We start from the raw sequence: 67,969 nt of genomic DNA, 5'->3' as shown, positions 1-67,969 counted from the left end.
CGTGATCACCTATAAAGAGTAATAAGTGGACAAAAATAAGGTGAAAAAATTCAAGAGGTAGGTAAATACATTAAAGAAACCTTACGTTTAGGCTAGAATGAACCAGACTTGATGATCCAATATTAATCTTCATCTCTTGATGCTCACTTGGTGATTTACCATTCCTATCAGAAGAAAAGAAATCAACTTCTTTCATCGTGGGCTTGGTATGATCACCCGAACTATAATCATTTAAGTGATCGGATACACCTGGGTTTTGCCGTAGAAAGTCGCCGGAGTGCATGAACACCAATTCACGGCCTTGTTGATCCATGACTAAAACGAGGGGAGGGAGGGGAAGAGAGAGAGAGGGGGAGAGAGAAGAGATAATGTGAGCGTAGTGGTTGGGTAGGCCTTTCAACGAGAGGTATTCGTATTGTTTAGTTAACAAAAGACTAAAGAGAAGGGAGGGATCCAAAAAATAATTACAAGTCCCTAGAGAAGACCCAGCCGTTATTTTCTCGAAATTGTTGACATCATTGTTGTGTTAGGTTACACGTGGCACTATTAGAGAGGGGACCATGCGGCAGCCGTGCAGCTTGTAACATATCATATTTAACTACTTTATGGCATGTAGGAGAATTGGGGATAAATTGTGCCATTATCATACAATTTTATTTATATAAAAAAAAACCCAATTAAAATAGCAGAAAAAGTTTTGGAAAAATAGTATATTTTTAGATGCTATATTTTTGAACCGCAAACCCGATAAAATTTCAATTAATATCACGATTCACAATCACGATATTAATTAAATTTAGAATTAACCAGTCGATTGATTTGAAAATAATAAGAAAAATAACAAAATTATCAAAACCAGGGCTCCAAGATGATATATTTGAAATCTAAATATTTGACGGTCGAAGTAGCGATTTCATAACTATTCTAAGAAAAACGAACCCTGAAAACTCCTAAAAAACTTTGAGTGCAATTCAACAATCAGATCAAAAGTTATGGCTTTTTTAAACCATCATTATGTTCTAGCGAAACCAAACCTTTTTTTTATTTGCTAAGCCATCCATGTAATTTGTTCGAGGCATATCCTCATTTAGTTGTGGTAACCTCATACATGATTGCTCAGAATACCTGTTATCGTAAGTCTGATTACATCATTGACATTAATAAAACATATTTGAAAGAAAAAAGTTCATAAAATTATGATTTTTGTATGAAATGATCAACCAGTTCGTGCAATCAGAACAACGGGTTGAGCCAAGAAATTGGTTGTGAGGCTACATGTTAGTTGTTGCGCTTCAAAAGCGCAACAAAGGTGAAAGTGTGTTATTTTATCAAATCTTTTATAAATGGTGTTATTTTACCAAAATTTTTAACTAACTGTGCTAATTTTAAAAAATATATATATGAGAATTAGGGTAGCTAGATTTTCAACAAAACCATAAAGGCATTGTGATATCGATTATTTTTCAAAGTACTTGAGCTTGAAAATGCATCAAAATAATTTTTTTTAAAATTTATTTTTTACATCAACAAACTAAAATGATCTAAAATACATAAAAAATCAATTTAAAGCAAGAAAATATCCAAATTTTCTAAAAGCATAATGTGGCCGCAATAACAAATAAGCTCAAAATCTATACTTATATTTTATTTTTTCTCAATGCTTGTTAAAAACATTTTTCAAATGGAGTTTCTAAATCCAAAAACAATGTATTTCTATTAAGATAGTTTATAGCTAAATTTTCAGAGAATTATTTAAAGTAAATATTTATGGGATAATATTAGTCATTGAATCTCAAATATAACCATAAAAAATAGTTATTTTGATTGATTAAGTTTGGAAAACTGAGACAATTTGATAAAAAAATAATTCAAGTATAAAAATCTAAAATATAAAAAATTACCAACTTCAAATAATAATTTTGTAGTTAACTCCTAGAGTCGCTGTTAATGATAACAGAGTAGGATTTTATTTAACAGTGATTGAGGTTGAGAATGAGTATGGGAAGGCCTTCCACGTAGGGGTGGTGATGGTATCTCTAGAGGTCAACGTAGTTGACGACACGACTTTATCTTATGGTTGTTAGAATAAAATGATGACGAGTCATACATATATAGAGAGTAACAAAAAAGAAAACCTAATCCCACCGACTTAAAGTATATATATAAACCTACTTTAATTTTAAAAATATCCTTGTGATAAAGGACATTTAAGGTAAATTATACCTTGCTTGTCTATAAACAGATAACTAATCCATAAAATCAAACACAAGGATAATAGGAAGAGACTAAAGATGAAGCATGATACATAAAAGTTCTATCAAAGAAGTTCAAGTTCATCATGGAAGCAAAGGATCAAAATCATTTTCTTCATCAATCAAACTAAAATAATAAAGGATTAAAGTCTTTTTCTTAATAAAGAATTTCAAATGGAGTTTCTCAATTAAAAAAATAGAGTATTTCTATTAAGATAGTTGAGTACCAAATTTTTAGAGAATTATATAAAGTAAATATTTATGGGATAATATTAGTCATTGAATCTCAAATATAACAAAAAAAATAGTTATTTTGATTAAATAAGTTTTGAAAACTAGGATAATTTAATTAAAAAAAATGAGTATAAAAATCTAAATATAAAAAATGACCAACTTCAAACATTTGGTTTTATAACTAACTCCTAGAGTTGTTATTAATAATAATGTAGTGGGATTTCATTTAACAGAAATCAAGATTGAGTATAGAAAGGTCTTCCACGCGAGGGTGGGGATAATATTTCTAGAGGTCAATGCAGTTGACAACATGACTTTATCTGACGGTGGTTAGAATAAAAGGATGACGAGTCCTACATATATAAGAAGAGAGTAAGAAGAAACTAATCCCACTGACTTAAAAAAAAAAAAAAAAAAAAAACCTTCTATGCATTAAGATTAAAGAAGAAGTGCCTTGTTTTTTTCCTTTTGGAAAACTTCAATTTTAAAGAGAACCTAAACATTTCACGTACAACACCCATTTAAAATTAAGGTACATTAAGTAATTGATATGATTTTTATATGAAAGTATAAAAACATTTCTTTCTATATTATCTTGTTCTTGTTCTTAACCTTCCATAAAGAAAATTAATTTTCAATTTTAGTTTTACTTTGTTCCTAGTCTCTAATATACATACCTTTTACATCAATTAATTCCATTAAATTTAACTACTATTTTCATTGCACATGATAGTTTTTATATAAACCATGAATGGCATAAAAACAAATAAAAAAAATCCATATTGACTTATGTAATGATTTGATCGTTTATTTATGGAGGTATATAGCTAGTTTATGATTCATCATGAATTCAATCATAAAAAAATTCAAATCAAATTTAGAATAAATCATATTCCATTATTCCACTCTTGACCCGTAAGAGTATAAACTATGAATAGCACAAAAACAAAAGCAAGAAAAAAATCCACTTTGAACAACTTTATGACTTAATCCTTTATTTATTAAGGTTCGTAAATAGCTTAAGATTCATTCGAAGTTAATTAACAAAAAAAAAAATTCAATTCAAATCAAATCAAGAACTAGTCATGTTATATTATAACACTCCTTGTCCATAAGAGTATAAAGTATAAACTACGAAAAAGAAAGAAAGAATGAGTCCAAGATAATATTTACCAACAATCTATCTATCAAAGTATTCTACAAAAGGATTCAATAGTGTTCCAAGTTATCAATGATCATATAAAAGGATTTGCCAAAGATCTAAGTTTTCAAGGATCTTCCAGAAGGATTCACTAAAGTTTCATGTTTCCAAGGATCCCACAAAAAGGTTCATCGAAGTTTCAAGTTTTTAAAGGTCCTCCAAAAAAATTCACAAAAGTTTCAAGTTCTTAAGAATCATTCTAAAGGATTCACCAAAGTTTCAAGTTTTCATGGATCCTCCAAAAAGATTCACTAAAGTTTCAAGTTTCAAAGTAATTCCCTTTTAAAAGGTTCACCAAACTTTCATGTCACTAGGGATTATCTAAAAGGATAAGCACATGATCTTTAAGCTTACAAGGATCCTCCTTAAGAATGTTTGTCGAAGCTTCAAGCCTCTGTGAGTCCTCTTGAAAAGGTTTGCCTAAATCTTTAAGTTCGCTGGCTACTATATAAGTGTCCCAAGATACTGTTAAATTCTTGAATCATATAAAATACATAAATCTAAAGGTCATGATTCAAGAAAATTGAGAGAGTTTAGAAAGAAAGATAAGAAAAATATATATATAAAAAAAGTAAGACAAGAACAAAAGGTGAAATAAAAAAATCTGCTCTCCAAAAATAAACCTCCAAAAACTTTTAAGAAAAAAAAAACTCCTTTTCCTAAAAGATTCATCAAGTAAAGTAAAGAAAAAACAATCAGCCTAAAAATTCATTTATATATAAAAAAAAAAACATTAATGTAACATTTATACCTTATTATTTTAAAGCTTTGATATAATTTCTCTGAATTTTTGACACTATATATTTGAGGACATTGGTGTGGTATATATATAAAGAAAGTGTCATTGTTATACAGAAGATAAATTTCTCTTTGGAATTAAGTAAATGTTTGAACTAGATATACTCTTGATCCCACAACAACTCTAAGTCAAAAGAGATAAATTCAAGATAAATTTACTTATTATACTAAAATTGGAAAAGTAAATTAATCTTAAGGGGGCATTTGTAAACACTAAAATTTCAATAAGTGCCCATGACTGAAGCTCTCTATGAAAAAAAAAAATATTAGGGTTTGGATCCAAATTAAATTAAAAAATATAGTCCAAATACATTGCATGATTCTTACTTTAATTTTATAAAATATCCTTGTGATAAAGGAAATTAATTTAAAGTAAATTGTATCTAGCTTGTATATAAATAGATAACTAAGCCACAAAATCAAACACAAGGACAATAGAAAGAGACTGAAAATGAAGCACGATACTTAAAAGTTCTATCACAGAAATTCATGTTCATCAAGGAAGCAAAGGATCAAAATCCTTTCCTTCATCAAATCAAACCAATAAAACAAAGAATCAAATTCCTTTTCTTCATCAAAACAAATCAAGAAAATAAATGATCAAAATCTTTTTCTTTGTCAATTCAAATCAAGTTGAGATCTCACATATTTAAAGCTTTTGGGTTTCTCTTAATATTATTTGTTTTAATCAAATCAAAGCAAGTTAAGATCTTACATGGTTAAAACTTTTGAGTTTGTGTGAATATTCTTCTTCTTCATCAAATCAAATCAAATAAAGTTAAAAGCTCACACAGTTAAAACTTTCGGGCTTATATGAATATCTTTTCATCCGAAGTAAAATCTAGATCTAATAGTTAATCAAAGATTTTGTGCACATGAAGAGCAATTCAAGAGAGTTTCAACTTCTTCTTGTAATCAAATCTATTATTGTAATTTTGACATTATTTTTAGTGTATTTTTAATACGCAAAACTTTGTATGTACAATGGACTGCTATCTTTTAATCTGGTAGCGATTTATGACTACTTGTTGCGTGGTCTTCCTTCTACAAATTCTTAAAGTCTAGGCGTTTACACGGCTGTTAATTAACTTCTCTCGTCAACTTCCCACTAATCAAAAGACGCAAAGAAATGTAAACTACTCCTTCATATATATTCCCACTGTGCCAACTGATCTACACCTTTGCTGATTCTTTTGAAACAAATTAGTGGATCATATATAGTAGCTATTTCAAATTGTAACTCCAGGATCAAATTATTCGAAGATTAATTAGCTTTCTTCTTCTTCTTCTTCTTTTCACACGCTAACTGATCGCCTGATTAATATTTTGGTACAAAAATTGTGTGTTGACTTCGATCTTTTCATTTTACAATGCAAAGATCTCAGTATTACTATATTATATCTATGCCTATTTATATATTTTTGCAATTTACTGTGTGTGTGTAGTAATTGAGATCTCTGTCTCCCTCTCTCTCTATATTCACTAGTTTACTCTGTGTGTCTCGAGAGAGAGAGAGAGAGAGACACACAGAGTACACTAGTGAGTTGTACATTTGAAAAGTGTTATACTTTACTATCCCCAAAAGCTTACAATATGGTCCCTAGTATTGAAAATTTATACAATATCTATATACCTATATCTTTCTATATTTCATATTACAATGTAAGGATCTTAGTATTACATTACATGTATACATGTATCACTGAAAGAGATTTTTTTAGTTAGTTTGTTATTTTTTTTAATAGTATTGGCTAAATCTTAATAATATTCTCCCTCGATTACTATAAAATATAGCGTTGTTTGAAAAATATTTTTTTAGTCAGTACTTTACTATTTCTTTTAATGACACTGATTAAATTTTAATAATATTCTCTTTTAATTACTATTAAAAATAACAGTGACAGAAAGAGATCTCAACAATTACAATAGCTGTGTTCACAATGACAGGTTGAGATGTTTAATTTATCAATAAATCGATATCTTATGAACTTGGTTTGTCAATGGCATTTTTCACAAGTTGCTTGAAATGTTAAAACATCTCGGGGGCACGTGAAAATCACATTTAACTAAAACAGCAGGGAAATGTCATTTCAATATTCCTTGACAGATGTTTTTGATTGGCCCAAGGAAGGTGAAAATATGAATAAAATTGTGAAAAATAACAAATAATTGAGTAGGTGTTTTAATTTCTAACATATTTGCTTAAGAAAGACCCGAATAAGATTTATTTTTTATTTTATTTTTAAAATAGTCCACTTATATTATTATATATTTTCCCATTCTCAAAAGTTTCTGGGACTCACTACTGCAAAAAAGATATTTCACTTTGTGAAAGTCCTTTTTAAATGATTAAGAACTACATAAACAAAACAAAAGGAAATTATAACCTCCACTGGCAAATAATTATATATCCAAATTATCTAGTCAATTGTAAAAGTTTAGAATAAAGTATTTTTAAAACAAAAGGAAATTATAACCTCCACTGGCAAATAATTATATATCCAAATTATCTAGTAAATTGTAAAAGTTTAGGATAAAGTATTTTTATTATCTCTATCTCATGTTCGAGTCATGTAGTTACTAATATAATAATTACTAAAAATTTATATGATTGTTAACTTCAGGCCCATAAAATTAATTAAGATGCATGCAAGTTGACCTAAACAACAATATTAATAATAATACAAAGGTATTCATATATCCAACTTTCATATTTTATTTTAGATAAATTCAACATCTAAACTTGAAACCACCTTAATTATAGCAAGGATCCTCTCTTTTCTGAAGATAATATAATTTAGGTATGCTATAAAAATCTCTCTCTCTCTCTCTCTCTCTCTCTCTCTCTATATATATATATATATATATATATATATATATATATATATATATATATATATATATATATATTGTATGCATGCATGGCCAGCATGTAATAGTAAGATTTTAAAAGTTTTCATGCTTTGTCATCACATATTATTATAATCAAATGTAATTTATTGTCAACAATTTCAGTTTAATTGGTCAGGATGTGGAAAATTTTGGTCAATCGTGGAAGATGCTGTATTTGACACTGAAACTAAGAGGTGGAAGGTCCTTCTCGTGAGTTGATATAATACAAAGCATTGAGAATGATCAGTTGTCTCTAGCTCTGCACAGCACAACAAGGCCGAATCTTTATTTTCCATGTGAAAACATCCACAAGTCAATGAATTTTTAGTTAAATAAAGATTATCATATCTCCGTCCAAATCTTCCTTCTCTATCCATTGTTTAGAAAAAGAGGCCTGCTAATCCAAATTGCCATCACATTAAGCCATTGAATTATTCCTTTTGTGATTGTCCACTTGGATTCAAGTGTTTTGTTTTTCCTGTTTTAGAATTTTTTTTTGGCAATAGTAAAAAAGAAGCCTGTTTCTGTCAGCATAGCCTAATTAGGACTGGGAAGTTACATTACTACGAAAATCTAATAATATAAACAACTTGAAATACTTGTAGGTCTCCTCGATAATCTATATCTTTGCCTTGCAACAAAAAAAAAAAAAAAAGCAAGAGGGATTAGAAGTTCTTAACCATTTTCTTGGATACACACACACTATTCCCAACTTACAGGAGATATTAGAATCGTCTGTTCCGTGAGAAACATGGGTGTAAATTAATCACCATTCATTCTCTGTCAAAAGGAAAAAACTTGAAAAATGTAAGCATGCTCATCATAACTAGCAGCCTCAGAGACTGGACGAGCCTTGACGATCAATCTCCAGGCCTAGTGATGAAAATCTTACCTTGAACAGAGAAAGAGATGCGAGGTTTTTGAGTTGTATGGGGTAGTGTCCAGATAAGGAAAAGAAAAATATGGATTTTGTATAGTTGGAGAATAGAGAGGGTTCGTGGTCATGTCACATGCAACGTGATTGCTTTTGAGTCAACTCATAACGACATACCAGGAGATGGGAGCCAAGTAAAAGAAAGCGGCGCCCCATTGAGCTGGAGCTCAAGAACAACAGCTATATACCCCAGTAAAAGAGACTATCTTTACATGTCTAATTAGCATTAAACAATGACCCAGCCATCAGGGTATCCATCTTTGCCTGCACGTTCAGTCTCCAATATTCAAAGAAGTCGAGACTCAAGCTTCCAGTGCATCATCATCTGCTTAATTAATTGAGTGGTAATAGAAAGAAGATATTAAAATCATTAGGTAATGTTAAGGTCAAGATTGAATGCTCAAAGTGATAAAAATATTAACGTTGTGAATACGCGACTAAGCCTCGTGATCTCAAGACATTTCGCTACGCAGTGGTTAACCTTTAATTAACATACATGATACAAGCACTCAGCTACAAACTCCAGTGCTGCTTACATAACGTAATCGTAGCAAAACCAAACCCAGACTTGTGTTTGGTATTTGATAGCTGTTGTAACTGTGGTTTGAAAAAATTTATTTATAAAAATTACTTTTAGTTGAGGTTAGTTTAAAAAAAATATATGTTTGGTTAAAATTGTGGTTGGAGTTGAGGTTGAGCAAAAAGTAATTTAATATGTTTCGTTAAGAATACTTTTCAAATTAAGGTTATAAAATAACTAAAAATGACATATATTAATATTGATGGTTTTTAATTGAAATATTGTAGATTTAACCACTATTATTACATCATGAAATAAACAATATTTTATATAAAGTATTTTTTATTGTTCCATTAAATTATTTGCAATTCCATCACATATGAAATTCATCCGACAAGGACTACAGTTTTCATGACTTCCTGAGCATGCAACAACATTAGGTAAAATATCATCAGGAACAAAACTGGGATTGCGATCAAATTCTGTAAATGTTACGTCATCATGCGATCTCCTTCTAATATAATTATGTAGTGTCATTGAATAATGTTAAACACTAGTTTTTCAAATAAAACACAATATCTGAGAAATATTTTTGGACTTTTTTATTTTACTGGGCCGGACCTAGACACCGGGCATTTAGGTTTGTCTGGACCTGGTCAAGCCATGAATAATGAAGAATGCAAAAGATGAAGGAGAAAGAGAAGGAGAAGGGGAAGAGAAAGAGCAGTGGCTAATGATGGAAACAGTGGAGGCCGGTGGTGAGCTACTCTCTACTCTTCACATTGCAAGTGAACAGTGGAGAATGTAGAAGACGAAGGAGAAGGAGAAGGAGAAAGGGAAGAGTAGTGGCTGGCAGTGGAAATGGTGGAGGGCGGTGGTGAGCTGCTCTCTATTGTTCACATACAATGTGAACATTGGAGAATGCAGAAGGCGAATGAGAAGAAAAAGGAGAAGGAGAAGGGGGAGAGCAAGAACAGTGGCAATTAAGTGGTGGAAACAGCGGAGGCCGGGTGTGAGCTGCTTTTCACTATTCACATGCAATATGAATAATGGAGAGTGAATTAATTCACTCCCCACTATTCATGTGAACAATGGAGAATGTAGAAGATGAAGGGGAAGAGGAAGAGGTAGAGTAGTGGCTGGCGGTGTTGTTCACTACTTTGTTTTTGTTCTTCTTCTTCCGCCTCTCTGTTTACTTGCTCTGTTTCTGATGTGCATCATAGGAATTACAATCCATCTCGTAAAGCTAAATCTAACATGCAAAAGGATTTATATGGTCCAATGACAAGAGCAAGAGCGAAACAACTACAACAGGCCTTGATGAATCAAATTGGAATGATTGAAGTTGCGTCGAAGTTAGAAATTAGCAATTAGTTTGAAATTGGTTTAAAAGTGCTTATTTGCCTACAATTGAAACTTGGAGATGGGAAAAACCCTTGATGGTTCTTTTGATGCTGGGCTACTTGAATTTGGATTGATAATGCAAATAAGTGAAGGAATTGATGTTGTTTACAGTCAAAATAGTAAATGAATTTGAACCCGAATTTGAAGTCATCTATTGCATATGATAACAAGACTTATTTAGGTGAAATTCAAGTTCAAAACGTGATCTTTCTAGATTGTCCAACCATGATTGTATTGGACTTTTGTATAAAAAGTTATACCTGTTTTAAATTTGGTCTGTTTATGTTTCAAAAAGGTAAAAAAAAAAACATGTGTTAGTTAAATTTGTATCAAAATATGTAATAAACACTTTTGGCCAAGATTTGAAACTTAATTCAGAGAATTAAGAGTTGTTCTTCCAAATTGATTTTGTGAAGAACCCTACCTAACTTATCACTCTTCAATCATAAAGAGTGTGGCGTCGAAATCCTAGATTGATCTTTGTGGCGTCCAGATCGACTTATCAAAGTATCATTCTAGTCGATCCTCCATCTTATTTATTTTAAAATCACTATAATCCAACCTAAATACCAAAAGAAAGACAACACAACCAGACCCATCCTTCTTCTATTTTCGTTAAAATCATTGTTGCCGATTTTTGAATCATTCATGGCACATCAGTTTCTGTTCTTCATCTTCCCCGCCTCTGTTTATTGTATTTATAAACATAGTTTTCAACTCAACACAAAAGGCAGCTTGAAGTTGCTTTTGGTTGTCTTGCGATTTAACCGTAGATGTTCATGGGTCCCACAAATAGTAATGTGTGTTCAGATCATAACCAAACACATGACAACGGTGTTTTTCTATAAATGCAACTGTAGTCGCAGTGCCAAACACGCACTTAACAAAACAACAAATACTCTATGACTTTGAATAAACCTAAGACATATAAGAAACCCTAAATCCAATGCTTTCTTTATCTTTCTCATAACAAAAAAAATACCTTTTATTCCTTTTGTTTCATAACATTTTCAGAAAATTCTTAGTTTGTCAACATACTAATAATTAAAAATGGCAATTGTAAGATTACAAAGATCTTTTACAACTAAAATCCTTTCCCACCAAAATAAATTTGTTTAGTAATTGATATTTGACTATAAATTTGTTCATGGTTTAGGTTTCATTCGACCACCAACGATTATGGGCTCTGCGTTGGGGTTTGTAAGGACTAGTGTCATGGAGTTCAAAGGTGGTGAAGGGTTCGAATAGCGGTGATTTACTAAATTTTATGATTTGATTTGGTTATTTATTTTAAAATCTGCAATAGAAGGAAGTTGTGGGTGTTGTTTTCACTCTTTATTGATTGCTAATGTTTGAGTTTAATTTTTTTTATTGATTGTTTAAATTAGGGAAGATGAAGATATGAAGTTCTTGTTGGCTATGAGACCCAATACATATTTGGGTTAAATTGGGTTCTTTTAAATCAAAGGTATTAATTGATTTAAGTAGCAACCTAAAGGTTAAATTCCAAATTTCAAACTTTTCAAATTAAGTCAGTTAAGTTAAGAAGGTGTTTGAGAGTGTGGTAACAATTACTTTTCAAAATGACTTTTGCTCGAAAATGCATCAAAATCATTATTTTTTATTTTTTTAAAATTATTTTTTATACTAGCATATCAAAATGACTCGAAAACATAAAAAGATAATTTTAAAAAAAATGAGTTTTAGAGTTTTTAGATTTGCAACGAGATCTATATTCAAGTGATATCAGCTAGCAAATGGGTCATTCCTTCCCGTGGGTGTATGGCGCTATGATTAGATAACGTTTTTTTAAAACATTTTATTCTTTTATTTTAAATTATTTTTTTTATGTATTGTAATCATTTTGATATATTGATAGCAATAATAAATTTTAATAATAATAATAATAATAATAATAATAATATTTTAATTTATTTTTAGATAAAAAAATCACTATCAGAAATTTGCTTAATAGCAACAGATTTACCGACAAAATACTTCTGTCAATAATTTGAGGTTGAAATTACCGACAGAACTTTTTCCATTCGTAATTCAATTGGTAACTACCGACGGACACTTTCTGTCGGTAGTTACCGACTGAATTACAGACGGAAAGTTCATAATTAAAAAAAAAAAAAAAGGCAGGTCGCTAACATGGAGGTTTTGGCGGGGTGATTGTTACTGACGGAATCACCGACCGATTCAAAACAGCAGCCCCGTACAGTGACGTGACCGGTTCACCGTTAAAAATACCGATGGAATCACCGAGGGATTTGAAATGGCAAATCCGTACGATGACGTGACCGGTTCACCGTTTAAAATGCCGACGGAATCACCGAGGGATTAGAAATGACAGATCTGTACGGTGACGTATCAATTTTTTCATTTGAATAGCCAACGGAATCACTTACAGAATAATCCATTGGTGGAACCGTTGGAAAATGTTAATATATGCCCTCTTTGCCGATCCTCTCCTCCTTTATTTCTCCTTCTTCTTCCTAATCCCAACTCTTCCCATTTGCAAACAACCAGCCCCCCTCCCCCCCAAACAAAAATCTCTCTCATTTCAGCATAACAAGTTATATTTCTTTAAGTTTCGTGGGCACAACATCTGTGTTCTGATTTACCGACAGATTTTATCAATTTTTGTAAGTAATTCTATCGTTTTAAATTTTAACATTTAAATATCAATTTTATTGTTTTTTTAGTATATGTATTTTGTTAGTAGATATACATGTTTTATTGTTATTTCTCAAACAAACTTGTAGTATATGAATGAATAATTTTATACCTATTATGGTTTGTTTTAGATTTTGTAAGATTGTATTTGTTTGTAAATTGTTAAGACTTTATGGAATTACCGAATTACATGTGTTGTTTTGAAATAATTAATAGCTTGCTTAATGGGTCCATTTTAAGTTTTATCAATGGTATTGTGGAGTGGTCATTTTCGTAAATTTATATATATTAATTTGTATGGACATTGATGAATGATAATGAATATTTAATATTTTATGAGAAGTTGTGATTGATTTGTTGGATAATCTCGAGGTAAAGTAATATTTTTGTAAGTTTATTTACCTAACTTAGTTAATTAATACATGATGTCATCATAATTTTATAAAGGTTCGATATAAGTCATGGATGATCGTTCATGGATGTATCGAGATTTACCTTAAGGATTGCGGAGGATGGATTATTGTAACGGGGTTCAAGGTTTTATTAATTTCGCAACATCTATTCTTAGAAATTTTATTGGAGGCGATATTAGATGTCCATGCAGGAAGTATCAAAATAAAAAGTATCTGCATCCAGATGTTGGCTGACATTTGACAGTAGCTGCCACAATTAATGATGAATTTACAGACGGATATATTCGGTTGGTATTTCAAACACTCACCGACAAAGTTACCGATGGTATGTGGCCGTCGGTAAATCACGATATTACCGACGAAATAAAATCCGTTGGTATATTTCAAGCTGGAAACTTTTTTTTTCACGTAAATTTCGTATGTAAAACCATCAGCAAATGGTTTTTTTGTGTTTCCGACCGATATAGCGACGGAATGTGGAATTACCAACGAAAGAAAAGCCGACGAACGTATTCTATCGGTGAATATGTCGGTAAATAATTTACCAACGAACTCGTAATACACACCGATGGAATATTTTCTATCGATAAAACTGTATGAATTCTTGTAGTGAATTTTTAAAAAATAATATTTATTACCATCCCAACACCTCTATAATTTGAAAAGGAAAACGATAGAATGGGAGAGCCAGGGAGGATGTCAAGTGGTATTCTCATTTTCAAGGTTGTAGACTTTATATTAAAGCCTCTCTTAAATTTCTTGGTTGTTTAATTGAATTTCAACGGGGCTATTTTGTCCTTTTCCTGGTTAATTTATGCGTGTGGAATGGGACACTTGGATGAGGTTGACTCAACCTACCGCCCTGCCCATAACTTTAAATTTCATGTGCTATGAAATTTCAAAAGAATCATTTCGACTTATTGAAAAAATAGCCATCACCAATTTATAATTAATTAGTACCAATTTAAAAGAAAAAACATTTAACTTATTGAAAAAGCAAAAAATACTTTCTTAATACTTTTAATTTACAAGACACCCGTAATTTAATTACTTTAATTATTGACACCGGCACTACAACAACAATCATTATCACCTATCATCACCCTACCATTACTATACTGACAATATTATTACAACCACAACCACAATTCTTAATATTAATATAATCATCATTTTATTATAAAATTTTTCAATAATCAAAACAATATTCATTTTATTGTCATTATCATCACCACAACAACTATAACTATTGTTATTTTACGTAGAATTTTATAACTACTAATATTATATATTATTATCATAATTACTACAATCATCCTAATTTTATATAAAAAAAATTTGTATAAATATTATAACTCTCATCGTACTACCATCACTAAAAAACAACTTATTTTGTATAATTTTTTTTTTTTGGTTACATTTGAATAATAAAGAGTAATCACTCTCTGAAAAGATTTCCATGAAAAGATATATCCCTGGAAAGAATATTTTGAAGTCAGCGTTACTTTTGTTCTATACTTGTGGGATTAGCAACTTCTTTTCAAAGTGATTAATTTGAGCATTTAAACAAAAGAAAGGTGGGTTGTTTTAGCTTAGAAAAGACGTTGAAGAATAATGGTTTTGGACAGGGACGGAAGGACCTCATGCATACAAGGGATTGTAAGCGAATTTGTCAACAGAGAGGCCGCCGCCCCCTCGCTGTCATTTAGCAGGCAGCTTATGCCACTTCTTTCCAGGGTGGACCACCCGGAGAAGACCTCTCTCTCCTCCTTCCATCTCTCCGTCTGAAGGTTCTATGAACGATCGATGACTTGATCTACGCATAAACCTGCTCTTTACGGTCTTTTCTTTTCACAGCCACCCTTCCAGCCTGTGAATTGATGGGATCCTCTATACCTCACTTGGCGGTCTTGACACGGAAACTTTGTGAAAATTCTATGGAATGGTTGGCCCTAGCTAAACAAATGTATAGGTACGAAGGAGACCTTCAAACGACTTAATTTCTCATAGATAAATCATATTTATCAAGATATAATACACTTTCATGTAGTAAGAAATAATTTTTATTTATTTATTTATTTGATAAGTGAATTTATCTTATAGATATAAAAGAGTTTTTGGATAGTTCACAAGAAGAAATTAATTAGCGATATTGTTTTCTATTATCCTCTCTTCTTTTCTTTGTCTTTTCATGTTTCAGATCGCCTCCTTATATTCTTTTGCGCTCAATATGCAATGAATCAAAGCAATTTATTCTACACTAAACAATCAAATACCTTTCGTTAAAATGAAATTTATGCATAAATCCCTTTCACCTATGTTTGACCGAGATATTTCTTTTGTACACATCCAACTCTATTATGCATGGTCACAAATGTCAAAGAATGTGTCTAATGGTTAGTTATAATTTGAATTAATTCTTAATTGTAATTGAATTTAATTAATAAATAAGTTGAATTTACATATATATACCCTTTGATTCTTTAAAATAACTCAAAATTTTATTCTTCAACTCAAAATAACTCGATGCCTTGCCTCCGCCTCGCGTCGCGGATGGTGAACTATGTTATGAATTTTTCTTTATTCTTCAATTTAAATAAAAATAATCTTTTTTCAAAAAAACAAATATATAGATGAAAAGATAAATCATGGATATCTCCCTCTAGCCCATGGATTTTCGAGGTAAGTCGGAGCCCATTATGATATCTCGGCTAGCTGCCCATAATTGTCGAGCATTGATCACACTGGGTCAAAGCCTTTTATCGAGCCCTATTCCTTATTCGCACGGTGACTTCTTTTTACAATTTTTTATTTTTTTTATTTTTTTGAGAACTGGAATATTAATGACATATGTTGATTCACTTCTTAAGAGCCGGGAGTATTTTTAGGATGGGCTTATTGTATGAATTATTAACAGCTAACAGCCCAATACCCATTAGAGAGATGAGAGTTGCCTTAGGAACAAAAAACAATTATTATTCCAAGACAGCATCCACGCTAACTCCCAAAGTCTTGAGAGTTTTTAATTTAATCCTTGCTTTTTTTTTAGTTTTTCGAAATAATTAAGTATTTGGCATCCTCCCATTTCATGAATTTAAACTGATGCACCCTAAAAGAGGGTCCGTTAACGTAGGCATATGCAATAAGATCGCACATCACATGCTCTTTGTTTAAAGCGGTGCTCTGTGGCCTGCGGGAAGAAACTGCTCAGGCAGAAATCAACGTGTATAATTAATGCAAACCGCGTTTTATTAAATTTAAAATTTATTTTTTTTACTAAAATTTAATGAGATTTTATATTTTTAGATCATTTTTGATGGGCTGATATTAAAAATAATTTTTAAAAAATAAAAAAAATATTATTAATATATATTTTAACATGAAAAATTATTTAAAAAGTAACCAGTACAACACTACCAAACATGCAGCATTAAACGACTCGCTGCAATTGAACGGCATTAAGAAATGACAAGCTGGGTTTCAGTAGCGACTAAACATAAACTATTGTGCGTAGAGGAGATCATCAATGGGAGAACGTGAAATCTAGTTAGTCAACTGCGAACTCCATTTAAACCATTCGACAAAGGGATCTCTTGAATCTTTTTTATATGTATAATATATACATGCATAGCACCGTTGGAGAAATCAAGAATCGATCGCACGTATCTGACTTTCTTTATGGAGTTTTTGGAACTAAAATACATAAACAGAACTATGTATAAGAAGCCTTGCTCGCCTCTTTACATCCCATTTTAGGAAAGACAAGATGGCATCTTCTGCTTATACTTTGTTGTTATTCACTTTTTACACCTTCTTCCTCTCGTCTGGATCATATAAAGCTGAAGCTAGGAGATTCAAGGACGTCTCTTCTCTTGTTAGTAAAGGCCTCTTTGATTCCATATTCCTACACAAGGACAGCAACGCATGCCCTGCTAAAGATTTTTACACGTACAACTCCTTCGTTCAAGCATCTAGATCTTTTCCTCGGTTCGGCAGGACAGGTAGTTCTGTGAAGATGAAGCGAGAAATTGCAGCTTTTCTTGCTCAGATATCCCATGAGACCACAGGTGGGTGGCCTACCGCACCCGATGGACCATTTGCATGGGGTCTGTGCTTCAAGGAAGAAGTGAGTCCACAAGGTAATTACTGTAACTCGAGCAACACTCGATGGCCATGCTCCCCTGGGAAATCCTACAAAGGAAGAGGGCCTATTCAACTATCATGGTAATATCCATTCGTTAAACAAGCATTGCATTCAAGATCCATGTTGATTTCAATTTGGTGTCAATGTTAACAAGGCTAATTAACTAAACTTATTTTGATGATGTTGGGGCAGGAACTACAATTATGGACCAGCAGGGAAGGCATTAGGATTCGATGGGCTTAACAACCCAGATATAGTGTCTAACAACTCCTTAATCGCCTTCAAGACAGCTCTTTGGTTTTGGATGACTACGCAGAGCCCAAAACCATCTTGCCACAACGTCATGATTGGAAAATATAAGCCAACAGCAGCTGGTGTGGCCGCTAATCGGACGGCCGGCTACGGGTTGGTGACGAACATCATCAACGGTGGTCTTGAATGTGGAATACCTAACGATGCGCGAGTTAATGATCGGATTGGGTTTTTTCAGAGATACGCAGCATTGTTTAATGTAAGTACTGGGCCTAACTTGGATTGTGAAAATCAGAAGCCCTTTACTTAGATTTTTTTTTTTTTTTTTTTTCCCGTTCAGGGCAGTGGAATGCTGTTGTGGTTGCTATGATTAGTTCATGAAATAAATGATGATTATGCATATGATTCCATATTAAGAGATCATTTTTTGACGACTATGTAAAAAATATCGTTAATTAACTGAACTGTGCTTTGAAGATGCATCTAAAAATTATCGAGATGCAGAGGGGGGCATAAGGAAGCCACAAAAAGCACTTTCTCAGCACCCATTATCTCTGGGAATTCATCTCCGACAATAATTTCTTCATGGCCTCGTAGGATCATAACATAATCTTTTTAGTTAAGAAAAATTAATTTCATTAACACTAAAATATTACCCATTATTATAATTTTCATAAAACTCAAATAAAGACTATGAATATAAAACCAAAAGAAAAAAAAAATAATAGACCTTCTAGACAGGGAATCTCAACTTCTCCATAAAATTTGTAAAGTATAGTCAATGCATCGATGATGGTATGACATAACATTCAAATCTAGGAGTTGTGAAGGCATCTCCGATGATAAATAAAACTCATTTAGAAAAATAAAATTATTGATATAGTTTTTTAAATACTCATCCAAGTTCCTTTTTGATATATGAAATTCTTTATTTACAATTTGATCATTGAATTTTAAATTCCTTATAATTTCATCCTCGCAAATTACATTAACAAGATTTTATATATTGAATTATTTTTCTCTTTTCATGTTCTTGCATATACAAAGTGTCAAAAAATATTATAATATTAAACTAAAAGTCGATATTATTAAATATAATTTTAGGTTATAATTAAAAAATTAAAAAAACATGGATCAAAATTAATATAAAAAAGATTCATTTTCATTTTCACTATTCAAAAAGCACATAAACTTTAATTTGGCCCTTGAAGTTTCAATTTATACATATTTGGTCTTTACTATTTTAGGTGTTTATGTATCGATCCTGAATTTTTTTTTTTTGTCACATTTCAATCTTTGCTTATTGAGAGAGGAAAGAGGAAGTTATCAAAGAGAGAGAGGGGGGGTTTGGTCAACGACATTCTAACCACTAAAAATATCAAACTTTGTGTTAATGGATTTGGCTTTCAAATGAAAGTTTAATGGAGGTGATTTTGTCTTTCAAACATGATAGAAAAAAGTAAAACATGACTTATGAAGTTTTGTATTCAAATTGTTTTTTTTAAAAAAAAAAAAAAACTTATTAGAGGGTTTTAATGTTGGAATTTTGTTTATTGATATTTTTAAGATGTTTTCAGATGAAAATTTTTTGAAATTTTGAGTTTTGGGATTAAAGAGTTTAGAGATTAAAATGAGGGGGGAAATGCTTATAGATTGGAATTAATTATGATAACTAAAAATCAACTTTATCAAATTAGATTATCTGAATCTATAGTTTGGTGTATTAGGTTATATTTTAAATTACATTAATTTAAAATTCAATAAGGTTGGGTTTGGAATGATATACAAAACAAGAGGGATAAACACAAGATAAAGATATCATATTTGATTCATAAAGATAGGATCAAATTTTATTTTTATCTCTATCATAGGGACAAAAATGAGTGAATTTTTGTATATGGCACATGTTGAATGAAGACAAAGACATGGAGCATAATAAAATATTATTCCAAAACTATCTTTATAAACTTTACAAAACTTCAAGTCATGCCCCTCACTTATCAATCTTAACCATTCATTTCACATAAATTATTTTTCACTTTTATATTTGTCTAAGCAAAAATATCAAAAACATTCAAGAACAAATCATGAAAAATAAGAGATATGAAGAAAAAAGAGAAAATAGAAGAGAGAGAAATTATTAACAATATAATCTAATCCTTGTTATGGCCAATGCCACAATCAAATGAAAGTTGTCATATTTATGAATTCAGAGACACCAAAATTTTACTATTTCACATTTGAAATTGAAAAATATTTGGATTTGAAGTTTTAAAATTTAAAACTTTCAAATCAAATTTTATGTTGTTTTGTTGTTTAAAAATGGTTTTCAAATTTAGATTTGGATTTCAAAGAACAAGGGGAATCCTTAGAAGTGTTTTTTTAGTAAAAAAAATATATTTTCAAACAAATAATATGTAATGAACTAGGTTATCACCCACAAGTCAACATGGATGAAGATCTTGCAATCTCTCTTTCTCTCTCTCTTTTCTTTATTTTATTTTCAAATACATAAAGAGTTTAGGTGAAGATAGAGTTAGAAGACTCAGGATAACATTAATCCAAGATGGGAAATGCAAGCAAGAGATTAAATGTTGACATCTAAGCCTTGGAACTTAAAATGATAGGCTTGAAAAGCCACCTCCCTTCTTGATTATATGTTATTCTTTGGATTAGTCAGGCTTGTTACAATTGGTATAAGAGTTTGGCGAACATGGATGATGGAACCCAAATGTCACAATGACACAACCAAAAGATTGATGTCTTCTCCCAAGTGTAGGAGCGTCGAAATAATAAATAACCTAGCAAGACTGAAGTCTAACCACAAGGAGGTTAACTATAGAAATTATAAATAATAATAATAATAATAATAATAATAATAATAATAAGAAGTTAAAGAGGACTTTAAAATATAAGATTAATGTGAGGATTCAACAATGATAAAAATAATTGTCAAGTTTAGAGGATCCACTAATAGTATTAGAAATAAATATAATATAAACTCTTTTTATTAATCAACTGGAAAACTACACACAAAAGAGGTTTCAATCGGATGATTTATCCTTAATAATTCATTATAATTTTTTAACATGATCATATTAATTATCTTATTTTAATAACACCATACTTTTAAATATTTTCATAAATTCATGATGTTAACTTATGTTAACAACAAATCAAGTTCCTTACATAACATAGGTGTAGGTTATACCATACGGTTGGCTATGAAAGTGCCAAGCATTTGTTGTACCAAGTGTTATATAACACAAATCTAGATTAACCATTTAACAAGCAAGGTACTAAGAATTAATAAGATAAAAAGATAAGATATGTTAACAACAAACTTTCTTTGATATAAACATTGAAGTCCATGTTGAGTTTATATTATACTTATTCTAACATTATTAGTGAAACCTTTTCACCTTGATATAATAAACTTAGCTAAACATAATGAAGAAGAGAAACATAAATAAACAACATAAGAACATAAGTATAGTAAAGGAAATGAAAAGTATAAACAAGAGATTAAGAAAAATATAATATGAAATAAAACTTAAACATTACAAAAATATAAAGAAAAAAATAAATAGCATGATCTTAATCTAAACAACCAAGATGCTTAAATGCATGGCAAATTCCTCCTTTTATAGGTCAAAATTTAAAATTATTGATTTGATGACTAATTGTTGACTAGGTGGCCAACTCTTGACTTGGTAAAAATTCTTATTTTCTTATCTAAACAAAATGTCATTGCTAACATCAAAATTGGAACCAATTATACCATGAAAGTTCTAGGAAATTATTTTATCTTTCCAAAAAAAAAATTAAGGTCATTTGAATTTATAGAACTCAAGATATGGGCTGAACACTGAACAGTGTCTGGGCTATAGGACAGATTCAGACTTCTCCGTTGTTCCTATAATTTGGACATGAAAATGGCCTTTTTAAATTTTGAACTCCTCATGAAAGTTGTAGGCTTATGTCTTACCTTTGCATCCATATAACGCAAACCTAAATTCGAGATCTACAGCTCCAGATATGACTTAATTACCGAACAGTGTTCCAGTTTGGACTACACCAACATCTCTTTTCTAAGTTTGGCCCTCTCTTTGTCCTTTCAATTTCAGTATTTAAACTCATCAATCAATCCTTTCATTTATGTGATAGGCCTGCATTTAAGATGAACATTTGCCATAAATTAAAGATATCTTATATTATTAGATATGTCATTATAAAAAATGCTTTAGTTAAATAGTTATTGAAACTTCAAGTACAAAATGATGATATAAAACCTTGATAAAAATGCACTTTTAAGTACTAACCTTAATAAAAATGATGATATTATTAGAATTGGTATAACAATTGTTGTAGAGTACTGAATTCTAAAGAAAAAAGACATGTCAACCACCCCCATAATATGCCTATCACCTTTGTTAATAGTCATCACAAGTCAAGGATTAAAGTATAGGAGGACTAGCAAATCCATCTTAAACTAATGAAATTTGAACTTCCCTTTTTATGACAAAGGGGGTCTAATAAAGTGGGCATAAAGGGCCAACCTTTTTTTTTTAATTTTCCTAAAACAAATCCTCATAAAAAAAATTATTTAAGACTTATATGTCTTAATTGAGATAGTTTCCCACATAGCCCGTGTATTATCAAACTCCTATTGTTAAAGTTTGTTTTTAAGAGGTATTAAAGAAAACAATTAGGTTAAGCTAGGATGTTAAACCCTCAAAACCTTATTTCAACCTATGTTCTTGCAAGAATACATGAAGAGAACATTTTCATCATGCAAAGAAGTTGGAGGCGTAATATAAACGGGTCACTTGAGAAGATCAATCAATTAGGTCAACCTAGAATAGAACATATGCCTAATCTTCTCATTTAGAAGTTATCTGAGGCCTAACTTAAGAAAAAAAAAATGAAAAAAAATGTATTTGCTTTAAATATAATAGCAAATGGAACTTGTGACATAAATGTGGAGGTCTAAAATTGTTTCCAATTAAAGAATGTGAGGAGGAACAAAGCAAATAGGATTTAACCAATATTAGGGATTTAATTGATTTAGAAATCTTATTGTTATTAGTGAGAAAACTGAGATATCCCTACATGTTATCTAAGAACCATGAAGGTTAATGCCTATACCAATAACCAATCCATTACAATCTTTGTGGATAATAGAAGTACCCACAACTTTATCTACTTAAAGATTACTAAGAAAGTGTGGATTGAAGTGGAAAATCACAAACCAATTGAGGTAAAAATAACCCACAACACTAGAATCCAAAGTGAAAGGAGTTATTCCAAGTTTAAATTTGAAACCTAAGCAACTCAATTTCAAGCATAGGCCTTGGTTATCCAATTAAAGAGATGTGATGTGGTGTTGGGATCTGGTGGTTAAAAGGCCTAGGGCTTTTTTTTTAGGACTTTTAATATCTGACCATGGAATTTCAGTTCAATGGGCTCCAAGTCCACATTAAAGAGTCTAGTGTCCAAAAATCTAAAATTAATTGTAAGTTTAGTTTTATTCGAGAACTGAAAATTAAAGCCAGGGGGTTAGTTCTATAAATATAGAGGATGAAGACCGAGCTCCAGTTTAAGGTAGAGCTACCAAACCAGATAAACTTACTATAAACCACAAACCAGATAAACTATTAGATTTGAAAACAATAAGACCCAACTAAAGCCTATTTTCTTCACCAATTCTCCTGGTGAGAAATTTAGATGGGTCATGGAGGATGTGGATAGACTATCAAAATCTCAATAACGAGACTATCAAAAAGAAGTTTCATATAACTATAGTATAAGAGTTATTGAATAAGTCGTGGGGATTACACTATTTTTCTAAACTAGATTTAAGATTAGGATACCACCAAATTAAAATGAGGCCATAAGACATCCTCATAAATGCTTTTAGAATGCATAAAGGGTGTTACAAGTTTCTAGTTATGCTATTTAAGCTAACTAATGGAGCATTTGGACCTTTCCTTATAAAAATTGTGTTGTTTTTTTTTTTTATATAACATTTAGTATATAGCAAAATTAAGGAAAAACATGTGAAACACTTAAGGGTTGTTTTAAAGAGATAAAATGGAAAATACAAAACCCTTAAAGTTGCTACATTCTCTTCTTATTCTACAAAAATATAGGATTTTTCATTATTTTTAAAAATGAATTGAGTCATCACGGGTCTATTTATTTTAGTTCTTTGTTAAATTTAGTTTTTTTTTAAAAAAAAAATTTTATTTTTGAATTATATTAAATTAATTGATTAAATATAAGCATAAGATATTCACTTCAGGATATTTTGTTTGGTTTGCTTTCTAGATTATTGCTCTAACGGCTCATGTGGCTACTTTTAGTGTTGTCAAGCAACATTTTACAGTGGCATTAGAATAGTTTTGGTGAACTCTTTTCGATGGTGGGGCAGTGTCTATGGTGAGAGATGATCAGTCTCCAACGAGTTTTTCTTTCTTCTTCTTTCGAGTATGATTTTGCCAACTCATTTTTTATAGTTAATTATTGCCAAAAAAAAAAATTCTTCACTCTATTTGTTGTCAATGTCTTTTTTTAAAGAATCATATTATTAAATTAACTAATTTTATTAAATCTAGTCAAATCAATAACTCTTATATCATATATATTTTATTTTTTTTGCTCCTTTGAAAATAATACCATGCCTAAATATATTTTTTATGCTAGGAGAATTTAGGTCAGCCCAAGGTAAAGGTATAGTGCGGGCAATCAATCTTGTTATCTACTAAACCAAACATAAATTAGTCTCATTTCTCCTGTATCCTACCATGTTTTCCAAGATGTGTAATCTCTACTTTATTGTACATCATTTTAAACCCAACTTAACATAACTAAATTACTTAAGTATTGTATTTAGAACTAAACACACTAAATATTTATTATAAGCACAACTAAAATGATAAGAGTCGATTTTATTGTTCATATGAACAAAAATTGGTTAATATATATTTTCATATCGATTAGTTACAAGATTCGTTTTTCTTTAATTGATTGATTACAAGAACACGTCATAGCTCAATGGTTAAAGCGTGAAAATAACATGAGGTTGCGAGTTCGAGACTTGAAGGTGCCAAATTTGTTTCTCAACTAACAAAAAAAAACAAGTTTAATATATTATTTCAAGTGTTTTAGAACAAAATAGTGTCTTGGCTCAATAAAATGCAAAAAAATATTAAAAAAAAAAATAGGTTAGGTGTGTGGGTCTCTGTTAGGCCCATGCATCTAGCTTTTTAGGTTCAGCCCACCCTATCATGACTGGATTTTTTTACATCTCAAAAAATTTATATGTAACCTGCAGTAAAAATATGGGTAGATAAACTAGATATTCACTATACCAGTAGCTTCTCGACACCAAATTACTCATCAAAATTGGGTTTGATTTATGAAATGATCGCTTTTTTTTTCATAATATTTACCAGCGTTTGAAAATATATAAATTTGATAGCTAATGATTTTTAAGGCCACACTAGCCTAAGCACTACACAAGATATGGTTACTTGTATAAAAAAGATAGGTTTAGGGCGTGCCAAACTATGGAAGAAATTTCATCATTCTCCCCCAGTTTCGCGCGAAATTAAATAGATTAAACAGTTTTGCTAGGAGTAGTAAGATTTAATTTTTTTTCCACACTCTTAATTTAACTCGGTAAAGTAGCAATTGATGTAAGGCTATTTATAACATAATAATAGGAAAAGTATATCCTATGAGGAATACTAATAATATACTTTCTCAAAAAAGAATTTTATAATAGCAAGTAGCAAGTGGTATCATATCAATTGACAAAGAATACGATGAACTCTGAAAATCCTTAATTTACAACAAAAGACCAACTTTTGTTCTATCATCCTCAACATATTCATATGGAGTTACCTAGCTGTCCACTACCTATTTATTTTCGATTCACCATATACAAGTGCATGTCTAGGGAGAAGAGGAGACTGTATATGAATCATGAACCAAAATCATAGGCTGTCTGCCCTGGTGATCTTCAATCTCCGCACAGAAGGTAAGAACACCCTACAAATTAAAGAAAATAAATTAATATTAAGGCATTTATTATGTTTGTAGCTGCTCTCTTGCTTCCTTGTGTCAACAGAGAATGGTTCATGATTAAAACAAAGAAGAAGATTGAAACGAAGGAACTTACTCCCATGGAACATCCCCAACAATCAACCAATCGCCCTCTTGGTCTTCGTATGTCAGCACATGGCATTTCCCGGAATGTTCAACATCCATTTCAGGCCCTGCTTGATCATCTCCAGCTTGATTATTACATACTCTCGATTAATAAAAATAAAATAAAATTGTATTGCTATGGAAATGGATCAACGGAAAAAGAAGACACTTAACAGAGAATGCTAGTGTTGAACATTTGGTCAAGAGTCTGTATCAAGTCATGGTAACCATCGTGGGCTAATAGGTTCAGTTTCCTTCCAATTTGAATGCCTTCCATGTACACCTTGACGAATAGGGTGGAACTACTGTACTCGTTTTCTTCTGATGTTACTGCCTTCCCCGGAGACGGCTTGATCGGCGGCCAATCCGATAGCTGCTCACTGGATTGAATCGTATGAGATCACCAAAAATTAATAATTTAAGAAGATTACCGATAAGTTTCTTCAAATGGGAACTATTGGTTTATTGAATAATTAATTAGAGACACGTGTACCTTGGTGTAGAAGGGTTGTCCTGTCGAGAGGTTGATATGCCAAGTCCAAGCCTTAGATCTGTGCTAAGGTCCCTCTTTCCCTGAGGGAAAGAAGACTCGCCGGAGACAGATGGGTAGCTGCTGCTTTCGAAAGATGATGAAGAGCTAGAGGCAGCTCCTCTGACCATTTTTGGAGATGTAAAGCTAATGAAGCCGCCACCTTAGGTTCAAATATATAGATAGCAAAGAGAGCATAACACGTTTATGAATATGAATATAGTGGGGAAAAGCATCTCCTCATGCAGCTCACGGCCCTGATATGTTGTCCATGTAGCCGGCATCTATACGTGTCAAGTTGAATCCTGCTTCTAAGGTGTCGTGATTTCTGTTCGAGCTTGAATTCAATGAGATTCATGTGCATAAAGTCTACATATATCGGTCGTTTATTCGCAAATTATTTTACTTTATAGGCCTATTCTAGTATTCTCTTTGCTAGGATTTTCCGAAAACTCATCATTGGGTTATAGCTCAATGATTCTCTAGAAGAAAAGGAAAAAAGAAGGGCGAAGAGACCTCGATCATTCAATTCTCCTATACAATTTTCATTCAAGAAATAATTATTCCGACTCTAAATTGAGATAATTGATAAAGTATTGGAGGGTTTTTTTTTTTTTTTTTGAATGTAGTGATCATATCAAGTATTGTAAGCATAGTTTTAAGACCTGGTCCAGTGGCCGACCCGGTCCAAGATCTGGGTTCCAGGTTTTGACCAAGTTATCAGGTCTTGACTGGGTCGCCGGGTTCGACCGGGTAAATTTTTTAAAAAAAAAATCAAAATGACTTTTAGTAAAAAAAAATAATAATAATAAAATAAGTCAATTGTTTGAGGCTGGGTCTTGATCGGGTAGTGTCAGGTCACACCAAGTTTTTTTTTTTTTTTTTTTCTTCAACTCGGCCTCAATTATAACCTTAAATTAATTGGATTTTGAATTGACCCGCCAGGAGCCTGGATTTCAAAACTATAATTGTAGAGTTGATGAAGACTGGCTCTCGAGAATAGTTGAAGAGATGAATGTAGACAAACTAGGGATATTCAGATAGGATACAAAGGCATTGGTATTCGAGGCCCTTCTCCTCAAAAACAAAAAATATACACATTGAAGGTAACACACAATCTCTTGCCAATGTTCAATGGATTAGATTATCGAGCTGCGCATGAAGGCCTTGGGTACAGTTACATAATTAAGGGTATTGGTGGTGGTGAGACTATATACGGCTTGTTTAGTAGTAATTGATTTTTAGTTTTGAAATATACTAAAACAATTTTTTATTTTTAAATATTTATTTTTAATATAAAATAAATTAATTTAAAAAAAAATCAAAACTTTATGAAGAACTATACAACCGTCCCAAACGGCCATATGCTTATTATGTATGGTGACAAGATAGCACACTTCAACATGATGCATTCATTACATTTTAATACCATACTGGTAATAAACTCTCAGGTTGCTTTGGTAATTAAAATCTTTATATTCTTTTTTTCATTTAGTAAATTTGTACATTTTAAATCATAAATATACCCTGTTTTTTTCACATATATCATGCAAACGTTTTTATAAAAAGAATTAAGCTTAATTGATAAAAGAGATTGTTTACTAAATTAATAATTATTCGTGTAGTAGAAAAAAAATGTACATTATTAATGTTAAATATTTTACATTGCTAATTTACATGTCAAAAATTACAATCCTAAAACTATCAATTGCATACGAAATATATATTATTGATGGTGATTAAATTTGTTTTATTGTGTAAATACGAAATCATTTAATATCAAAGTTTATTGTTGTCTAAAAATGTATCATTCATAAGAGAATATAAAGTCCAAAAATTTATAAGATATTTTTTTAAAAAATAGAAATTAATGAAATATCATTACAGTAACAAATTTAATTTAAAAAGTTTGTGTCCTTAGATTTAAAACCTTAAGATTTTGTGGGTTATCTAAGTTATTGGCTTTATATGATTTCTGATATTTGTTTCATTCACTTCTCAAAAAAAATATATGTTTCATTATCATACGTTAATATGTTTAATATTCATATGTGTGTTTGTCTATATATAAAAAAAAAAAAAGTGACATTTTAGTGGCATTCAGATATTCACTGAAAATATTTATATTTAAAAAAAAAATTGTTAGCTTAGTCCTCGATGTATTTTAAACTTTAATCAGAAAATAAATATTTTATGAAATTTTCATAATGCCTTTTTTAAATATATTTAACATTATTAAAAAAAAACAATGTTTAGATTTCCAGTAAGTATCTTATTATATTTTCAAAAAATACATTTTAAATAAATTTAGTTAAGATTATAGGTAATTGTATTTTTTTTATTACATTTGAATGCATTTTAAAAATATTTTTTCACAATATAATTTGTAATAATTTACTATTGCATAATAAGTCAGTATTTTTTCTAGGTTAGAGATGACACCTCAAATATTTCGTTGCAATATCAAAGTATATCACAGGAAAATGAAGCTGCTCTAAACTATTGTCATGTGAGCCCTAAGTGTTGAGTTACTGATCACTATTAAGTACTCAAATACATTAACAGATTCTAAGCCCTGTGGCCAAACTACTGTATAATAGGCGTCAATGACTGTGAATTATAATAGTGGTGTTTTTACCCTTAAAAAAAAAAGCTCATTGTTTGCCTGGAAGGATATATTTATATTTTTATATGGTTTATTTGTCGTTTTAGAATTGTTAAGAAGCATCTATGTCCTTTTTGTACAATGAATTTACATTAATACTTTTAAAAGCAAAATATTACTTAATTATGACGAGGAGCATTCATTGTTTTTTACTTTTTTAAGCATAGTCTAATAACTCTTATCACTTTTAAAAAATTAAGATTCTCAAAATATCTTTGCAAGGGTTAATTTGTCATTTCATAATAGTTTTTTAGCAATAATTATTTAGTCATGAGAATAATATTATCTTATATATAAACAAGTTGTTGATTGACATGTGTGGCTAACTCGGCGGTGGAAACAAATGTTATGCCGTGTCATTTGATGCGTCTCAGCGTTCTCTTTCTACTTAGACAACACGTGTATAGTGACTCTATTTGATTTGGTGCTGATTTGATTTTCTTTTTTCCTCTTCGTTTCTCTCTCCTCTACCTTGCTTTGTGCGCTACCTATATAAAAAATCATAGCAGCCGTTCAATCTTCTTTTCCTTCAAATTTAGTTCATTTTCTTTGAATTGCAACTGTTTTATTTGAAAAATCACTTTAAATTGGAAAACAAAATTTCAATTTTATCCTCTTTTAGTTTTTTATCTCTCAAATATAGTCCCCATTCTTTTGATTTTATTATTTTTGTTTAGGATGGTTTATAAATGTTATTCATTTCTTGCAATTTCATCCTCGTTCTTTTTTTTCATATTTAGTTCTTATTCTTTTTATTGCTATTTTTTTTTCTATTTCTATCTTTCAAAATTAAATTTGAATGGGAATTGGGTTTCTTGCTTAAGACCAAGTCTAAGATTTTATGGGTTGTGATTTTAAAAGTTAAACCTAGTTTAGAATATTCACCCTGGTATGCTTGTTTTTTCATGTTATTAAATTGGGGTTGTTTAGATACACACACACACCAAACTTATTAAACATAATTGACTCAACAACTCAAGTCTCAAATTTCTTTTAATTATTTGAAAATCCTAGCATCGCTTTAAATTTTTTTTCTTTTTTAGGTTGACAAATGTGTCTCTTCCCAAGGCATTGCATAGACCATTGATATATTTTTGCTCAAGTTAGTTTTTTTGTTCTTTTTTTAAAATTAATTTTTTCCATTTTTAACCTTTAATATTTGGTTTGTTATAATTAAGCTTCCTATTTTGTTTCGTTATCGGTTTCATGGTTTTATCACTATCTCATACCCATATTACGGGTTTTGCATAGTAATCATAGTTATTCTGAGTCAATCTAGTTTATTGTTGTCTTAATATCTTTTTTTTTAAAAAAAATATCATGCAATGTGTCACCAATCAAGTATTTAAAAAGTGTTTCGGCCCATATAAATCAATTTTTTTACTTTCTAACATCTTTATATCTTTTTAGGCTGAAAAAAAAATAATTTGACCCATGACATTCTACAAGCAAAAAAAAAAACTAGTCCACTTTAAAATTGAACTAAATTTAGTTATTAAAGTTTGCAATTGTTGACCTATAGAGAGAACTTAAAACATCATAGAGAAAGAACTTAAGTCATACCTAATTGTTAAGCTACAAGCTCTTTAGTTCATGATAGGAACACATTAACCTAAATAAGATAGCTAATGTTCTCAACAAGAACATATTGAACTCACATTCAGGTATCTAAAATCATATATAATTGTAGGTAAGTTTGGATGATATAAGAAAAAACAAATTATGTAGTATATAAAAATAGTTGAAGGTTATGATGAATTCAATGCCACCACAATTAAAGTTAAAAAAAAAAATCACCTATTATATTATATTTTTTGCATAAGTTAATTCGTCATCTAAGTAAAGATGTCCTTAAAAAGAAAAGGGATATTAATTTCCATGGAGTGCTAAAAAGGAAGGGAAATATTTCAAGAAAGAGGCATCTTTTGACATCACATCTAATTTGGCTATGCTTTTTTTTTTTTTCATTTATTTTTTTTCTTTTTCTTCTTGTTGACTCTCCCTATTAGGCTTTTGTGTTGTCTCTTTACTATTTCTTTTACCATGAGTTAATTTTCTTTCATTCAGTCTCCTGCAACATCACACTCTTTTATTGCATTACATTTTGATTGCAATCAGATTTGCCTTACACTTTAGTTATGTGTAATAGTTTGGTTAGTTATGGGTATTGGGAAACAAAAATAAACAAAGAAACAAAACTTGTACAATCTTATTATATCTTTGTTATATGTTGTAGTATATACAAAAAAAAAAAATCTTTATATTCTTGATCTAAAATCACGCCAGAATATATGTAATTACATATTCAAATCTCTTAATTGTAGGAAAAGCCTATTAAATCCATTTATTCTGAATTTGCTAAAAATGTTAAGCAATCTACTAATATATGCAATTATCCTAATTAAGTGATTTGCAACTATCAATTTGCTTCTGCTAAGAATTTTGCTCTCGCCAATACTCCTTCTCTAGCTGGATGAAGAAGATTGAGTTATCCAAACTTGGAAAGTAATTGATGAAATTTAGTTGAAGATAAAAAAATGCTTAGTTAAGATGTCTATAAGTTGATCCTGACTCTGAATGTAGTGAGTTGCCATTATTTGAGATTGAAATTTTTCTCAAACATAATTGCAGTCAACATCGATATGTTTAGTTTTCTCATAAAAAACTAGATGAGATGCAATTTGCATGGCAGCTTGATTATTACAACAAAAAGACATAGGCTAAAAAGGCAAAATACCCAAATCCTTAAGCAATTTCTTCACCCATATAAATTTAGAAGCAGTGGATGCCATAACATAATATTCTACTTTTGTGCTAGAACGAGCAACAACCAATTGTTTTTTACTTTTCCATGAAACCAAATTTTCCCCAACAAATATACAATATCCGATGGTTGATTTGTGATCAAAAGTGTTTCCTGCCCAATCTACATTGGTATATCCAAGTACCTAAGTGTGACCATTATTTTTCATGAGTAAACCATGTCTTATAGACCCTTTAATGGATCGAAGAATCCTTTTAACAATCAATATATGATTTGTAGTAGGTGCGGTGCATACATGAATTGGCTTACAAGGCTAACTGTATGACTTATATTGGGTTCCATATTTATTGGATAAATAAGCTTTCCTACCATCCTTTAATAAATTTACAGTTGGTGAAGAAGTTCACCTTCCATGGTCATTTGCAATTTGCTATCCAAAGGACTATTGAAAGGCTTACGCTTAAGCATATCAACTTCTTATAACAAATCAATAATGTATTTGTTTGGTTCAAAAACATCCCTTTTTGTGAAGTAATCATTTATATACCAAGAAAGTAACACTAGGATCTTTTATAGCAATTTTTTTATGAAAAACTTGTTTGAGATTAGCAACAGCAACAGGAACAGGATTGGTACCAATGACAATGAGATCATCAACATAAATTAATACCACCAACCTTTTACCTAATTTTGTTTGAACAAATAAAGAATGATCAACATTGCATCTTTTAAACCCATTTTCTTCAAATATTATACTTAGTTTGGCACACCAAGCACATAGAGATTGTTTTAATCCATAAATGGATTATGTAATCTGTAAACCAATTTAGGATCACAACTATTTGGATGTCTAAGTGGGAGCTTCATTTATATTTTCTCTTGAAGATCACCATGCTAGAAGGCATTCTTGACATCCAATTGAGACAGTGTCCAACCATGATTTACAGCATCTGAAAGTAGAATTTTAACGGTGTTTATTTTCACAATAGGTTCAAAAGTTTCTTTACGGTCTATACCATATGTTTGGGTGGACCCCTATATAACCAGTCATGCTTTATCTCTCAATGGTGCCATTTGCTTTAAATTTAGTCTTGTATATCCATCGATAGCTTATAACCCCTTTTTTTTTTTTTTTGTAAGTGATACAAAACTCCAAGTGTTATTTTCATTTAAAGCTTGAAGTTCCTGCTACATTATCTTCTACCATTCCTCTTATTGATTAACTTCATGAAAACTCTGAGGATCTGACCTCTTGGATATAGCATTGAGATAAACAGCATGTGATGAAGAAAGCTTGTGATAAGTTAAAGCATTTTTTATTGGAGGTATACAGTATAGGTGACAAAGTTATTAAGTCTGGATGGTAGCTATTGATTGTGAATTAAATGGTGTCTATAAAAAGCTTCAAATTCACTAACAGAGGTAACTGTTATAGTTTTATCAACAGTTTCATATGGTAAAGGATTAGAATCAATTGAGTGTTCTATATTTGTGGCGTCGGATGACAGGTATGAATGATTTGTATCATCATCTAAAAGTGGTAAAGGAAAAAAGCTGAATATGAACTCCATTTATTTGTTAATTATGCTGGAATAAGGGTAATATGCAATGTTCCCATCAAAACGTACGTCGCTAGTCACCAACAGCTTCTATGAGTTGGGATAATAGCATTTATATCCTTTTTGGGTAGCTGGATAACCTAATAAAATATATTGGATAGCTCGGTAGTCTAGCTTGTCCCGTTACAACAGTTGAATATGTAGATAGCATAACATCTAAAAACTCTAAGATGCATCAAATTTAGAGTTTTTCTTGTCAACAACTCAGCACCAGAGATAAAATTTAAAGTTTTACTAGGTAACTGATTTATAAAGTAAGTGGTTGTGAGTACCTCTTGCGACCAAAATGTTTTAGGAACATCATTTAGATCATTAATGATCTTGTTTTTCTAGAATGTCTTGATTTTTTCTTTCTGCTACTTCATTCTATCATGGAGTTTCCACATAGCTAGTTTGATGAATAATATCATGCATGCTCAAGTATTGTATCATGATGTGTGAAATATCCGGTGTCATTATTTGATTGTACAGTTTTTATTGTGGATATGAATTGAGTTTTGACTAAATTACAAAAGTCTTGAAAAATAATTGTGACTTTATTTTTTTATTTTAGAAGATAAAGACAAGTACATCATGAGTAATCATCAATAAATGTAACAAATACTTGTTACCATTTAAGGAAATTAAAATTAGACCTAGACATCATAATGTATCAAATTAAAAGGTTTATTAGAATGAGAAGTAGAAAAAAAAAAAAAAAAAGGTAAACATATAGATTTTATAAATGATGGACATCATAATTTATTGAATTATTGTTCAAATAAGGAAATAATTTATACAAAATAGGCTCTGGAGGATGAGCCAAATGTTGATGCCATGGTTTTTTTTTTTTTTTTTTTAAGAACCTAGACTAGTATTAATTATTCAAATGTTTTAATTATAGGAAGAGCCTATTAAACCCATGTATTCTGCATCAGCCAAGTATGCTAAGCAATGTGCTAGCATATGCAAGTATCCCATTCACGTGCAATCTAGTCGTCCTAAATTGGAGACATAATCAACTAATTTTGGGAACACAAGGAAAAGGCGTAAAAGGAAGGAAAGACACAAAGCAGTGATTACGTGTTTCCTTTCTCCTTCAATTCAATCTCTTAATCACGTGTAAATCCATGGGTCAAATGCTAATCTCTGATTCAAATTTATACTCCATCTGCTTTAACGCAGGGGGGGACATGAAATCTCCGCTTGGGATTTCAAACAAAACAAACGGGGAGAAAAAGAATAGGTAAATGTCCCCCACCACCCCTGCCAATGTTGCTTAGATTTGACATTATAGGACCTTTCCCTCGCTCCAACGACTTTTTGGTCTCTAAAATGCCACTAGTATTTTGCGTTTTAACCCAAAGGCATTAGCCACGGACCTTACTATCACTAACGGAGTCAGAAATTTTTCCTTCCCTAAAGTATTAAATAAATATATAAATATTTTAAAAAAATAAACTATTAAGCCATGTATTTAAATTTTTAAAATTAACAATAAATTTTTAATTCAAATACACTATTCAAAATATTAAAAAAATAAATTTAAAAGTATATAAAATTAAAATAAAAGTAAAAATAAACTCATTATTAAAATTACATCATTCGATGTTTTGTGAAATATAATTAATTTATAATCGAATCTGAATTGATATTATAACAACCCCTCAACCAGGATAAAATAACAATCTCATGTCTACTGAAAAATAAAATAATTAAATTTTTTTCTCTCTCTCAATTCATCCTTCCTTCACTTGATTATTTATTATATTAGTATTTTATAAGTTGGACTTTGTAAGTTTACAAAGTTATTCTCTCATTTTATTTTATTTTTTTCTTGGATTTTTTTATGTTTTTCCCTTATTTTTCTCTCTTTCTCTCTCTCCTTTTTCTTTTCTTTCTTTCTATATTCTACTTTTGTCCAGTCAGCAACATATAAAAAGAAAAAAAGAACTTATTTGTTTTATGTTTTAATTGCAAATAATTATTTTACCCTTAATAAGTCGTTTTGCTTTTATTTGATTTTTTTTTTGTTAGCACTACCAAACTCTGTTCATCCTAAAATTTTAACCAGATTTTATTCAATATATTTTAAGATCCCTCGTAAAATTTCAGCTTAATCTGATAATTAGATTGAAAATTACATCCAATAACATAAAATTGGTTAAATTATGATTTTTTATCAAATTTCTAAATTTATCTAAAAATTCTGAAATTTTAACTCAAACTAAAACATCATATTAAAAGACTTCAAATAAATTTTTATAATTTTTTAATACCTCAATTAAGAATTATAAATTTTCTTTATATAAAATTAATTAAAAAATATTAATAAAATCTTTAGTTAGGCTATAGCCCAGCCTAGCCTATGCATGCCTCAGCCCTTGCTTACCACTCTTTCCAGAAGCCTCGGTGTCCTTGGTTTTCTTATAGCAAACCCTGTCATTTTTCTCTCCTCGTCTAGCTGTGTGCTTCAATGCATTCCATCATGATGTCTGTGCCTTTTGAATGTTAATTCTATTCAGTCAAACTTCAGATTGCCTTTAATTCTCCATTCAAGCATGTCTCCAGGATTAGGCCCTGAGTGGGGCAGGATCCCCTGTTCCAGCTCTGCTTTACAGATCCTTTTATCCTGTCAGCTGCAATACATGACTTTTTCACCAAATTTGTTTCGAAATACGATACTGTTGGGAAAACATAGCCGCCAGGGTAGTTACCAGGCTAGACTACGGCACCCTATGAACATCGGGCTCCTATAGGGTTCAACCACGTGTATAATTTTCTTTTTGGCATATTTATTTTTACATTTCAAAAAAAAAAAATTAAAATTTATTTTTTTTCTTTATTTCATATTAATATTTTTTAATATTTTAATATATTAGTATTAAAAATATTTTTTAAAAAATAAAAAATATTTTTTTAATATAATTTTAAATAAAAAATATTTAAAAAAACTACTATCATCGTACTATCAAATACCCCTTCGTCATCATCCAGTGCCCTGCTTTTTGGAAATAAAGTCAGCTGTTTGCGCTTAACAATTTGGAAAACAGTACGGAGAATTAATTGTGGTTCCTATGCCTGTAGGTTTCGACTAACCCTGAGTTTAGTTGATTTCAATTATATTATTCTTCATACAGTTTTTTTTTAAAAAAAAAATTAATTAAAATCATAATTTCTCATAATTTTATCTTAATTTTTACCTAACACATTAAAATTATAAAAATATCTAAAAACATTAATTTAATATTTTTCAAATAAAAATAATTTTAAAAAATAAAATAAAAACAGAAGCTATTGAGAAGCTATATAATCACTTAGAGGTGTATGGTTTTTTAGAGCATGTTTAGGAATATAGTTGCAATTATTTTTTAAAGTACTTTACATTTAGAAATATATTAAAAATAATATTTTTTTATTTTTTAAAAATTAATTTTAATATCGATCTAAAAATATTTAAAAAATATTAATTTAAAATAAAAATAAAAAAAATATATTTTTTAAATATATTTTTAAAACACAAAAATAAATAAATAAAACAGCAGAAGCTGCCGCATTTGTGGTCCTCCACGCGTTAGGGGGAGAAATGCCTGTTTAAACCTGGTGAGAAGCTGTTGTTATCGTTAAGAGCCTGACGCTACAGGAAGATGGGTTCGCTTACTGCATTTCTGAACATGGTGTAGCGATAAGAACAGAGTTATTGCTACTGTCACTAATGATAAAACCTAATGTGGATTTTGAGTAGTTACAGGGTCATACAGAAGACCTAAACAAAGAATAACTAAGCCAATCAAAACTTCATGCAACAGCCGTAGAGAAATCGCTTATCTGATCATTCCTACAGGATACCAGAACACTTGACTAACATCTGTAGTAATCGTCCAGCATCTGACACTATTTGTTGGCATACTGGGAGAGGAAATCAGTTACCTCAGCAGCAACGTCATAAGCTCCTTCTACACATCGGCCCAACGCAACACCAGATACATAGTTCCCCCCAAGAAACAGCCCCTGCAACCCTTTAGCCTTGAGAGCATCTCTTGCAGCATCTAGGATGTCAAAATGACCAATCAAGAACTGGGGAATGGCTTGTGGCCATACTCTCACCCCTAATACAAGAGGATCTGTGGCGTTAGGATTTATAAGCATCTTTCTCAAATCACGATCAACTGCTTCTACAAGTTCACTCTCTGTCTGCGAAGACAAATAAAGTGATGATAAGAAATTTACCCGTAAGACAAAAGGAGAGACTTTATGCAGTATCCCTTAAGATATAATTGGCTTACACATAAACCACAAATCAGATAATTTAAGTAAACAAGACCTTTGGTACACAAGCCATAGCATAGCAGCACATATGATAGCTACAATTAACCAGGGGGGACAAGATCAACCACAAAAATTCAAACTGAAGTTGCTTCGTTGGAAATGAAACCCATCTGAGAGAGATGGATGAGCGATTAATACCCTTTGGTCATTGGGTTGGTTTTGGGAAATTAATGGATTACAAGCTATTATGGTACGGCACAATTTTCTCAGCCATTGGTTCTTGTGGAACCCAGGAATTCCATAATTTTGAAATTCAATCCAGTGTAATCAACTGCAATGGGATAGAAACATTCTTTTAGAATTTATAAGGTGTTCCTGGATCCATTTCCAGGGATTCATTTGGATATCTCTCTTTTCTGATATTCAAAAGTATTGGAAAGCCCTCCTTTCACCATGTTGTTTAGTCTTTTTCCTTTTAGTTCTCATTTTGGAGGAAGACTTGTCCTCTAACTAAGACTTCTGATCTACTTTATCCGAGTACAATTTTCTTTATTAAAAAAAAAAAGCTGATAAATGTATATGAGAATTCAATGTTGAGTAGGCAATTGTTAGGACCCAACTAAGCACCTTTCTGGAGAACTAAGCTAAAAAAACTGTCTGTGCATGAGCCTATGAGGTCGATAATTTATAACCAACCCCACCATCATATTTCTCCTTGGATCTGTGTCTAGGATCATTCACAACAGAAATCTAAATGTTTCTATAACTGTCTTACCTTAGACACTATTCCAGGGTTAGTAGCTCCTCCAATGTAGTTCAAGAGCAAAATCCTTCCAGTAGGAGCACGATTAGGAAAAAGAGATGAGCTATATATAGTTCCTGTGGAACACACAAAAATTCACAAACAAAATTAGACATTGTTTTTTTGGTAAACTGTGGAGTATTTGGTCATTATTTTCAAACTTGAATGGTGACTTCTAGGTGTAAGACAGGGTTTAAGATTGTGATACAGTAATGGCAAATAATTTTCGCACTAAAACGTATGTACCTAATGTTTCCACCCCTTGGCTTCGTGGATGCAGCTGACCAAACCCCTTGAGCTCACCATCGACTAAGCATTCTGGTCTAATTGCTTCCTTTGGATATGAAACAGACACTGCTGCTACTGGTGGGTAATAAAATTTTGATAGTGCATCTGCAGCCATAGCCTGTAAACAAGAGTAAACATGGAAAGGATTAACTGCATATTTTGGAAATCTCTTTTAAAGAAAAAAATAAAGGAACTGCAAATAAAGCCTCCATTGGTCAGTTAAAACAGCCAGACACCAATTATTTTATTAAGCCTCATTATTGGATATTTTGGTTAGATACCACTAATGCTTTTACAACAGATTACTAATAATTTACTCATATTTGAATTAGGCATCATGGAGCAGATTACATACTTCACAAAAATAAATTTCTGACACCGTAAGACATTTGGGCTAAAATAGGATGTCTCATGGGGAGATATCCTGATATTATGATAGTAAAAACCAATACTAGGAATAACATTGTCACAAGAGCACAACAGGCCATTAGCATCTATCAATAAATTTAGAAAACAAATTTAAAAGAAAGTCAGATCCATGAATGATACAAACAACATTTGAAACAGATTTTCTTAGAAACCTGTATGCACTAATTCAACCCTATTAGTTTCCTAACTTCAATAACAAGTTGTAACTTTCACTAATTATAAAGGCACACAAAATCAAACACTGCTAGCATGAAAAGAACTTGGCCACAATCCACTAATGAACAGCTGCAAAAAGGATTGATTTGAAATAGGGTAAAGTCTTCAAGAATGAAACATACAGAAAGCGGATGCAGTAGAGTGCTTGCAATGTGGGATGGAATAGTGAAGACCACGCTTTTGCTCAGTAGAGAAACTAATCCTTCAGGTGTTTCATATGTCAACCTATATCCACCACTATCCAATTTAATGACGCTTGCCAGCTTCCAAGATAATTTTACATTGCTACCCAACCTGCCAAAATCAACATGGCTAATTAGTACCTGAAAATCATCAAACCAAAAAAAAAAAAAAAGCCACGAAAAAGACAATTTCAAACAATAGCACAAGGGCATTGACTGAATCAAATAACAATGGAGGAACTTCGCTCATTGTGAAGAACAATAAGTATCCTTCAAACAGAAAGTCTGCTTTTCAAAAAAAGAGATTCAGTAGCAAGGCACACCTTGTTGCTATTGCATCAGGCAACATAGCAAGTCCTTTTCTAAAAGATCCAACAGTTTGGCCCTTTGGTGTTGGTAGGCGCCTGAAAGATAATTATGAGTTAAGAAACTGAGGATAAACTAACAAATATAACATAATAAAAAATGATTCAGTCCAAGCATATATTATTACGGGTCTCGAGGTGGCTTGGGGTTTTTTCTTCTCTCCTGGATTGTTTTGAAAGTTCCACCAATGATACTACCACCAGTTTGCTCCAGGTTCCAAACTTTTCCAAAAGCCGCTTTCATGCTTAGTTTGGTAGGATCACCAGCATAAACACCTGTGTACTGCAACAGTTTTAGGTAAACCCAGAAACTACTCTCCGTATAAGATAAAACAAATTGTAGTATAGATGTTCTTGGCAAAAAAAAACAGATTAGAGGAATTCAGTGTGTGACAGATCTAGTTCATCTATTATGCAACAAAATACTGGCTGGGGGTTACCAGAACGTATAGTCAGTGGAGTTAGATGACCACATTGTATTGCACACAATATTTGTGGGAAGGAATAAATAAATCATGAAGTGACGCGCAGGCTTTGAGCATGGTACAGTTATAAAGAACAGAAATGGGCATCATATTAGAAGTTATACACATTGGTTGACATCATAAGCCACTAATTATCACCTGAACAAAAAGGCTCAATCAATCGCTCGAAAACCTCATCACCGAGGTTACGCCGCACAAACTCTTCAACTGATTCTTCATGTCCCTGTCACCTTTGTCAAAGTCTAAAATTACGAGAAGACTCGTTGACAAGAACACATAAATATGCACCATTACACTATCATTTGATGTTCTTATCAAGTGCATATTATAGCAATTAATTAAAGTTAAAAGGAGAACAAACTGGTGGCGGAGGCCGAAGTCCAAGAGCACCAAATCCAGCTCTGAGTTTGCCACCAATACTCATCAAGTCGAAAAATGGCAAGTCAGTAGGCTTGCCTGGTACTGGCCTTAACTTCCCATTCCACAATACAAAACGGGGCGCATTTGGATCCCCTAGTACCAAATCCTCTTTTAATCCACTATCCACCTACTCACAAATTCAACCAATTCAGTAATAAATAAACTCTTAAAACTCCAAATTATATAAAGCATTGATTGATCATAGGTATGCAACTATCTGCAATTGAACTAGAAAAATAAGATAGAATAAAATCTGACTGGTAATTGAAGAACTTACCACCATAGTGAGCATAGGATCGGAAGGCTGGAAACTGTTGGGGCCCTCTTCCCAGAGATAACCATCTCTTTCCAGGGTGGTAATGTTGCCACCGACGCGATCTCTGGCTTCGGTGACAATCACATTGGGAGCAACATCCCGATGTTTGGTTGCAAGAGCCTGGGCGATACAGAGCCCACTAATGCCTCCTCCGACAATGACACAATCCACCGCGGCAGAATGTCCGCCGTTGGACTGGGCTTCGCCTTTGAGCTTCGACGGAGTAATTGTAGCTGACTCTTCGGTTAGGGAGCATCGGAGTTTAAAGGGTCTAGGAGTGTAGAATTTTGAGAATGAGGAGGGGATGAGAGAGGGCGTTGTTGGACGGAGAAGAGAGAAGTCAATGAAGGTAGTCATGGCGGGCACACTCGCGGTTTTACAAGCAAAGAACCCACCGGAAGCGTGTTGTTATCTTTGATGAAGATTGGATGTGTTTTGTTTCGCTTATACGCACGCATCTCAATCCGCTGTGTTGTGCCTTGTGATGACGCATGCGTCTTTAACCACTCGTCTTTTTTGTTTTTTTATTAATGCGATCCCTTATTTAATTAATTATTTTTATATCAACCCGAGGTTATTAAAATGGTTGCTTCATATAAGATAGGTGGAGGGTTAAGAAATTTGGATTGTGAGATCTTAATAGTTTACAAATTCTATATAAAACATAAAATATACATATATATATATATATATGTTGAAAGTGTGTATTTTTATCAATTTTCAAGTTATTTTGGTAAGAAAAATATTAATTTTTATTTGAAAATATTTGAAAAAATATGGAGGAATAATAAATTGAAATCATATTTGAAAAAAAAAAAAAAAAAGATAAAGCATCAGTGATGCGAAGCCATTTCATGTTTAATGAATAAATTTTAGTATTTAAAAAAATATTAAAGTTTAGGTTTTTTTTTTCATTCTTCTTTTCTCCCTTTCAACTTTGTGTTTTTTTTTTTAAAAAAAATAAAACATGTTTTAAGCACAATTTATAATGATGTGAATCCACTTCATGCTTAATGAATAGCCCGGTGTCAAAAATAAAATCGTTTTAATCCCTGTGATATTACAATTTTAATGACCTTACTAAAATCATTTTAATCCCTATGATATTGCAATTTTAATGACCTTACCGAGTTAAAGAAATAATTTAGTATAATTTCAATGGAGATAAATTATTTAACTGACTCAACTTGTTCAACTTATTTTGGATCGTAAAATCATGTGATTTTATAGGTTGAATTGTAATTTTAATAATTAATGAAGTCATGGAAACTTATATAGGCTTTTATGCTTCCATGATTTGTGTTTTAAGGTGCTTTTCTATGAAAAAAAGTTTTTTTTATAAAGAGGGACCCACTCATATTTAAATCAATAAATTAAAAGAGAAAAGAAAAATATAATAACAAAAATATAAAAGAGTATATATTATTGTGATTGTTGGGTATTGTTTTGGAATGTGACTTGTGTTGTTACTTGGTAATTCAAAATATATGCACACATTGGTTATATGAGATTACCTCATAGAGTGTAAAGTTGAAAACATCATATAAAATAATAATAGAGAATAATTGTTTAGGTATCGTACTACACGATTAGTCATCTTGACTATTGATGGGAAAGGTCGACGTCCATAGGTGATTGGCAAGAAAAATCAATGTCATACTAATAAGGTGTGTATTGTATTTATATAGCTATTGACACTAAATCCAGGTGCAATACTAACCTCTTATAGGTTGTAACATTGTATTATGGTGTTTGTTAATATTAAACTCCTTGAAAATGAGATTAGGAGTTAGGTTGAGGCCCGTAACTTAACGAATAGAGGTTGTTCACTTTGGACAAGGCTTTTATGTACAAGGTTATTCCTTTCACTATCTCTTTTTTTTTTTTTTTCCATTAGTTACCCCTTGTTTTGGAATTGTGTGATTTGAAAGGCTCATAAATTTCTTCTCATCAAGTTATGGGGGGAATGTTTGTGAGTATCAAAGTTATGTAATTATACGAATTACGCCAATAACAAAGGAGGAGTAATGAAGATATAAGATATTGTCAAGATGAATGTTTAGATAGCTCATTATTTAGAAACATAAAGATTTTGTTGGAAATATGAAGACTTTATATGAAGATTTTGTCTAGAGATATAGATATTTCATTAGAGATATAAAGATTTTGCATGAAGATTTTATTTTAGAGATATGAAGATAAGCAATGCCATGATGAATAATGTATAGAATTACTTGGAGAGACAATATTTTTTTTTTTTTCATTGAAAAGCTCAAGAGATTCTCTTTCATAAGTGAAGATATAATCCTTGAAAACTATATGATCTCGAGTAATGTTTTATAGGATGCAGTAACCTTTTTCTTTTTTTGTTTGGGTTGAATTTCTTTTTTTACAAACTATTAGAGATAAACTCTAGCAGCTAGTCTTTTTATCTTTCTTTTTTTCAAGACATAATAGTCTTCAATGTCATGTTCAATATTATGGTGAAATAAACAAAATTTATCAGAGATTTTTGTGTTTGCGCCACATTTAATAGAAAGTGGATATTACACAAATTTGTTTTTAATGGAAACCAATATCAATAAACGTGATGGTCAAAGTTGTAGTCATGAGCTCAAGAAACATCAATCAATCATGAATTAATCAATTGGTGTTCCTTTTAGATGCACTGGAGTTGCTAGGAGATTAATAACATTTAAGAGATTTTATTCTTTGTATTTGGAATTGAGAGCCTTGCCTTGTCATGCTCATTTCTTTTACTCAAATATGGTTTTTCATTTTTTATTTCAACTTGAGAAGATTTTGATTAGGAAGAGAGTACAATCATTCTTATAAAGATTAGTAATAAACTCCACTAATCAAGGTTTTAATGGTAATAAGCTTAAGTAGACTTTTCACATTGAATATTTTCTCATTAAATCTTTGATGATATACTTTAATGCTCTCATCTTCTCATCGTGTGATGAAAAAAAGCTTAGTTATGCTTTTTTTAGTTGATATACTTGAGCTGAAATAGAAAATAAGTTTGGTGGTGAGATTGTGAAAGTAAAAAGACAGTCAAGCTTCAAGCTATGACATTATGCCTAGACAAATCAATTAAATGTTGCTAGAAAGATTTTACACATAACATAATTGTCTTGAGTTACAACCTCCAAATAGCTTTATACATTCCATGTGCTCTTTTAGTTCAGCTGAAGTTGTTTAAGTTGGTTTTATTAGATTCATAATTTTTAAAAGGATAAGTTTATAACACAGAGTATATACAAACAAATTGCCATCTTTAATAACGATAAAAGAAAAAAAAAATCCTTTACAAGGCCTTGTTTATTTCTAGAAAAATCACTTTTTCCACTTTTCCATAATTAGTAGTTTTTTAAGAAAGTGCCCACCAAAGGAAAAAACTGGACTTTTTAGGAAAATATATATATATAAAAATATATATATATATTTTATCTTTGTAAAACACTTTCCAAAACACTACTCTCATCTTTAATTAGTAACCTTGTCAAAACATCTCTCTCTCAATATGAAAAAAAATATTTTATCTATAAAATCGATTAAAATATTTTTATATCTACTTATTATTAACTATTTTATCTTTTTCATATGAGAAAAAAAACTATTTTGAGGTTTATATATATATAGATTTTACTTAAAAATATTTAACAAGGTTTTAGGTCTATAATATTATATTTAAAATATTTATATTAATTGTATAATTACATTTTATATATATAAAAAAATTATATAAATATGTGATACAATAATCTTTTTTCCAATCATTACATTTTTTATATCTCATTCTTTTATTTTAAGTAGCAAGACAATTACATTTAATTTAATGTTCTATATATATATTAAAAATTTATTTAACAATTTATTTTTCATGATATAATTAAATAATAAAAATATTTTTTAATTTTTTTTTACACTATCAAATATAAAATAATAATTAACTTTCCAAAAATTTTCTTTTCATAAAAACCACTTAAAAAAAACAGCAAACATGCAAGGTCTAAGTTACCATTTTGACCTATACAATATAAGCAAGAATATAGGGGCATTACTGTCTATTCGCGAATCATGGCGCGATACGCACTCTAAACAAGTTAGAATCAGCAGGCCGTTTTAGATTCATCAATAACACATTTTTAATTTCCCGCCTCGTTCGGTACCCGCAACACTACTGTAGTATTGTTTCGAAATCAATCCCCCCTTCTCTGTCTCATTCCGCCAAATCTCTCCACTGCGTCTCACTTCTCAGTGATTCTCATGTTAAAAATCATAAGATAAAATCGAGCTCACCGATTATCACCGCCGAATAATCCGTAAGCGACTTCTCGGATTAATTACCGTAAATTTTAAATCAAATGCTTCAATTTAGCACGTACTGCTCAATCTTGCTTTTTTTTTTTCATGACTATAGATGATCTGCTCTTACTGTACTGAGTTCTAAATATGCGACTGATTATAGTTGTTGTTTCTAATTTCACTATCTTAATTTATTCTGATATAGTAATTAATCTCAGAAGTTCGAAACCTAACTTCGTTCAATTCGAGATTTCGTGCGCGTGAAATTATGTAATGAATAACAAATTAAGTTGAACCTGCAGATCATTAGGGTTCAGATATCCGTAGAAATTTGTGATGGTTTGTGATCTACTTGTATGAACAGTGAATTTGTCACTTCAAAAATTTCCTGGACTGTTTTCATTTTCTCTTTTGATATTTCACTATCTCATGTTGATCAGGGAACCGAAACTTACAATCTTCTGCAAAATATTGTATTTATTTTTCATATCAAAGAAAACAGCTGATCTGATGAGTGGAGGATTACGTGAATTTTCTTAGATTTAAGTGTTCTAGTTTTTTTTTCTTTCGATTTCATAATGGATTTTTTGGTCCTGAATTATTTCTCTATTTGACTAATTTGCTTGTTATTTGGGCTGCAGATTATTGCGGTATACATTTCATACCTTTTTGGCTGAAGCAACATGATGGAGGTGGATACACGGCAGAAATTACAAGATGTAAGTGGTGAATACGTGACTCTTAGGACTATACTGCTAATGGAAAGTGTTTTTACATGGTTTCTGCTTGTTAGCTAAAGCTTTTTGTCTATTTTTATAGTGAAATGTATTATTTGTCAGAGAAATATCAGAGTGATTGTTTTATGATACAGATGAGATTATCTGCTTGTAAAATCTTGTGTGATGAATATTTTAATTTTGCATTGCATGGAATGTTCAGCTGCATGTTGCTGGTCCTGGTTGAATTTTATTTTTGCAATTTGGAACCTTTGGTCTTCTGGGGAAATTTTCTTAGTCATGAATTACCCTTGAATTAAATTTAAATACACAAAAAATATTCAGGGGAATCGGATTGGAATTCCTAGGACCAGATGATGTCACTGTCACCTGTTGCCACTTGGTGAAGTCTTGTGAAATTAGATATTTGACAACTTCTAAATACACGTTTCAGGATCAAATGAGTGACTGTCGCAGCAATTGTCGTCCATCTAGCCAGTCTAGAAAGATTTCGATTGGAATTCTGATTGACTCATTGTGGAAGAAAGGATCTGGAGGCACTAAGGAAAATGAAGCTGCAGTACCAAACACAGAAAGGGTAAATTCTAAGAAAGAAAGTTCAGTTGAAGGTAAAAATAAGGGAAAAGGTACTTTTGATGCTACTAAAGGCAACCAAACTGAAGCTCCTGAGCAGGTCCATTCTCCTTGGATTACTACAAGATCCTTTCACCAAAAATTGCCAGCTTCTGAGGGTGTCCTTTACGCAGTAGAAACTTCCAATTTACCAGGTTCTACTGGAAGAAGGAACAAGATTAGCAGAGTAAACAATGTGCCTGTAACACACTCGGTAGAGTTTTTGGCCAACCAAACATCAAATTCACATTCTGGTGATTTAAAGCAGAAGTTTAGTGGATTCACCTTCAAAAGGAAGGGCGGAAAATATAGAAACTCACAGTCAGAAGAGGAATTTACATTTGCAACTGAAAAAGAAGGCACCATGCCAGATATAGCAGTGACTGATGATAAGACAGAAGAGAGAAGAACTGAAACTTTGAAAATGAAACTATGGGAAATACTGGGAAATGTTTCTTCACCGAAAAGTCAGCCATCTAATTCTCAGGCTCATCAGATTGGTGTCAATAATTTAAATCAGAAGCAAATTCTTGATCAAACAGATGATGTAGTTGTCAAGCCTAGACAGAGCTCAGATACCATAGAAACTGATTCTGAAACTCCTGATCATACTATGAAGAGACCAGTGACTCGTTCCTTGACCCAAAAAAGAGCTTCAACCGAACAGAAACCAGAGAAAACTAAAGTTGATCCATCCTCCAGTCACAGGCAAAAAATTCAAGAGAAGGATGTCTACTCCTTTGAAGAAGGATTGCTTGGAAGACAAAATGTTGCTGTCAATGATGGCTCTTCAATGTCTACAAGGAAGAAGGGCCAGATAAAGTGTTGCAGCATCAAACCACGTAAGATTCACTTCAGTGAAGACAACAATGGAGATGAGATTCAGGAAGGAAGTCACAAGAGTGAAATATCACTCCCTGCTGAGAAAATGTCTTCTCATAGCAATAAAATGGGAAATATCCATGGTTCTCAGAATAAGAGAGACTACTGTGAACCAAAGAATAGAAACAAAGAAAGAGATCCCCATCAATCTGCAAGGAAAACACCTTTCCCTGCGGAGAAAGCAACTTCTCTTAGCAACAAAATGGGAAATTTTCATGGTTCTTGTAGGAATAAGAGAGAATACACTGAACCGAAGAATAGAGACCAAGAAAGAGATTCCCATAAATCTGCAAGCGAAGACTCCCACCAGTCTTTATGGACACTCAGGACTGGTCAACAGAAGGATTTTAGCAGCTCCGCAGTACCTGAACATGGGGATCAACAAGAAAATTTTGATACTCCCTCCTCAAATAGCGCTGTTGATCCTCAGAATGATTTCCAGAGTCCACCATTCAAAATCAATTCCTGTACCTTAAGCTCCCCCCCAAGCTCAATGCCAAAATCTGACCAGATAAAACAGGTTTTTGGCAGTCCTGAACAAGCAGCGAGAAACTTTACTGTGGGAAAAATAAATAGCTTCAGGACTTTGTGGACTTCAAAGGCAGATTGTTTTGCCTCAAATAGTCATACAGAATCGCCTGTATCCTTAGCTATTTTGAGGGCTTCAATATGATAGTGTATTATCATGTTAATGATGTATAAGGTTAAGTTTTGTTTCATTTTGCCTATGTGTTTCCTTATTGAACTTCAGGATGTTGCAGCAGAAATTATGGATTCCCCACCCAGCAAAACATCACCTCTTAAGGGGGAAAAAGATGTGGAAGGTGGTCTTTTTGAATCATCATCTGAAGATGGATACTCTGAGAGCTCTGAAGAAGGTTCACCAATTGTTAAGGGTAACGACTATTTTATTCCTCTTGCATGCTTGTCATAGAATGTTCACCAAGTACTAAGGGTGATCATTCTTTGTTCTAAAAAATACCATTTTCTTTATTTCTCTTTTTCTCACCTCCTTAATCATGGTGTGCAGGTCATAGAGAAGGAGATAACTTCTCTCCAGAAATTGCAACTGCTGACAGATCAAAATTCATGCTTCATCCAACTAAAAGGCTCCGCAACCACAATGTTGAAAAACTCAGAAAATTTAGTCCCACATCACCCTCTCCAACAGGCACTTCTTATAACATAGTTACACTTTCTGCTCCATGTCCACGGTGTTACTGCCATCATCTGACTTTTTTTAATCTGTCCTTTCTCTGTAAAATAAATCCTTAGGCATTGTTGAAACTGAGCTCACTCCTGAGATTTCAGAACAAAACCAAGGGAATGAACTGGAAAGGTATTCCTTTCTGTAATTAAGACAGATACGAGAATTAATTGGATCCAACCTATTAAATACCATTATGTTTTTAATTTTGCATGATTTTGGGGCATAATCATGTTTCAGGGCCATTATGCTGTTCGCCACAGCTTTAGAAAACTTCAAAAAGAAAATGAAGTTGGAGACTAGAAAGAAATCCTCGGACATTTTGATGTCTGTCTCAGAGGAGATACGTCTACAGTTGAAGAATATTGAGTCGCAAATCCAAACAGATCTGTAGGTTTTTTAAAATTAATTGATTTTCTAAATGTAAAAGTCAGTTATCAGGTCTAATCTCAATAATGTTTTCAGGGGGAAGCTGTCAAGTGTTAGTAAATCAAAAAGGAGACGCCTGGAGTCAAGATTTGAAGGTAATGAATTTCATCTGCTACTGTACAGCTTCATGAACTTATCTTAAATGTTTGCTGCTATTTAAATTTATCAGAATGTTATTGCAGTAAAAGCATATCTTCAACTTTTTATTGTTGAATATGATGGTGTATTTTTCCTCTTCTTTAGGATTCACCCAACATATTTTGAACTCCCATTAGCCATCTATTTGCAGTGCAAATACACATTTTATAACGTCCAACAGTCCCTTTTATTAGCAATCAAACCTGGCTTAGCACCACCTGTTTTGAATCACTAGTGCATTAGACATGAAGATCCATCAACTGACAGGTGAGGTACACCATCATTACCGAGTATGCAGTTTTTTTATCAAGAAATTATCGAGTCTCATATTTATATTGCCAGGGATGTAAACTAGCTTCAGAATAAGAACATTCAAATTTTTGACCAATTCCTGTCTTAATGACTTTGTATTTCTTCTATGAAATCTTGTGTCTCTGATGTTAGTTTCCCTTATCACTGCATGTCTAGGTACTATTGCATGTAATGTAGGATTAGCGGTTCTAGAACCATCAGTGATTGGTGAACTTGTGGATCCATTTGCATCTCATTTGGAAATAATGCCTTAATGGTATTTCTTTCCTATATTTCAAAGCTCTGCGATTGAAAGTATCTTTTTTAGGAACCAGACCGCAATAAGGTGGATTTCACCTTCTTTACCACTAGTAGGAAAGGTAGAGAAGGGAAAAAACCACAACTAAGGTGTCTTCTATAACTCCATCTTGATTGATTGCCATTGAAGGTCCCACTGAACAGAAGTAATTTAGAAAGACTCTTCTTTCTCGAAGGTGATCGGTCATGGTATCTGCCGTCCCCTTCCCTTTCACCACTGGCATCTGAAGGTCTTCAAGCTGTCAACGACTGATTGTTTTATTAACATAACATAGTATTAGCAACTCATGCAGATCCATACCAGGCATACATGTTTCTTTAAATAAAAGGTTCTGTGGATTTGATAAATTCTAATCTGTCTAACTCAGCCTTAACTTCTTAAGGGTCATCTAGCTGTTATGTTGAATCAATTCATTGTCTGAGATTTTTCTTCTTGCCGAAGCTTTAATAGCTAGTTTTCTGATTCCTCCTTTTTTTTTTTTTTCTGTGCAGAACAACAAGAGGAACTAAAGTTGATACATGATAAATTCAAACAAGATATTTATCAGCATATCCAGGAGTGTAAAACCACGCTTGAAGGACTAGAACTGCACCAGATTGACTTCAACGGAACTGTGAAAAAGCGAAGTATGTGAGCTTATGTTATAGCTAGTAATTTTTTTTTAATAAATACATTAGTGAAATGTGTTTGATTGATTTCATATTATTCCTAATTTTTATTAAAACTTTTTAACTTGAGTTACACATACAAGCATGTGAGTTTGGACGTCATGATGCTTGTGGTGGATCTGTGATAATTGAATTTTCAAGTTGATCAATAACTTCCAAACATTTTTAACTGGCTTCTTTATATTAAAAAGTTTTCTATTTTTAATTGGTTACTTGTTTATCCAACGTATAATTTTTGACTTGCAAAGTTTTCATTTGATGTAAAAGATTTGGGATAGCAACATGTCTGGGCAATTATTTGGTTGAAGATTAATTGCAGTCATATGCTCCGTCTCTTTAGTGCTTTGGACCTCCACAGGAATGTAAATAGGTGCCTACATTATTTATTTATCATTTTGCATCAATAAAGTTACTTCATCTGCAATGCTCTTATTTATTGTGATGGTATGACTTAAGTTTTGACACAACATGGAAGTATCTAAATGCCATTAGCTTGATCTAGGGCATCATTCTAGATACACTAATGAGTCACAGTCTGGTAACAACAGAAACAGAGTTGAACGGAGATGTACCCTGTGTGGAAACTCTGAAATACCCTAGTGTTTTATTTGTTGTCTATCTCCATATTGCAGAAGCATCACACCAGAAGCTTCTTATGCAAGCGGAAGAAGCAGTGAAGACACAGCTAGATGATGCACAAAGAAGAATCACAGCTGTGCAAAAGGCAAGTCTGCTTCTATTTTAGGAAATATGATCCTCAGCATTTTCTAGCATCTGGGTTCTGGGTATATTATTCCTGATAATTGTATCATTGCATGCTCTACGGCCTTTGCTTGTGGGGATACGTTTTTATTTCCTCCGTTGGTATGACATTAATTATGAAAAGATGGCAAGACACCTAACTGTATGTATCTATAACGGTGTGAGTTTACATTCGTGGGGGTCACAGTCTAGAAGCTTATGAATTAGTATTCTTCTTGCAATATCAATCTATTAGTGGTTGAACCTTTAATGTTCATAATTACACCTATAGATTTGTCAAGTTGTTGCCTATCGAAGGTTATGTCCTCGTGCATCTAGGATTATGCCCATAAAATACTAATGTTAGTGTTTATAGTTGAAAGAGAGCTTGCGGAGCTAATGTGAACCTTCCCTGACATTCATTCATTGCAGTTGGCAAGGGAAAAGACGCTCCAGTTGAAGTATGTTGTAGCCGAGTGCTTGAATGAGGGTGTTCTAAGTTGACGAGGTTTTTTAGCCGATGGCTAACAAGATGGGGACTTTGTACAGAGATCAGAATTAGGAAGAGGCCGAAGGTTTTACGAGTTTCCTAGAGGTTGAGCTTGTACGCTTTTTCTAGGTTATAAGATTGCACATCATTCTGTGGAATTGGTCATTCATTTCATAACTGCGCTGGGAACCATGCTTTAATTGTTGTGACAGCCAAGTCCCTCTGGCAGGTTTTTTTGTCATACGTCCACGGTGTTGCCGTTTAGCTATATGGTAAACCATACTGAGATTATTCATTTAATAGTCAACCTCAGATTAGATAGCTTTTTTTTTTTCTTTCCTAAGCTGCCTTTGGACGAGTTAAACAGTCCATAATGGTAAAAGTATGTCCTAGAATTTTCGTTTCTGAAAATATAGAGCGTAGCGGTGCATGAGAATGATTGAGGGTAGTCCAATTTTACAGTCTAAGTCACTGCATGCACAAAACATTTTCACTAGAAATGAACCTGACAATGTTCCTCTAAGTTGCTTCTGGAGGCGCCTGTGAGTCTTTCTTGACAATTTGCTTATTAATTATAAAGTGATAGTTGGTTCTAATCTTTCAGACCACTACTTCTCAATAGAAAGAAAAGGAAAAGGTTAGAAATTTGTGAGAGCTTCAAGAGAGTATTTGATGTCGGGTGTGTGGTGTGAAGAGCTCACGGATAAGTTTGATAGACAAAAGCTCAAGAAGACGTTGTGGAAGGGTAAGCATGCATTGTTGCTTTGATGGGTTATAACTGTGCCTGATTGATGCAACATATAATCCGAAAAGCTAAGTATGTCGAAGGCCAACAAATAGCGGAGTGTTGAAGGCTATCCAGGTCATTTTTTAGGTTAAAATCCATTTCAAAGTCTTTTTTATATATATATCTTTTTGTGATCTGGATTTCTTTATTATAATATAGGCTATGTCAGCATTTTGACATGCTTTGCTGGGATAAACCACAAGTTTGTAGATATTCCATGTACATCCATTATTAGCCAAGAAATTCCTAGGTTATAATATATGATAATGACATGACAACGAGAGGTGACCCGGGTTAGCCTTTTGACATTTTAGAATCCAGCAAGGATGTATTCCAATTTAAAAACGGATAGTTTCGAAAATTGGCTGCTGAAAATGAGAGAATTCCTTGGCGTGCTGTATACACCATTCATTGATTTGATGGTGGGACCTGCATCCTCTTATCATTGTTTGTAATCTGTGTTTTCATTGGCAATCAACCCTCGTCTGATCGTTGAATTTTATAGGCTGTGATTTTGTTCCGTCAGTCGGTCGGTGTCCGGGGAGGGAAAAAGGTAACTACCAGATAGGGAAACAAAGAGGCACGTGAATCACCACGCGTAGGCACGTGAAATGCGAACCTTTTATTTTATTTTTATGGAAAGATAGGGATTTAGATTATTTTATAAAAATATTTAATCTAGATTTAATATTTCTTCTTGTTTTACTGCTAGGAGAGATTATTTGAAGGATTACAGGGAAGAGAAAGAGATGTCAAGGAAAGCTTTTAAGGGTCAATGTGTATACTTAATATCTAATACTTGGATATTAATTAAAAATATTAACTATAAGTGTTTGACAACTCATTGGATTGATTACAAATGAAATTTGCATAAAAATTCTAAATTTTTATAAGTGTTTGACAACTTATTGGATTGATGATAAATAAAATTTGCATAAAAAATTCTAAATTTTTATCAAGATTTCAATTATAGAGGTGAGATAATTTGTCAAATTAATGAGAATTGTTTGTTAGTGGGAGATTGATAAAGTTTTGGTTGTTGCAATAGCCAATGCAAGCTCTAATAATTTGACTATTGTATATTTGAAGAATATGATACAAAATTAACCAACTATCATATTGTTAAATGAGTATTTGCATGTTAGGTATTATACATTTATTGTAAATCTTATTGTATGCAAGGACTTGAAAGAAATTAATGTTTTAACTATTAAGATTCAAAATACAGTTAGATTTGTGAGATCTTTACCATATAGGTAACATACATTTAAAAAAGGTGAGAAAGGATGATTGAAGATATGATGTAAGAAATCAATGTGTTTGATATTGTAACTCAATGGAATTCAACTCACTTGATATTAGATGCCGCTAAAAAATTTGAGAGGATCTTTATAAAGTTATGTGAAAATGACCCTATGGATATGAGTTATTTTATAGAGATAAATTCAAAGAGAAATAAAAAAAAAATATAGGGACACCTAGTTTTGAGGATTGAAAAAGAGCTAGATCTTTGGTGAAGTTTTTAAAGAATTTTTACATGGTTACACTGAAACTTTATGATTCATTATATGCCACATCAAATTCTTTTCTATTGAATTTATTTACATGCGTACGAAATATCACAAATGTGTAGACATAAAGATAATCTTTCATATAGAATGAGAAAGAACATGATGTTAAAGTATGAGAAATATTAGAAAGATAAAAAAAAAATAGAATTTCCTGTTATATTTGGCTATTATCTTAGATCCACATTTCAAGCTAAAATATATGAAATTTTTTTTTAGTGAGTTATATGATATTGAAAAAACACAATTGCTAACAAAAAAATAATGAAAAATATTTTGGAGAGTTTGTATGATTTTTTTTTTCAAAGTTTATGGGGTGAAGGATAATATGAACAATGGTAGGACATCTACTAGACACCAACATGATGTTAATGCTAGTAATGACATGAAAGTAAAAGATATATTAAACATTTTAGCTTGATTTAAAAAATATTTAGAGTAGAAAAATAGTATGGAGAGAGGAAATGAGATTGAGAGGTATTTGATTGACGGTTATAAGGATCTTAATAATGATAGATTAAATATTTAGGTTGGTGGAAATATGATGCTTTAAAATATAAGATTCTTTCTAAGGTCTCATAACATGTACTGATTTTTTTATCTCGAAAGTTATTCATGTATCGAAAGTTGCTTTTGAATCGGTCTTTAGCATAAATGGTTATATACTCGATCAATTCTGAAATTATTTATCTCCATCAACATTTAAATTATTTATTTATTGTCAAAATTGATTGCATTATAAATCAATTCTGATTCGACATTAAAATCTTGATGGATGATATTAAAACCTACAAAAACCTCAAATAATTTGTCATATAAACTTACACATTTTATTTTATAATTTATTCATTAATACATTTTCAATCTAACATGTATAATTTGTTAAAACGTTAACAATATTCGAATAATATTTTTATGTTTAAGAAAAATCTGACCCGAAGGGTCAATTATCTAGTTACAAGATCATAAGAAAAGAAATGGCAGGACATGAACCGACTGGATCAAAAACCAAATATATTTATCAACTCTTCAGACAACCAAGATTTATGACTAGTCAAATTAGACATCATGATAGTTTACATTTTTCTAGTGTATATACATGTAAAATATGCAGAGAGTGAAATCGTTATATACATGACCCCAACAGCTTGATCAACTGACCGAAAACTCGACATCATATTTAGCCAGTACAGATGATCATAGTACCATTCCGGCAAGGAATTCCTTTAATTATGCTGCTTCAAGCATCGCATGCTTTGAATTTTTAGTTCTCGTCGGGAGTGGAGACTTCTGACTTACAGATTCCCTAGCTGAACCATCATGGAGCTTTAAATTTGACAAAGCATCAGTTAGCGAGGCAGTGGATCCCAAAGCATCCATTTCTCCTGATGTATTGCCAACCTCGACTTTCGATATTTGAAGGTTTTCACTTTCTAATTCCAACTCTAGCTTTTCTAACTCCTCTTCTATATCTTCATCTTCAATACCTGAGATTGGATTTGATTCTGCATTTGACAAAGAAAAAATTCTCAGACAAATCCAAGAAACTAAATTTGCTGAAATGGTAATGAATTTCCAATTGGCATTGGCTATAGTTTATGTCCAGGCATAGAGGGGAGGGGAGACAGAGAGGATACCTAGAGCCTTTTCAACTTGTTTTTGTGCATCAATACTCTCCTCAAGTTCTTCTAAACAGTGTTCAACCTCCTCTACCGTTATCTTATTTCGTTTCATTGCTTCAGCTCCAATTCTGATGGCCTCAGTTACCTGGCATAAGGAGACAAGTATTAAAGCCAAATGATTTTCCGCAGTGAAACCTTGCTAGGTGGCTCCTTCAATTTGCAAAAGCTGAACTCACCAGTTCATTAGATCATAGAACTTGATTGTCATCAGAAACAATTTATAGACAATGAGTTTTTTTTTTATAAAAAGAAATGGGAGAAAGTGTTGGTGAAATAACTAAGTTGACATCAAGACAATTCAGACTTCAGAGTTGCAGCAGAAGCTAATTGCAAAAGTTTACCTTTTGTGTAGATTCAGCATTTGCGATGACATTCAGAACTTCCTCCACTCTGTTCAAAAGTGACGTGCACCTTTCTCTACTCTCCGAGGCCAACTTCATCTCTCTAGCATGCCTCAGGGCTACTTTCTTGTTTCCAGAATTTAAAGAAGCTAATGCTGATTTTCTTGACCTGCACAGAGAATAAACTGAATCTGTGAGACAGGAAAACTTGTTTCAACTGACCTATCAAATTACCACATTAAAATGCTGCTTAAAAGACAAACCATACGAGATGAAAATGTACCAACAATTAATCCTAGTACATAAGCCTGTACAGTCAACAGACACGTCCACTTTTCCTGTTAACAAAGCTGGCCACATTTTTCAAGAACAGGCATAGGACTAGACATCCCAAATTGTTCAATAAATGACATACCAGTGTGATGATCACTTGAAGATATGGGTGAAGCAGAATTTTATGCTAGTCCAAGTTCACATGCAGGACATCGTCATCAGTTTTTAGCTTTAATTATAGGCCTTTGCCACATTAGTTAAGATCTGGGATAAATAATTATATCCAAGCTAGCTTCAATCCTAGGGCAAAAATGTACTAGTGTACAAGTAAAGGGAGAAGCAAATACATTTCATATCGTCTGTCAATCACGTCAATTTGGTCCTCAAGCTTTTGTGCTGTCCAAATCAAGTGCAGGACATCCAAATCTAGACTTGAGATGGCGGGAACTGATGCTGATGAAAGGGAAATTTTCACTCCCTGCAAGTAAGTTATTTAATTATTCTCTTTATTAACTGACATGCAATGAATAGCAATTCTTCTTCTAATATAATTAGGTAGAAACAAGCCTTTGGTTAAGGTTGTTTTATGCATTGAAAATTTCAAATGTAACTACGTTTATACTAACAAAAGTATATATTTTATAATTTCATCTCTATAGAAAAGTAAAAAGAAAACCATATTTTAATACCTCTATAACCTCCTTAGAAATTGAGAAATATTGTGCTTTCCCAAGTCCAGATAGATAACTCAAGAGAGGAGCTGCCTCAGATGGTCCTCCACACATGCCCTGGAACTTGCTCATGGTAATAATGCACGAAGAAGTCCAATGACTTTCAGATAAGCATTTGATAATCCGAGCAGTTTTATCCTAGATATCAAGAAAAGGATTCTCAATAATTAAAACATCAGCACTACATAGAAATTCAAAAATTCCATAAAAAACCCTCTCTTCTGGCACAGTTTAAGGTGCCTACGATAATAAGCTCACGAAAAGCTCTGAACCCATCATTTACAATTCCAGGAATAATGCTGAGAGGTGCCAATCAGCTTTTATTCCAAAACCCAGATGAGAGTAAAAAGAATAAGTAGCTAGCTACCTTCAATAATGGTGTAAGAAAGAGATGATCTTCACGCATAATTATTTCTGGAGTAACAGGTGATCTGACCATCAAATTTCTAACTTTTCTGAATAACTGAGAGATTCGACCACTACTTGGGTCTACAAGATCCACATTTCGCACAATATCACCTTCATTATACATTAACCACTGCAATTTTAAAATAAAATAAGAATCGTAATTTAGAGTATAAAAAAAAATAGCGAAGTTAATTGACTAATTACCAGTACATGATCAAGGCATAAAGGCGTTAAACCTCCACGATTGAACCACTCCTCCTTTACCTTCACATTTTTTAAATAAAAAAAATATTAGTATTAACTCTTGATTAATGAAAAAAAAAAGTTAATAAAGAAAGAACCTGAGAAGGTTGAATAATGAAGAGGTCGAGATGTCGAGCAATTTTGAGGATTAAATCTTTCCAGAACAAGTATTTGGGTTCCCAATCGGATCTTTGCCCACTAAATGCTTTGAATCGGGCTGTGGCCATTATTTCGTCGTCCCAATCTGGGACTTGTTTTCTTATGAATTCCTTCACCGACGACACGGAATCCATTTCTATTCTATTCGGAGCTGCTGCTTGTTGAATTTCAATTCAATTCCCGCTTCTCTCACTGAAATCGAAAATTTGAAGGAGAAAATTGGAATTTTCAAAGGAACCGAAACTTCAACATCCCGGTCTGGTTTGATAGTGTGGTCAGCGAGCGGTACTTGCAGGAAGGTTGGATTGGGACTAGAAGATTTTTAACTAAACCGACACCGTTTGAGGTAATTGCAGCTCCAATGCGGCAACTTCCTCCAGCCTAAAAAAAAAAAAAGCTGTGAGCACTTCCAAGTGAGAAAAATTTTGATAAAATCCGGTAACTTAGGCTCTATTTTGATTAGGGTAAAACTAGATAATTGTGTAAAAAAATATCTAGGTTTTATTAATATATTTTTTAATTAAAAAAATTAAAATTATATAAGATTAACCCAATATTTTAAAAAGAAAAGTTGGATTCTAAAAGAGAGTTTTGGCTTTAAAAAAGGAACATCTTACTTTATGTTATGTTGAGCTTGCCCATTTATTGGTAACATCCTATGATTTAATCTCATAAATAATAATGTGCAATATACAAATGAGTCATGATTTTATTTGAAAAATATCTTCTCTTTTTAGAGGCTGAAACTTATCAATATAAATAAATTATTTTTTTTTCTATTAAATTTTTTTTTTAAAAGCATGTAATGCAAGCTAAGGTTCATATATGTGAAAGAATTAGATACATATTGTACCCAACATCATGGTGAGCCCATAAAAAATAAAATGCTTGTTTTATGTTTAGAAAATAGGGTAAAAAAAAAAGAGAAGTCGTCACCTAATATTATGATCATTAGTAACTCTAATTAGTCTCTAAAAATTTGAGATAAGAAATTGATTATGTTAAAAAGAAGATACAATTACCCTAAAACATCCTACATGAGATAAAATACATTGTTACTTGTCTTTTATTCCTAATATTTTGTTGTGCCTAGTCTATTGATGGTCTATCTAGAGGGTGATAATAGGTCTATTGTTATGAGTTAAATCCTGGGTTGAAGGTTAAATTTGGTCATTCTATGGTTTGGTTTATTTTCGCAACTCCTAGTTATTATTTTTTAATAACATTTAGTGAATTGATAGTGGTCACTAATTATCACAACCTTGGATTAATTGGTTGATCAAATCATGTCAGTGAGTGATCAATGGGCTTGTGTTGGGCTCATTAAACCCGGCCTCAATCCTAAAAAGGGTTCTTAAAAGGTATATCGTTGAAGTTCACCTGTTTTATAGCACTTGAGTTACACCGATGATATTTGATAAATGAAGGCTTAATACTCTCAATTCATGCTCAAATGTGATCGATGAATATTAGATTGAAAATTCAATACTCCTGATTTTGTATTTAGTTAATATTATACCAGAAATTTAATATTCTTGATTTTGTTATCAATAAGTATGAGAATGAAAAAAAATTTATTTGAAAAATTAAAAGGATGTTCTATTACTTTTATTTTCTAGAGTAACGACCCACATTGAATTCATTTATCCTAAATACTTAAAAGAATAACAAAACAATATTTTGACATGATTTTATAGAAAAAAAGGATAGGTTTTAAAAATTTTAAATGGTGTCCCGATAAACCTTTTAGTATGAGTTAAGCCTTAATGAGGCTTATAAACTTGTTACAAAACCCAAAAAATAGCATGCAACATGATAAATATTTTTTTCTTTTTTTATATATATAACATTCAAATGATGTTTAATGATGTAAAGGCATATGATTACTTATTCTTTGTTGAGATTCTCTAAGTTTTTTTTTGTTGATTTTTAAATTTTAATAATTAACCTCACCTTAATCTTAAATCTCGAAGTTCTAACTTATTTTTTTGTCGTTGACATTTGTCTTTAATTATAAACTTTTCACAAAAGGATACTTTTGTGAGCTTTTTTTTCTTCTTTTTTCTTTTTTCTATTATCTTTTGAAATGCTTGTGATCCCTTTCACATACTTCTATTTTATTTTTATTTGGAGAATTTCATTAACCGTTTAAATTTTTTTTAAAAAAAAAACTTGTTTCTAATTTGAGGGGTAATCTTAGTGTGAGTTATTATTTAAAAAAATTATATCTTAAGTCTAAAATATAATGACACAAATAATTTTTTATTTATGAAGAGAATACCAAAGATACATTTCTTCATCTTAAATCCAAATTTACTCTAAAATTTTTATTTTCATTTACAATCTAATTATAACTCTGACATATTTTCTCAATTTTCTTTTATCACCCTCTTAGTCATTTTTTTCTCTCTCTCCATACCTTCACTTAAACATAGTCTCTCACTCTAACTCAATCCCTTACCATTTCTTTCTTCCCTCCATCAATTTTATTCTAACATATAACTTCTCATTTTATTCTATACCACATTCTATCTCAATTATCATCTAAGTTTCTTGTTAAAAACAATGAACTAAAAATTAATTTAAAAGATTTACTTTATTATTTAAGTTAAAGCTAATGATGGTGTTAATCTCTAGAAATAAAAATAAATTATGTTAGTAACAATTAATACCATTAGTAATTATTTAAAAATCATGACGATGATTATTAATAACTTGGGTAGGAAAAATTAATAGTTTTTTTTTTTTTGATCAATTCGTGACAACAAATTTGATCAGAAATTTCTCATATAAAATAATCGCTACTACAATATAAATTAATTGAAACCATTTTATTCAAAATCATTGTTTTCTAGACACATAACACATAAATGATACATAATCATTACCACAATATAAATCACTATCAAAATACAAAAAAGCCATTGAGATGACCAGGCTCGGCTCAATTGCCGGGTCAAACCTCACAGCATACAAAAGAAAGACTATATAATTATGCTCAATTAATCAAGGACCTAATTGTTTCCCTTGATGGAGGTTAATGATGTAATTTGACTATGATTCTCCACTATAAACAGAAGGGGAGATGCATACAATCCAAGTCATGGGGGATAAATTAACCAAGGGTTTAATCCTCCCCGTAAAGCTGCCTTTCTTCTCATTAAAGTCAAGTTGCTATTATAAATGGATCCCTCAATTTCTTTAATTTTATTTTCAGTAATTGTGTTTTCTTGGATTAGCCCTCTCCACGTAATCAAAGGTGTTTCCCTTAATTATTGTGGTTTGAACATAACCACTGTCTCTTAGCGAAAGAGACATCAAATTTAATTTTGTTTTTCCAAATTATAATGATGAAAGCTAGTGATGGGAGCGCAAGGAAGGCTTGAGAGAAATACATGGTGCAGATGCATGTGCTTGTGCTGCTTGCGTCCGCTGCCTATGGGCCAGTTGATAAGGGATATATATGCATTAGGGTCAATCTCGAATAGACTCCTTCTCAGTGCTTAGGCCTTTCAGTACTCAAGGAACGTGGTGTGCTCCTACAAAAAATGTGGATGTGTTCATTTTGGGCCAAACTTACAATAGTGATAGAAAGCTATGCTTTGACAACACGTGTAAATTACTTTTTACTTAAAAATATATTAAAATAATTTTTATTTTTATTTTTTATATTAATGTATTAAAATTATATCGGGCCAAACTTACACTAGTGATAGAAAGCTGTCCAACCACAGCCATGAAATAATTAGCAATTTAAGAGTTTGTTAAGCAACGTGATGGGAATTATATTATTTTAAATTTTAAATTTTTTTGTTAATTATTTTGATGTATTGATATTAAAAATAATTTTAAAAAAATAAAAAACATATTATTTTAATGTACATTTTTAAGTGAAAAACATTTTAAACCGTAATCACTACAACAATTTCAAACAGGTCTTAAAAATAGTTAAGTTATGTTTGGAGAGTATAGCACAAGTTTTATTTAGAAATATATTAAAATAATTTTTTATTTTTATTCTTGATATTAATGTATTAGAAGGATATAAAATTATCTAGAAAAATTAATTTGAAAAAAAAATCTAAAGTTTTTAGAATAAAGGTGAATCGTACTCTCGAGCACTACTATAGTAGCATTTTCCAGAGGGATAGTTGATCTTTCTTGTCATCCTTTTTCAAAAGAGATGGATTAAAGATAATGAAGCACGAGGAGGCTACCTCATTTTTTATTTGTATTTTTTTTTTTTTGTTCAAGGACGTATAGAAAAATAATTAACATTTGAATTATTAAATAAAATGCCCATCATTATAAAAAAAATATCAAATACTTGACGTTTTATATATAAACTACTATTTTTTTATTTAGTCTTAAAACGATATCTTCAAATCAATTTGGAAGAAAAAATGTTCCAATCGCGAAAGTAAAATATTGAATATTTTAATTATTCTTTTATCACAAGGTCGGCAAAAAAACTGATAAATAAACAAAAGAAAAAAATAATAATAATTTGGCCGATGGTGACAGCTGACAAGCTACCCCTCCATTATATTGTTATTAAAATTGTGTTTGAGGAAGTTTTAAAAATATACAAAATATATTAAATTAATATTTTTAGTGTGTTTTTGTAGTTTTAATATATAATATTAAAAATAAAAATTTTACAAAATATTTTAAAATAAAAAATACTTGGTAGGCTATTTGATATTATTATTAAAACTATATTTAATATTATTATGAAAACTATATTTAAAAAAGTTTTCAACTATTTTAATTATTCTTTATCACAAATCGGTTAAATATTCTGAAAAATAAACAAAAGACAAAAATAATAATTTAACTGATGGTGACAGCTGACAAACTACTATTTGATATTATTATTAAAAAAAAATTTAAAGTATATATAACTTGTAAAAATATTAAATTAATATTTTTTATAATTTTAATATATTAATGTTAAAAATAAAAAATTTAAAAGATATTTTAATATAAAAAATACTTTTACAAAACTTTGCACAGACATCTCGTGAGAAAGCTTTGTAAGCAACCACAAAGCACAAGATTGAACTGCTGATGCTAGGAGATCAATATGTACCTTATTGGATAAAAAATAATTGATTCTAGAACATGACGTCATAATTGCAATTCAACGATACTGAAAAATAGCCATAAAGTGACTTCCCCCAACAAAATGAGAGGTATCGCCATGGATATTGAGCCACTAAAGAACAGCATAGCAATCAAAGTATAGGGTAGGAGGATGATTGTGTTTTAATTTAATATTGCCATAATACTGTTAACAGTACCATGCAATCTTTACAAACTATTTCAAAATATAATTATGGTTATTTTTTAAAATATTTTTTATATTAAAATATATTAAAATGATATTTTTTTATTTTTAAAAAAATTATTTTTAAAATTGGAATATCAAAACAAACCAAAATGTAAAAAAAAAATTAATTTTTTTTAAAAACAGGTACAGCCACATTTTCCGAAGCCTTTTAATACATTTAATTTGCATGCTTCTTATCTTCTTTACTTGCACTTTTTTTGTTTATGATACGATAGTAGGTGTTTTTTTTAAAAAAATTAATTTCTTAGTAATTTTAATAAATTAAAATGAAAAATAATTTTTTTAAAGTACATTAAATATTATTTTAATATATTTTAAATAAAAATATTTTAAAAAACAACCAATCACGTAATACTAAAAACTAAACGCTACCTTTCTTTCCTTCTATCGCACGGCACTCTAAAAAAGTAAAAGCCTGGAAAAGTAAACCGTGTTAAAATTTCCCCGCTCCTACCTACATCTAGTTTTCTTCTTTGATTTATAAATGCTAACTAACTTCCTATGAAAAACTAGAAACAACCTAAATGCTTCACAATTTCTTCGATAGAAAGAATTAAGGACTTCGTTTGCAACGTGACCGATCCAGTCGCGTGGATAGCTATGCATCTACAGGGTTTTTGTTGGTAGAGAAAAGTAGCCACCTGTCACCATCTTTAATGTGTAGCTGTGAAGATTCAACTAGAGTTTAAAATATTTTTTAAAAAATATTAATATTAAAATAAAAATTAAAAAGTTATAAATTTTAAAAAAAAAACATATGATTTCAATCACGTTCTCGTACCCTCATTCCTCCAGTGTGAAATGATATGATATTGAAAATCTGCAGCAGGCCCCGATTTGGATACCTTGAGAAGGTACAGGTGATGATGCATTGAACTAGCTAGCCAGCTAGGCCCCGAATCTCTATAATTTTATTTTTCGGAAATTTCATCGAACAAACAAATCTCTATGATCTCTCGGACCCGCTTATATGCATTTCAAAATAAATAAATAAACTGACTTGGATAAAAACAATGTGCTTGTACTCGTGCTTTGTGTTTTAAATGCATTTTTTATTTAATTTTTAAATTTAGTATTATAATTTTGAAATCTGATTTAATTCAGCGAGTTAACGGACCTAGGAAGTCCTATAGCTAGAATCAAGACATTAAAAAAAATAATAATAAAAAAATAAAATTGCTGACCTTATTGCAACCATTGATTTTTATTTTTTTTATTAAAATTATGTATTTTAATTTAAAAACAATAGAAAAGGAATTGATTACCTGGTTAAAACCTGGAAACTTGAATCTTAGATCGAGCCGGGTCTAAAAACTATGTTTAGTGTATTAAAAAATTTGAAAAAATAATTTAATATTTTCTTAAATGAAAAATAAATTAAAAGGCATCATGGAAAGAGAAGGCTAACGTTTCATCTACCAAACCATTGACGGAAGCCATACTCTAACAACGTTTGATCCAAAAAGATAAAATAAAAAAATAAAAAGAATCTGTCTATTCATGCATGCGTTAAATCTTGGAAATTAATTCAATCTAATATGGTTGTTTGTGTGACCGAACTTCCTCCCTTTCTCCATTGGCATTGTTATTGAGCCATTTATTTTGGCAATTTAATGACAAAAAAAAAACCCTTAAAAAAGTCTAAGAATTATTGATTCTGGATTACTTTTTAAAAAAGAAAACCATTAATTATTTTGTCCAAAGTCACTTATTTGCATCTTATGGTTTTCCCAATTCGTCAATAAAACCCCTCTGTTATCAATTCACTTAATTAAGCATATGTATTTTTAATTTCAATTAATTAAGTGCATTGAGATTTTTATCTCAACTAATTGATTGCTTTTCTTCACTACATTAGTCATTTTAATAAACTTTTCTAATTTATTTTATGTTAATATCATCATCAAACCTATTATATACTATATTTTAAAAGTTATAGGAAAACATTATCTAGGTACTATGAACATAAACTTATTACACTACAACTACACTATAAACATAAATGTTTGCACTATAGACATACATGTAGCACTAGGGCATTATCTTTTCTATTTTTTAATCAAAAAATGTTGTTGAGTTTAGCTCGCAGCTAAAGTCTAGCTCTACAACCAGACCCGAGAAAAAACACATTGTAGATATTATATAAATTATTTGCACTGTGGATCACACTATAAATATAGAATGTTTATACTGTAGATGACACTGTAACATCAAGAAATGTTTTTTAGTTAAAAAAATATTATTAGGTCTAGCTTGGCATCCAGAGACACTGCTATTTATTTTATATTTTAAAAATATTATTATTGACCCATCTTGGAAACGCAGGATAAATATGCTAATTATCTTTATTACGCCATCTTTATATTTTAATTTAGATGATTTGTATTTAATTGACTGAGACTAAAAATATAAGTGCTTAATTATGGGTGGACAACAAGAGAGACCTGAAGTTACACGTGGAAGTACGGAGAAGATATGACGTCGGATTTGCGTTGGCTGAGGTAGTTGATGGGTCACCCGTAGGAGACACAAACGTGTCGAAGAGAGCGCCACGTATTTGTTTTGTTTTCGGGATAGTTTGGGTAAAAGCAAAGCTTCTTTGGGCAATCATTAAACCGTTACGACACCTATCTTCTCTTATTTTGGTGGGTTTTGTGGGGGCATTATATTCTCTCTAAATAACTTTAAAAAAAAAAAAAAAAATTATTACCGGCTATAGCACTTTTAAATTTATTAAAGAAATTTCTGATAGAAATTATCAATGTAATATTTCTCTTAGTAAACCTGTTAATAAATTATGACATGTTATGTTACGGATAAAAATTAGTGATATAATATTTTTTTATTTTTTTTATTTTTATTTTATAAGTAATTATTAAAAAATATGTTCTGTCTCTGATGACGTTGAAAATTTTCAACTGATATTTTCCATGTTATCGTTATTGAATATTCTGTGGTTGCTATTTGCCAAGTTTTTGATAGTAATGTATGTGTGTATGTGGATTAATAATACATCATTTTAAAAACTGATAGATGAGATGGCCATAAGATGGGATCTAATTAGAATTATGTTACATATTATTAATATTAAGACACCAAAAACCTTATCTAATTGCCCCATTTTCGTTCACTAGGTTAGATTTGAGAGGGTTCAACAGATAGAGTAAAAGAAGTGTTTGGAAACGCAAAGCAACTTGTATTTTTTAAAACATAATTTTTTTATGAAAATTTAATTTTTTTTATATTTTAGATCATGATATGTTAATCTTAAAATTAATTTTTTAAAAATAAATAATATTATTTTAATATAAAAATTACTTTTAAAAAATAACTACACTTTTAAATACACACTATAACAATGAATCTGGACAGCGCAAGGTTGTCGACCTCACTCATGGATGGTCGGATTGTCATATCTCGACAATCCTTATTGGCCATGACCTCATATCTGGTCTCAATCACCCATCCGTTCAAATTGTCAGTCGACTTTTCATAAGTTCGCAATCTTTATCCGGGGAAAGGCATTACTTTGTGTCAGTATTCTTGGATTGAATTTCCTGGTGTTTATATTTTATTTATTATTCATTAATAAAAAAAAATTATATTTATATATTATTTATTTGTTTCATGCATTCAATGAGTATTTATCACCCATTATTACTTATTAATTAATAAAAAAACAATACACACGGGTGCAAAATATATATATATATATATATATATATATCATATTGTATTAAAAAAATCTAAAAATTCTACAAATATATTTATATAATATATATAATCTGAATAATTATTATTATAGTTTTAAAACTCGATTAAATGTCATCTCGAGATAAGGTTTATGTTAAAGATCATGATGGTTGATTCTAGTTGACCTGAAAATAACATAAAATAAAAATAATTATTATCATAATTTTAAAACACAACTCAGGAGATTGTCTCAAGACAAGGCTCGAGTTACAGGTTAAAAGGTTAATTTGGGTTGATCCTGATTAATACAAGAATAAAAATAATAATAATTATTATTATAGTTTTAAAATCTAATTTAAAAGTTAACCCGGGACAAGATATTGATCTCGGAGTTGGGAGAGCCAATCCTGGTTAATCCAAGTTAATATAGAAATAAAAATTGTTATTATTGTAGTTTTAAAACCTGACTCGAAGATTGACTTGCGGTAAGACTTGAGTCATTAGTCATGAGGATTAATCTAAGTTGAACCAATTTTTTTAAAAAATAATCAAAGAAAGTTTGTTTTAACCCAAAAAAAAGTTCAAAAAAAAAATCTACGGATTTTTATACTATTTTTATTACCATGTCCTTATATGTATGT

At 31.1% G+C, this 67,969-nt stretch overlaps 6 protein-coding genes across 9 annotated transcripts in view; 2 read left to right on the top strand and 4 right to left on the bottom strand.

The window, feature by feature from the left end:
- The window catches only part of LOC118044483 (probable WRKY transcription factor 47), a 3,533-nt gene extending 3,117 nt beyond the window's left edge, over window positions 1-416 (bottom strand). The window contains exon 1 of the mRNA XM_035052771.2: window positions 86-416. Within this exon, the coding sequence (XP_034908662.1) occupies window positions 86-313 (228 nt within the window). The 5' untranslated portion in view covers window positions 314-416. The remainder of the gene's footprint in view (window positions 1-85) is intronic.
- A 16,631-nt stretch (window positions 417-17,047) lies between these two features.
- LOC118044481 (chitinase 10) lies at window positions 17,048-18,117 on the top strand. Its single transcript, XM_035052770.2, has 2 exons — window positions 17,048-17,551; window positions 17,664-18,117. The coding sequence occupies exons 1-2, from the start codon at window positions 17,094-17,096 to the stop codon at window positions 18,031-18,033; spliced, it is 828 nt and encodes a 275-aa protein (XP_034908661.1). The 5' UTR covers window positions 17,048-17,093; the 3' UTR covers window positions 18,034-18,117.
- Window positions 18,118-25,483: 7,366 nt separating this feature from the next.
- Window positions 25,484-26,761, bottom strand: LOC118044480 (auxin-responsive protein IAA4). The gene is made up of 4 exons (XM_035052769.2): window positions 26,431-26,761; window positions 26,112-26,317; window positions 25,909-26,005; window positions 25,484-25,778 (listed from the first exon to the last, which is right to left on the bottom strand). The coding sequence occupies exons 1-4, from the start codon at window positions 26,595-26,597 to the stop codon at window positions 25,724-25,726; spliced, it is 525 nt and encodes a 174-aa protein (XP_034908660.1). The 5' UTR covers window positions 26,598-26,761; the 3' UTR covers window positions 25,484-25,723.
- Window positions 26,762-37,131: 10,370 nt separating this feature from the next.
- LOC118044479 (protoporphyrinogen oxidase 1, chloroplastic) lies at window positions 37,132-41,739 on the bottom strand. The gene is made up of 9 exons (XM_035052768.2): window positions 41,227-41,739; window positions 40,891-41,076; window positions 40,668-40,752; window positions 40,173-40,320; window positions 40,003-40,083; window positions 39,620-39,791; window positions 38,811-38,970; window positions 38,538-38,641; window positions 37,132-37,687 (listed from the first exon to the last, which is right to left on the bottom strand). Exons 1-9 carry the CDS (start codon window positions 41,620-41,622, stop codon window positions 37,388-37,390), a joined length of 1,632 nt encoding a protein of 543 aa, XP_034908659.1. The 5' UTR covers window positions 41,623-41,739; the 3' UTR covers window positions 37,132-37,387.
- A 3,681-nt stretch (window positions 41,740-45,420) lies between these two features.
- On the top strand, window positions 45,421-53,646 carry LOC118044429 (meiosis-specific protein ASY3-like). 2 transcript variants are annotated; one of them, XM_035052697.2, is made up of 12 exons: window positions 45,421-45,593; window positions 46,218-46,295; window positions 46,747-48,447; window positions 48,559-48,703; window positions 48,838-48,978; window positions 49,083-49,146; window positions 49,255-49,404; window positions 49,480-49,538; window positions 50,683-50,817; window positions 51,492-51,583; window positions 52,033-52,952; window positions 53,383-53,646. In XM_035052697.2, exons 2-11 carry the CDS (start codon window positions 46,260-46,262, stop codon window positions 52,102-52,104), a joined length of 2,595 nt encoding a protein of 864 aa, XP_034908588.2. In that variant the 5' UTR covers window positions 45,421-45,593; window positions 46,218-46,259; the 3' UTR covers window positions 52,105-52,952; window positions 53,383-53,646. The 2 variants fall into 2 exon arrangements, with proteins under 2 accessions (XP_034908588.2, XP_073263577.1); XM_073407476.1 differs by having other exon boundaries at window positions 52,033-52,964.
- A 1,796-nt stretch (window positions 53,647-55,442) lies between these two features.
- LOC118044478 (uncharacterized) lies at window positions 55,443-58,629 on the bottom strand. Of its 3 annotated transcripts, none has more exons than XM_035052766.2 (8): window positions 58,222-58,629; window positions 58,091-58,144; window positions 57,840-58,010; window positions 57,431-57,610; window positions 57,089-57,219; window positions 56,469-56,637; window positions 56,083-56,212; window positions 55,443-55,950 (listed from the first exon to the last, which is right to left on the bottom strand). In XM_035052766.2, the coding sequence occupies exons 1-8, from the start codon at window positions 58,414-58,416 to the stop codon at window positions 55,676-55,678; spliced, it is 1,305 nt and encodes a 434-aa protein (XP_034908657.1). In that variant the 5' UTR covers window positions 58,417-58,629; the 3' UTR covers window positions 55,443-55,675. The 3 variants fall into 3 exon arrangements, with proteins under 3 accessions (XP_034908657.1, XP_034908656.1, XP_034908658.1); XM_035052765.2 differs by having other exon boundaries at window positions 58,085-58,144; window positions 58,222-58,627; XM_035052767.2 differs by lacking the exon at window positions 57,840-58,010 and having other exon boundaries at window positions 58,085-58,144; window positions 58,222-58,628.
- Window positions 58,630-67,969: the final 9,340 nt, after the last annotated feature.

The sequence above is a fragment of the Populus alba genome, chromosome 2 (genome assembly GCF_005239225.2).
Source record: "Populus alba chromosome 2, ASM523922v2, whole genome shotgun sequence".
NCBI classification, from domain to species: domain Eukaryota; kingdom Viridiplantae; phylum Streptophyta; class Magnoliopsida; order Malpighiales; family Salicaceae; genus Populus; species Populus alba.
Note: the sequence above shows the minus strand (reverse complement) of the source record. Positions and strands in the feature narration are given on the sequence as shown.

What these genes read in the sequence shown, in the direction of transcription:
- LOC118044481 (XM_035052770.2), top strand. Translation starts at nt 17,094, where the DNA reads ATGGCATCTTCTGCTTATACTTTGTTGTTATTCACTTTTTACACCTTC. An exon ending in GGGCCTATTCAACTATCATG is followed by an intron (nt 17,552 to 17,663) that starts GTAATATCCATT and finishes ATGTTGGGGCAG; the next exon opens with GAACTACAATTATGGACCAG.
- LOC118044479 (XM_035052768.2), bottom strand. Translation starts at nt 41,622, where the DNA reads ATGACTACCTTCATTGACTTCTCTCTTCTCCGTCCAACAACGCCCTCT. An exon ending in GACTTCGGCCTCCGCCACCA is followed by an intron (nt 40,753 to 40,890) that starts GTTTGTTCTCCT and finishes CAAAGGTGACAG; the next exon opens with GGACATGAAGAATCAGTTGA. An exon ending in CCTGATGCAATAGCAACAAG is followed by an intron (nt 39,792 to 40,002) that starts GTGTGCCTTGCT and finishes TGATTTTGGCAG; the next exon opens with GTTGGGTAGCAATGTAAAAT.
- LOC118044429 (XM_035052697.2), top strand. Translation starts at nt 46,260, where the DNA reads ATGATGGAGGTGGATACACGGCAGAAATTACAAGAT. An exon ending in CACATCACCCTCTCCAACAG is followed by an intron (nt 48,979 to 49,082) that starts GCACTTCTTATA and finishes ATAAATCCTTAG; the next exon opens with GCATTGTTGAAACTGAGCTC. An exon ending in GAATCACAGCTGTGCAAAAG is followed by an intron (nt 51,584 to 52,032) that starts GCAAGTCTGCTT and finishes CATTCATTGCAG; the next exon opens with TTGGCAAGGGAAAAGACGCT.
- LOC118044480 (XM_035052769.2), bottom strand. Translation starts at nt 26,597, where the DNA reads ATGGTCAGAGGAGCTGCCTCTAGCTCTTCATCATCTTTCGAAAGCAGC. An exon ending in GACAACCCTTCTACACCAAG is followed by an intron (nt 26,318 to 26,430) that starts GTACACGTGTCT and finishes GATTCAATCCAG; the next exon opens with TGAGCAGCTATCGGATTGGC. An exon ending in GTTGGGGATGTTCCATGGGA is followed by an intron (nt 25,779 to 25,908) that starts GTAAGTTCCTTC and finishes TTTAATTTGTAG; the next exon opens with GGTGTTCTTACCTTCTGTGC.
- LOC118044478 (XM_035052765.2), bottom strand. Translation starts at nt 58,416, where the DNA reads ATGGATTCCGTGTCGTCGGTGAAGGAATTCATAAGAAAACAAGTCCCA. An exon ending in TATGCCTTGATCATGTACTG is followed by an intron (nt 58,011 to 58,084) that starts GTAATTAGTCAA and finishes TTAAAATTGCAG; the next exon opens with TGGTTAATGTATAATGAAGG. An exon ending in ACAAGTTGAAAAGGCTCTAG is followed by an intron (nt 55,951 to 56,082) that starts GTATCCTCTCTG and finishes TGTCAAATGCAG; the next exon opens with AATCAAATCCAATCTCAGGT.